At 45.6% G+C, this 62250-nt stretch overlaps 1 protein-coding gene across 1 annotated transcript; it reads right to left on the bottom strand.

The window, feature by feature from the left end:
• Nucleotides 1-38904: 38904 nt before the first annotated feature.
• Nucleotides 38905-61920, bottom strand: CD86 (CD86 molecule). The gene is made up of 5 exons (XM_056552606.1): nt 61846-61920; nt 51229-51376; nt 50733-51083; nt 41225-41500; nt 38905-39245 (listed from the first exon to the last, which is right to left on the bottom strand). The coding sequence occupies exons 2-5, from the start codon at nt 51311-51313 to the stop codon at nt 39100-39102; spliced, it is 858 nt and encodes a 285-aa protein (XP_056408581.1). The 5' UTR covers nt 51314-51376; nt 61846-61920; the 3' UTR covers nt 38905-39099.
• Nucleotides 61921-62250: the final 330 nt, after the last annotated feature.

Below are 62250 nucleotides of genomic sequence, written 5' to 3'. Positions count from 1 at the left end.
ATGGGATAACAATGACCAGTATAAGAGATCAGTGTGTGCAGTGTTATAGGTCCCTATGGGATAACAATGATCAGTATAAGAGATCAGTGTGTGCAGTGTTATAGTCTCCTATGGGATAATAATGATCAGTATAAGAGATCAGTGTGTGCAGTGTTATAGTCTCCTATGGGATAACAATGATCAGTATAATAGATCAGTGTGTGCAGTGTTATAGTCTCCTATGGGATAATAATGATCAGTATAAGAGATCAGTGTGTGCAGTGTTATAGTCTCCTATGGGATAATAATGATCAGTATAAGAGATCAGTGTGAGCAGTGTTATAGTCTCCTATGGGATAATAATGATCAGTATAAGAGATCAGTGTGTGCAGTGTTATAGTCTCCTATGGGATAACAATGATCAGTATAAGAGATTAGTGTGTGCAGTGTTATAGTCTCCTATGGGATAATAATGATCAGTATAAGAGATCACTGTGTGCAGTGTTATAGTCTCCTATGGGATAATAATGATCAGTATAAGAGATCAGTGTTTGCAGTGTTATAGGTCCCTATGGGATAACAATGATCAGTATAAGAGATCATTGTGTGCAGTGTTATAGTCTCCTATGGGATAACAATGATCAGTATAAGAGATCAGTGTGTGCAGTGTTATAGTCTCCTATGGGATAATAATGATCAGTAAAAGAGATCAGTGTGTGCAGTGTTATAGTCTCCTATGGGATAATAATGATCAGTATAAGAGATCAGTGTGATCTTTGTTATAGGTTCCTATAGGATAATAATGATCAGTATAAGAGATCAGTGTGTGCAGTGTTATAGGTCCCTATGGGATAACATTGATCAGTATAAGAGATCAGTGTGTGCAGTGTTATAGGTCCCTATGGGATAACAATGATCAGTATAAGAGATCAGTGTGTGCAGTGTTATAGTCTCCTATGGGATAATAATGATCAGTATAAGAGATCAGTGTGTGCAGTGTTATAGGTCCCTATGGGATAATAATGATCAGTATAAGAGATCAGTATTTGCAGTGTTATAGTCTCCTATGGGATAACAATGATCAGTATAAGAGATCAGTGTGTGCAGTGTTATAGTCTCCTATGGGATAATAATGATCAGTATAAGAGATCAGTGTGTGCAGTGTTATAGGTCCCTATGGGATAACATTGATCAGTATAAGAGATCAGCGTGTGCAGTGTTATAGTCTCCTATGGGATAACAATGATCAGTATAAGAGATCAGTGTGTGCAGTGTTATAGTCTCCTATGGGTTAATAATGATCAGTATAAGAGATCAGTGTGTGCAGTGTTATGGTCTCCTATGGGATAATAATGATCAGTATAAGAGATCAGTGTGTGCAGTGTTATAGGTCCCTATGGGATAACAATGATCAGTATAAGAGATCAGTGTGTGCAGTGTTATAGTCTCCTATGGGATAATAATGATCAGTATAAGAGATCAGTGTGTGCAGTGTTATAGGTCCTTATGGGATAACAATGATCAGTAGAAGAGATCAGTGTGTGCAGTGTTATAGTCTCCTATGGGATAACATTGATCAGTATAAGAGATCAGTGTGTGCAGTGTTATAGTCTCCTATGGGATAATAATGATCAGTATAAGAGATCAGTGTGTGCAGTGTTATAGGTCCCTATGGGATAACAATGATCAGTATAAGAGATCAGTGTGTGCAGTGTTATAGTCTCCTATGGGATAATAATGATCAGTATAAGAGATCAGTGTGTGCAGTGTTATAGTCTCCTATGGGATAATAATGATCTGTATAAGAGATCAGTGTGTGCAGTGTTATAGTCTCCTATGGGATAACAATGATCAGTATAAGAGATCAGTGTGTGCAGTGTTATAGTCTCCTATGGGATAATAATGATCAGTATAAGAGATCAGTGTGTGCAGTGTTATAGTCTCCTAGGGGATAATAATGATCAGTATAAGAGATCAGTGTGTGCAGTGTTATAGTCTCCTATGGGATAACAATGATCAGTATAAGAGATCAGTGTGTGCAGTGTTATAGTCCCCTATGGGATAATAATGATCAGTATAAGAGATCAGTGTGTGCAGTGTTATAGTCTTCTATGGGATAATAATGATCAGTATAAGAGATCAGTGTGTGCAGTGTTATAGTCTCCTATGTGATAATAATGATCAGTATAAGAGATCAGTGTGTGCAGTGTTATAGTCTCCTATGGGATAATAATGATCAGTATAAGAGATCAGTGTGTGCAGTGTTATAGGTCCCTATGGGATAACAATGATCAGTATAAGAGATCAGTGTGTGCAGTGTTATAGTCTCCTATGGGATAACAATGATCAGTATAAGAGATCAGTGTGTGCAGTGTTATAGTCTCCTATGGGATAATAATGATCAGTATAAGAGATCAGTGTGTGCAGTGTTATAGTCTCCTATGGGATAATAATGATCAGTATAAGAGATCAGTGTGTGCGGTGTTATAGTCTCCTATGGGATAATAATGATCAGTATAAGAGATCAGTGTGTGCAGTGTTATAGGTCCCTATGGGATAACAATGATCAGTATAAGAGATCAGTGTGTGCAGTGTTATAGTCTCCTATGGGATAATAATGATCAGTATAAGAGATCAGTGTGTGCAGTGTTATAGTCTCCTATGGGATAACAATGATCAGTATAAGAGATCAGCGTGTGCAGTGTTATAGTCTCCTATGGGATAACAATGATCAGTATAAAAGATCAGTGTGTGCAGTGTTATAGGTCCCTATGGGATAATAATGATCAGTATAGGAGATCAGTGTGTGCAGTGTTATAGTCTCCTATAGGATAATAATGATCAGTATAAGAGATCAGTGTGTGCAGTGTTATAGTCTCCTATAGGATAACAATGATCAGTATAAGAGATCAGTGTGTGCAGTGTTATAGTCTCCTATGGGATAACAATGATCAGTATAAGAGATCAGCGTGTGCAGTGTTATAGTCTCCTATGGGATAACAATGATCAGTATAAAAGATCAGTGTGTGCAGTGTTATAGGTCCCTATGGGATAACAATGATCAGTATAATAGATCAGTGTGTGCAGTGTTATAGTCTCCTATGGGATAATAATGATCAGTATAAGAGATCAGTGTGTGCAGTGTTATAGTCTCCTATGGGATAATAATGATCAGTATAAGAGATCAGTGTGTGCAGTGTTATAGGTCCCTATGGGATAACAATGATCAGTATAAGAGATCAGTGTGTGCAGTGTTATAGTCTCCTATGGGATAACAATGATCAGTATAAGAGATCAGTGTGTGCAGTGTTATAGTCTCCTATGGGATAATAATGATCAGTATAAGAGATCAGTGTGTGCAGTGTTATAGTCTCCTATAGGATAATAATGATCAGTATAAGAGATCAGTGTGTGCAGTGTTATAGGTCCCTATGGGATAATAATGATCAGTATAAGAGATCAGTGTGTGCAGTGTTATAGTCTCCTATGGGATAACAATGATCAGTATAAGAGATCAGTGTGTGCAGTGTTATCTCTACTCACCCCTCTATAACCTATCGTAGAGGACCCAATATTCAAAATCAAATAGTTAGGAGTTTTTATGCAGAGGAGTCTGCATCCAGTTGGTTGAAATCTTCAATTCAAGGATCACATCCATGTGGACGGTGCAATTTTTGCAAATTTATGCCACGTACAAAAGAATTCTCTAATCCGATTGATAATCGGAAATATCAAATTAGGGACTTCATCACCTGTCAAACGACGGGGGTAGTGTACCTAGCCACTTGCAATTGTCCTAAAATCTATGTAGGAAAGACAGTTCAACAATTGCGTAGGCGTATCTCAAAACATATGAGTACTATTAACACCTACCAAGATACGCCAATTGCTAGGCATATGAGGACTGTACACAATGATGCTCCCTTTGAATTACGTTTCTGTGGCATTACCCAGTGTAAACTAGGTCCGAGACGTGGCAATCTTAACACCAGACTGCTTCAAGAAGAAGCCCGTTGGATTTGGAGATTAAAATCCCAAAGTCCAAATGGACTGAATGAAGGCTTCACCTTTGCAGCCTTCTTGTAGGACAGGAATCACTTATTACAATTGTTACTATATAGAAGAGCCGTTATAAGCCTTTATTAATTATATTTATGATTAACTTCCGTTGAGATATGAATTAATTATGACTACATCTATGCAGAACAGATGAGTAATTGCTCCTCCCTCTATCGATTAATATTTCCTTGTTCTGATCTTATACTTACGTTGCTAGATTGGCCGTCTTATATTGCCAGATAGTAACTTATTAGTGTTCTCGAATTAACCTATCACTTGCTACGCAGTCGTTGTTCACAATAGTGGTTATATTGTGTATTACAGCCCTATCACAATAGCCATGAGTGAATCATATGCCAAAAATCGGCTAAGTGCCGGCGCATATGTCTGTCGCGCAGCTTCCAGCAGTGCCTGTATATGACTAAGTATTCGCGCACGTTTTTCTGCGCATCCGTACTGCGCATGCGCCCATATCGGAGGTTCGGGAAGCTATTAGTTAGCGCAGGACCGATGGCGCACATACGTATACAGCTTCCGGCACCAATGAGGAGTTCAGAAGCTTGATTGTTCTCAGCTGGTTGGTCAAGGATGCTGTCAATCAAACGAATATAGCAAGATGCATCCTGGTCTAAAAATTCATTGGCCAGGAAGCGGTCAATCATGAGTCTGCATATGATTGTAACCAATGAGATGTCATGTTAATACAGGAAGTGACATGTTCTAATGACGTTAGAGACAGGAGGTTATTTAAACCCCTGCAAGGCTTGTTTGCACGCCATTTGCCTCTTAGCCCTTGATAAAGCCACAGCCTGTGGCGAAACGTCGGGCGGGCGGGCAATGTGTTAGATTTTTAATTGTCTCACACTATAGACTGTGGACTGCAGCCACAGTCTAATTTTTCAATTCACTTCTATAGCATGCAGTGTCATGCCAATCAATGCACCATGGATCAATATGTGTGAGGTTATTTTAATCTCGGCTCATTAAACGTTAAGTTTTAAATTGGGTGGGAAATTTAGGGTCTTAGTGACCGCTTAGCGGTCAAATGTTAATAATATTGGATTTACCCTCCACTCATAGGTCCCTCCTATTGCAGTGTTATAGTCTCCTATGGGATAATAATGATCAGTATAAGAGATCAGTGTGTGCAGTGTTATAGTCTCCTATGGGATAATGATCAGTATAAGAGATCAGTGTGTGCAGTGTTATAGGTCCCTATGGGATAATAATGATTAGTATAAGAGATCAGTGTGTGCAGTGTTATAGGTCCCTATGGGATAATAATGATCAGTATAAGAGATGAGTGTGTGCAGTGTTATAGGTCCCTATGGGATAATAATGATCAGTATAAGAGATCAGTGTGTGCAGTGTTATAGTCTCCTATGGGATAACAATGATCAGTATAAGAGATCAGCGTGTGCAGTGTTATAGTCTCCTATGGGATAACAATGATCAGTATAAAAGATCAGTGTGAGCAGTGTTATAGGTCCCTATGGGATAATAATGATCAGTATAGGAGATCAGTGTGTGCAGTGTTATAGTCTCCTATGGGATAATAATGATCAGTATAAGAGATCAGTGTGTGCAGTGTTATAGGTCCCTATGGGATAATAATGATCAGTATAAGAGATCAGTGTGTGCAGTGTTATAGTCTCCTATGGGATAATAATGATCAGTATAAGAGATCAGTGTGTGCAGTGTTATAGGTCCCTATGGGATAATAATGATCAGTATAAGAGATCAGTGTGTGCAGTGTTGTAGGTCCCTATGGGATAATAATGATCAGTATAAGAGATCAGTGTGTGCAGTGTTATAGTCTCCTATGGGATAACAATGATCAGTATAAGAGATCAGCGTGTGCAGTGTTATAGTCTCCTATGGGATAACAATGATCAGTATAAGAGATCAGTGTGTGCAGTGTTATAGTCTCCTATGGGATAATAATGATCAGTATAAGAGATCAGTGTGTGCAGTGTTATGGTCTCCTATGGGATAGTAATGATCAGTATAAGAGATCAGTGTGTGCAGTGTTATAGGTCCCTATGGGATAACAATGATCAGTATAAGAGATCAGTGTGTGCAGTGTTATAGTCTCCTATGGGATAATAATGATCAGTATAAGAGATCAGTGTGTGCAGTGTTATAGGTCCTTATGGGATAACAATGATCAGTAGAAGAGATCAGTGTGTGCAGTGTTATAGTCTCCTATGGGATAACATTGATCAGTATAAGAGATCAGTGTGTGCAGTGTTATAGTCTCCTATGGGATAATAATGATCAGTATAAGAGATCAGTGTGTGCAGTGTTATAGGTCCCTATGGGATAACAATGATCAGTATAAGAGATCAGTGTGTGCAGTGTTATAGTCTCCTATGGGATAATAATGATCAGTATAAGAGATCAGTGTGTGCAGTGTTATAGTCTCCTATAGGATAATAATGATCAGTATAAGAGATCAGTGTGTGCAGTGTTATAGGTCCCTATGGGATAATAATGATCAGTATAAGAGATCAGTGTGTGCAGTGTTATAGTCTCCTATGGGATAACAATGATCAGTATAAGAGATCAGTGTGTGCAGTGTTATAGTCTCCTATGGGATAATAATGATCAGTATAAGAGATCAGTGTTTGCAGTGTTATAGTCTCCTATGGGATAATAATGATCAGTATAAGAGATCAGTGTGTGCAGTGTTATAGTCTCCTATGGGATAATGATCAGTATAAGAGATCAGTGTGTGCAGTGTTATAGGTCCCTATGGGATAATAATGATTAGTATAAGAGATCAGTGTGTGCAGTGTTATAGGTCCCTATGGGATAATAATGATCAGTATAAGAGATGAGTGTGTGCAGTGTTATAGGTCCCTATGGGATAATAATGATCAGTATAAGAGATCAGTGTGTGCAGTGTTATAGTCTCCTATGGGATAACAATGATCAGTATAAGAGATCAGCGTGTGCAGTGTTATAGTCTCCTATGGGATAACAATGATCAGTATAAAAGATCAGTGTGAGCAGTGTTATAGGTCCCTATGGGATAATAATGATCAGTATAGGAGATCAGTGTGTGCAGTGTTATAGTCTCCTATGGGATAATAATGATCAGTATAAGAGATCAGTGTGTGCAGTGTTATAGGTCCCTATGGGATAATAATGATCAGTATAAGAGATCAGTGTGTGCAGTGTTATAGTCTCCTATGGGATAATAATGATCAGTATAAGAGATCAGTGTGTGCAGTGTTATAGGTCCCTATGGGATAATAATGATCAGTATAAGAGATCAGTGTGTGCAGTGTTGTAGGTCCCTATGGGATAATAATGATCAGTATAAGAGATCAGTGTGTGCAGTGTTATAGTCTCCTATGGGATAACAATGATCAGTATAAGAGATCAGCGTGTGCAGTGTTATAGTCTCCTATGGGATAACAATGATCAGTATAAGAGATCAGTGTGTGCAGTGTTATAGTCTCCTATGGGATAATAATGATCAGTATAAGAGATCAGTGTGTGCAGTGTTATGGTCTCCTATGGGATAATAATGATCAGTATAAGAGATCAGTGTGTGCAGTGTTATAGGTCCCTATGGGATAACAATGATCAGTATAAGAGATCAGTGTGTGCAGTGTTATAGTCTCCTATGGGATAATAATGATCAGTATAAGAGATCAGTGTGTGCAGTGTTATAGGTCCTTATGGGATAACAATGATCAGTAGAAGAGATCAGTGTGTGCAGTGTTATAGTCTCCTATGGGATAACATTGATCAGTATAAGAGATCAGTGTGTGCAGTGTTATAGTCTCCTATGGGATAATAATGATCAGTATAAGAGATCAGTGTGTGCAGTGTTATAGGTCCCTATGGGATAACAATGATCAGTATAAGAGATCAGTGTGTGCAGTGTTATAGTCTCCTATGGGATAATAATGATCAGTATAAGAGATCAGTGTGTGCAGTGTTATAGTCTCCTATGGGATAACAATGATCAGTATAAGAGATCAGTTTGTGCAGTGTTATAGGTCCTTATGGGATAACAATCATCAGTATAAGAGATCAGTGTGTGCAGTGTTATAGTCTCCTATGGGATAATAATGATCAGTATAAGAGATCAGTGTGTGCAGTGTTATAGTCTCCTATGGGATAATAATGATCTGTATAAGAGATCAGTGTGTGCAGTGTTATAGTCTCCTATGGGATAACAATGATCAGTATAAGAGATCAGTGTGTGCAGTGTTATAGTCCCCTATGGGATAATAATGATCAGTATAAGAGATCAGTGTGTGCAGTGTTATAGTCTTCTATGGGATAATAATGATCAGTATAAGAGATCAGTGTGTGCAGTGTTATAGTCTCCTATGGGATAATAATGATCAGTATAAGAGATCAGTGTGTGCAGTGTTATAGTCTCCTATGGGATAATAATGATCAGTATAAGAGATCAGTGTGTGCAGTGTTATAGGTCCCTATGGGATAACAATGATCAGTATAAGAGATCAGTGTGTGCAGTGTTATAGTCTCCTATGGGATAACAATGATCAGTATAAGAGATCAGTGTGTGCAGTGTTATAGTCTCCTATGGGATAATAATGATCAGTATAAGAGATCAGTGTGTGCGGTGTTATAGTCTCCTATGGGATAATAATGATCAGTATAAGAGATCAGTGTGTGCAGTGTTATAGGTCCCTATGGGATAACAATGATCACTATAAGAGATCAGTGTGTGCAGTGTTATAGTCTCCTATGGGATAATAATGATCAGTATAAGAGATCAGTGTGTGCAGTGTTATAGTCTCCTATGGGATAACAATGATCAGTATAAGAGATCAGCGTGTGCAGTGTTATAGTCTCCTATGGGATAACAATGATCAGTATAAAAGATCAGTGTGTGCAGTGTTATAGGTCCCTATGGGATAATAATGATCAGTATAGGAGATCAGTGTGTGCAGTGTTATAGTCTCCTATGGGATAACAATGATCAGTATAAGAGATCAGTGTGTGCAGTGTTATAGGTCCTTATGGGATAACAATGATCAGTATAAGAGATCAGTGTGTGCAGTGTTATAGTCTCCTATGGGATAATAATGATCAGTATAAGAGATCAGTGTGTGCAGTGTTATAGTCTCCTATGGGATAATAATGATCAGTATAAGAGATCAGTGTGTGCAGTGTTATAGTCTCCTATGGGATAACAATGATCAGTATAAGAGATCAGTGTGTGCAGTGTTATAGTCTCCTATGGGATAATAATGATCAGTATAAGAGATCAGTGTGTGCAGTGTTACAGTCTCCTATGGGATAATAATGATCAGTATAAGAGATCAGTGTGTGCAGTGTTATAGTCTCCTATGGGATAATAATGATCAGTATAAGAGATCAGTGTGTGCAGTGTTATAGGTCCCTATGGGATAACAATGATCAGTATAAGAGATCAGTGTGTGCAGTGTTATAGTCTCCTATGGGATAACAATGATCAGTATAAGAGATCAGTGTGTGCAGTGTTATAGTCTCCTATGGGATAATAATGATCAGTATAAGAGATCAGTGTGTGCAGTGTTATAGTCTCCTATAGGATAATAATGATCAGTATAAGAGATCAGTGTGTGCAGTGTTATAGGTCCCTATGGGATAATAATGATCAGTATAAGAGATCAGTGTGTGCAGTGTTATAGTCTCCTATGGGATAATAATGATCAGTATAAGAGATCAGTGTGTGCAGTGTTATAGTCTCCTATGAGATAATGATCAGTATAAGAGATCAGTGTGTGCAGTGTTATAGGTCCCTATGGGATAATAATGATTAGTATAAGAGATCAGTGTGTGCAGTGTTATAGGTCCCTATGGGATAATAATGATCAGTATAAGAGATGAGTGTGTGCAGTGTTATAGGTCCCTATGGGATAATAATGATCAGTATAAGAGATCAGTGTGTGCAGTGTTATAGTCTCCTATGGGATAATAATGATCAGTATAAGAGATCAGTGTGTGCAGTGTTATAGGTCCCTATGGGATAACAATGATCAGTATAAGAGATCAGTGTGTGCAGTGTTATAGTCTCCTATGGGATAACAATGATCAGTATAAGAGATCAGTGTGTGCAGTGTTATAGTCTCCTATGGGATAATAATGATCAGTATAAGAGATCAGTGTGTGCAGTGTTATAGTCTCCTATAGGATAATAATGATCAGTATAAGAGATCAGTGTGTGCAGTGTTATAGGTCCCTATGGGATAATAATGATCAGTATAAGAGATCAGTGTGTGCAGTGTTATAGTCTCCTATGGGATAATAATGATCAGTATAAGAGATCAGTGTGTGCAGTGTTATAGTCTCCTATGGGATAATAATGATCAGTATAAGAGATCAGTGTTTGCAGTGTTATAGTCTCCTATGGGATAATAATGATCAGTATAAGAGATCAGTGTGTGCAGTGTTATAGTCTCCTATGGGATAATGATCAGTATAAGAGATCAGTGTGTGCAGTGTTATAGGTCCCTATGGGATAATAATGATTAGTATAAGAGATCAGTGTGTGCAGTGTTATAGGTCCCTATGGGATAATAATGATCAGTATAAGAGATGAGTGTGTGCAGTGTTATAGGTCCCTATGGGATAATAATGATCAGTATAAGAGATCAGTGTGTGCAGTGTTATAGTCTCCTATGGGATAACAATGATCAGTATAAGAGATCAGCGTGTGCAGTGTTATAGTCTCCTATGGGATAACAATGATCAGTATAAAAGATCAGTGTGAGCAGTGTTATAGGTCCCTATGGGATAATAATGATCAGTATAGGAGATCAGTGTGTGCAGTGTTATAGTCTCCTATGGGATAATAATGATCAGTATAAGAGATCAGTGTGTGCAGTGTTATAGGTCCCTATGGGATAATAATGATCAGTATAAGAGATCAGTGTGTGCAGTGTTATAGTCTCCTATGGGATAATAATGATCAGTATAAGAGATCAGTGTGTGCAGTGTTATAGGTCCCTATGGGATAATAATGATCAGTATAAGAGATCAGTGTGTGCAGTGTTGTAGGTCCCTATGGGATAATAATGATCAGTATAAGAGATCAGTGTGTGCAGTGTTATAGTCTCCTATGGGATAACAATGATCAGTATAAGAGATCAGCGTGTGCAGTGTTATAGTCTCCTATGGGATAACAATGATCAGTATAAGAGATCAGTGTGTGCAGTGTTATAGGTCCTTATGGGATAACAATGATCAGTAGAAGAGATCAGTGTGTGCAGTGTTATAGTCTCCTATGGGATAACATTGATCAGTATAAGAGATCAGTGTGTGCAGTGTTATAGTCTCCTATGGGATAATAATGATCAGTATAAGAGATCAGTGTGTGCAGTGTTATAGTCTCCTATGGGATAATAATGATCAGTATAAGAGATCAGTGTGTGCAGTGTTATAGTCTCCTATGGGATAACAATGATCAGTATAAGAGATCAGTGTGTGCAGTGTTATAGGTCCTTATGGTATAACAATGATCAGTATAAGAGATCAGTGTGTGCAGTGTTATAGTCTCCTATGGGATAATAATGATCAGTATAAGATATCAGTGTGTGCAGTGTTATAGTCTCCTATGGGATAATAATGATCTGTATAAGAGATCAGTGTGTGCAGTGTTATAGTCTCCTATGGGATAACAATGATCAGTATAAGAGATCAGTGTGTGCAGTGTTATAGTCTCCTATGGGATAATAATGATCAGTATAAGAGATCAGTGTGTGCAGTGTTATAGTCTCCTATGGGATAATAATGATCAGTATAAGAGATCAGTGTGTGCAGTGTTATAGTCTCCTATGGGATAATAATGATCAGTATAAGAGATCAGTGTGTGCAGTGTTATAGTCTCCTATGGGATAATAATGATCAGTATAAGAGATCAGTGTGTGCAGTGTTATAGGTCCCTATGGGATAACAATGATCAGTATAAGAGATCAGTGTGTGCAGTGTTATAGTCTCCTATGGGATAACAATGATCAGTATAAGAGATCAGTGTGTGCAGTGTTATAGTCTCCTATGGGATAATAATGATCAGTATAAGAGATCAGTGTGTGCAGTGTTATAGTCTCCTATGGGATAACAATGATCAGAATAAGAGATCAGTGTGTGCAGTGTTATAGTCTCCTATGGGATAACAATGATCAGTATAAGAGATCAGTGTGTGCAGTGTTATAGGTCCTTATGGGATAACAATGATCAGTATAAGAGATCAGTGTGTGCAGTGTTATAGTCTCCTATAGGATAATAATGATCAGTATAAGAGATCAGTGTGTGCAGTGTTATAGGTCCCTATGGGATAATAATGATCAGTATAAGAGATCAGTGTGTGCAGTGTTATAGTCTCCTATGGGATAATAATGATCAGTATAAGAGATCAGTGTGTGCAGTGTTATAGTCTCCTATGGGATAATAATGATCAGTATAAGAGATCAGTGTTTGCAGTGTTATAGTCTCCTATGGGATAATAATGATCAGTATAAGAGATCAGTGTGTGCAGTGTTATAGTCTCCTATGGGATAATGATCAGTATAAGAGATCAGTGTGTGCAGTGTTATAGGTCCCTATGGGATAATAATGATTAGTATAAGAGATCAGTGTGTGCAGTGTTATAGGTCCCTATGGGATAATAATGATCAGTATAAGAGATGAGTGTGTGCAGTGTTATAGGTCCCTATGGGATAATAATGATCAGTATAAGAGATCAGTGTGTGCAGTGTTATAGTCTCCTATGGGATAATAATGATCAGTATAAGAGATCAGTGTGTGCAGTGTTATAGGTCCCTATGGGATAACAATGATCAGTATAAGAGATCAGTGTGTGCAGTGTTATAGTCTCCTATGGGATAACAATGATCAGTATAAGAGATCAGTGTGTGCAGTGTTATAGTCTCCTATGGGATAATAATGATCAGTATAAGAGATCAGTGTGTGCAGTGTTATAGTCTCCTATGGGATAACAATGACCAGTATAAGAGATCAGTGTGTGCAGTGTTATAGGTCCCTATGGGATAACATTGATCAGTATAAGAGATCAGTGTGTGCAGTGTTATAGGTCCCTATGGGATAACAATGATCAGTATAAGAGATCAGTGTGTGCAGTGTTATAGGTCCCTATGGGATAATAATGATCAGAATAAGAGATCAGTGTGTGCAGTGTTATAGTCTTCTATGAGATAACAATGATCAGTATAAGAGATCAGTGTGTGCAGTGTTATAGTCTCCTATTTGATAACAATGATCAGTATAAGAGATCAGTGTGTGCAGTGTTATAGTCTCCTATGGGATAATAATGATCAGTATAAGAGATCAGTGTGTGCAGTGTTATAGTCTTCTATGGGATAATAATGATTAGTATAAGAGATCAGTGTGTGCAGTGTTATAGTCTCCTATGGGATAATAATGATCAGTATAAGAGATCAGTGTGTGCAGTGTTATAGATCCCTATGGGATAACAATGATCAGTATAAGAGATCAGTGTGTGCAGTGTTATAGTCTCCTATGGGATAACAATGATCAGTATAAGAGATCAGTGTGTGCAGTGTTATAGTCTCCTATGGGATAATAATGATCAGTATAAGAGATCAGTGTGTGCAGTGTTATAGGTCCCTATGGGATAACAATGATCAGTATAAGAGATCAGTGTGTGCAGTGTTATAGTCTCCTATGGGATAACAATGATCAGTATAAGAGATCAGTGTGTGCAGTGTTATAGTCTCCTATGGGATAACAATGATCAGTATAAGAGATCAGTGTGTGCAGTGTTATAGGTCCCTATGGGATAACAATGATCAGTATAAGAGATCAGTGTGTGCAGTGTTATAGTCTCCTATGGGATAACAATGATCAGTATAAGAGATCAGTGTGTGCAGTGTTATAGTCTCCTATGGGATAATAATGATCAGTATAAGAGATCAGTGTGTGCAGTGTTATAGTCTCCTATGGGATAACAATGATCAGTATAATAGATCAGTGTGTGCAGTGTTATAGTCTCCTATGGGATAATAATGATCAGTATAAGAGATCAGTGTGTGCAGTGTTATAGTCTCCTATGGGATAATAATGATCAGTATAAGAGATCAGTGTGTGCAGTGTTATAGGTCCCTATGGGATAACAATGATCAGTATAAGAGATCAGTGTGTGCAGTGTTATAGTCTCCTATGGGATAATAATGATCAGTATAAGAGATCAGTGTGTGCAGTGTTATAGTCTCCTATGGGATAACAATGATCAGTATAAGAGATTAGTGTGTGCAGTGTTATAGTCTCCTATGGGATAATAATGATCACTATAAGAGATCAGTGTGTGCAGTGTTATAGTCTCCTATGGGATAATAATGATCAGTATAAGAGATCAGTGTGTGCAGTGTTGTAGGTCCCTATGGGATAACAATGATCAGTATAAGAGATCAGTGTGTGCAGTGTTATAGTCTCCTATGGGATAACAATGATCAGTATAAGAGATCAGTGTGTGCAGTGTTATAGTCTCCTATGGGATAATAATGATCAGTATAAGAGATCAGTGTGTGCAGTGTTATAGTCTTCTATGGGATAATAATGATCAGTATAAGAGATCAGTGTGTGCAGTGTTATAGTCTCCTAAGGAATAATAATGATCAGTATAAGAGATCAGTGTGAGCAGTGTTATAGTCTCCTATGGGATAATAATGATCAGTATAAGAGATCAGTGTGTGCAGTGTTATAGGTCCCTATGGGATAACAATGATCAGTATAAGAGATCAGTGTGTGCAGTGTTATAGTCTCCTATGGGATAACAATGATCAGTATAAGAGATCAGTGTGTGCAGTGTTATAGTCTCCTATGGGATAATAATGATCAGTATAAGAGATCAGTGTGTGCAGTGTTATAGTCTCCTATGGGATAATAATGATCAGTATAAGAGATCAGTGTGTGCAGTGTTATAGTCTCCTATGGGATAACAATGATCAGTATAAGAGATCAGTGTGTGCAGTGTTATAGTCTCCTATGGGATAACAATGACCAGTATAAGAGATCAGTGTGTGCAGTGTTATAGGTCCCGATGGGATAACAATGATCAGTATAAGAGATCAGTGTGTGCAGTGTTATAGTCTCCTATGGGATAATAATGATCAGTATAAGAGATCAGTGTGTGCAGTGTTATAGTCTCCTATGGGATAACAATGATCAGTATAATAGATCAGTGTGTGCAGTGTTATAGTCTCCTATGGGATAATAATGATCAGTATAAGAGATCAGTGTGTGCAGTGTTATAGTCTCCTATGGGATAATAATGATCAGTATAAGAGATCAGTGTGTGCAGTGTTATAGGTCCCTATGGGATAACAATGATCAGTATAAGAGATCAGTGTGTGCAGTGTTATAGTCTCCTATGGGATAATAATGATCAGTATAAGAGATCAGTGTGTGCAGTGTTATAGGTCCCTATGGGATAATAATGATCAGTATAAGAGATCAGTGTTTGCAGTGTTATAGTCTCCTATGGGATAACAATGATCAGTATAAGAGATCAGTGTGTGCAGTGTTATAGTCTCCTATGGGATAATAATGATCAGTATAAGAGATCAGTGTGTGCAGTGTTATAGGTCCCTATGGGATAATAATGATCAGTATAAGAGATCAGTGTGTGCAGTGTTATAGTCTCCTATGGGATAATAATGATCAGTATAAGAGATCAGTGTGTGCAGTGTTATAGGTCCCTATGGGATAACAATGATCAGTATAAGAGATCAGTGTGTGCAGTGTTATAGTCTCCTATGGGATAATAATGATCAGTATAAGAGATCAGTGTGTGCAGTGTTATAGTCTCCTATGGGATAACAATGATCAGTATAAGAGATCAGTGTGTGCAGTGTTATAGGTCCTTATGGGATAACAATGATCAGTATAAGAGATCAGTGTGTGCAGTGTTATAGTCTCCTATGGGATAATAATGATCAGTATAAGAGATCAGTGTGTGCAGTGTTATAGTCTCCTATGGGATAATAATGATCAGTATAAGAGATCAGTGTGTGCAGTGTTATAGTCTCCTATGGAATAACAATGATCAGTATAAGAGATCAGTGTGTGCAGTGTTATAGTCTCCTATGGGATAATAATGATCAGAATAAGAGATCAGTGTGTGCAGTGTTACAGTCTCCTATGGGATAATAATGATCAGTATAAGAGATCAGTGTGTGCAGTGTTATAGTCTCCTATGGGATAATAATGATCAGTATAAGAGATCAGTGTGTGCAGTGTTATAGGTCCCTATGGGATAACAATGATCAGTATAAGAGATCAGTGTGTGCAGTGTTATAGTCTCCTATGGGATAACAATGATCAGTATAAGAGATCAGTGTGTGCAGTGTTATAGTCTCCTATGGGATAATAATGATCAGTATAAGAGATCAGTGTGTGCAGTGTTATAGTCTTCTATGGGATAATAATGATCAGTATAAGAGATCAGTGTGTGCAGTGTTATAGTCTCCTATGGGATAATAATGATCAGTATAAGAGATCAGTGTGCGCAGTGTTATAGTCTCCTATGGGATAACAATGATCAGTATAAGAGATCAGTGTGTGCAGTGTTATAGTATCCTATGGGATAACAATGATCAGTATAAGAGATCAGTGTGTGCAGTGTTATAGTCTCCTATGGGATAATAATGATCAGTATAAGAGATCAGTGTGTGCAGTGTTATAGTCTCCTATGGGATAATAATGATCAGTACAAGAGATCAGTGTGTGCAGTGTTATAGTCTCCTATGGGATAATAATGATCAGTACAAGAGATCAGTGTGTGCAGTGTTACAGTCTCCTATGGGATAATAATGATCAGTATAAGAGATCAGTGTGTGCAGTGTTATAGTCTCCTATGGGATAATAATGATCAGTATAAGAGATCAGTGTGTGCAGTGTTATAGGTCCCTATGGGATAACAATGATCAGTATAAGAGATCAGTGTGTGCAGTGTTATAGTCTCCTATGGGATAACAATGATCAGTATAAGAGATCAGTGTGTGCAGTGTTATAGTCTCCTATGGGATAATAATGATCAGTATAAGAGATCAGTGTGTGCAGTGTTATAGTCTTCTATGGGATAATAATGATCAGTATAAGAGATCAGTGTGTGCAGTGTTATAGTCTCCTATGGGATAACATTGATCAGTATAAGAGATCAGTGTGTGCAGTGTTATAGTCTCCTATGGGATAATAATGATCAGTATAAGAGATCAGTGTGTGCAATGTTATAGGTCCCTATGGGGTAACAATGATCAGTATAAGAGATCAGTGTGTGCAGTGTTATAGTCTCCTATGGGATAACAATGGTCAGTATAAGAGATCAGTGTGTGCAGTGTTATAGTCTCCTATGGGATAATAATGATCAGTATAAGAGATCAGTGTGTGCAGTGTTATAGTCTCCTATGGGATAACAATGATCAGTATAATAGATCAGTGTGTGCAGTGTTATAGTCTCCTATGGGATAATAATGATCAGTATAAGAGATCTGTGTGCAGTGTTATAGTCTCCTATGGGATAATAATGATCAGTATAAGAGATCAGTGTGTGCAGTGTTATAGGTCCCTATGGGATAACAATGATCAGTATAAGAGATCAGTGTGTGCAGTGTTATAGTCTCCTATGGGATAATAATGATCAGTATAAGAGATCAGTGTGTGCAGTGTTATAGTCTCCTATGGGATAATAATGATCAGTATAAGAGATCAGTGTGTGCAGTGTTATAGGTCCCTATGGGATAACAATGATCAGTATAAGAGATCAGTGTGTGCAGTGTTATAGTCTCCTATGGGATAACAATGATCAGTATAAGAGATCAGTGTGTGCAGTGTTATAGTCTCCTATGGGATAATAATGATCAGTATAAGAGATCAGTGTGTGCAGTGTTATAGTCTTCTATGGGATAATAATGATCAGTATAAGAGATCAGTGTGTGCAGTGTTATAGTCTCCTATGGGATAATAATGATCAGTATAAGAGATCAGTGTGTGCAGTGTTATAGGTCCCTATGGGATAACAATGATCAGTATAAGAGATCAGTGTGTGCAGTGTTATAGTCTCCTATGGGATAATAATGATCAGTATAAGAGATCAGTGTGTGCAGTGTTATAGGTCCCTATGGGATAACAATGATCAGTATAAGAGATCAGTGTGTGCAGTGTTATAGTCTCCTATGGGATAACAATGATCAGTATAAGAGATCAGTGTGTGCAGTGTTATAGGTCCCTATGGGATAACAATGATCAGTATAAGAGGTCAGTGTGTGCAGTGTTATAGTCTCCTTTGGGGTAACAATGATCAGTATAAGAGATCAGTGTGTGCAGTGTTATAGTCTCCTATGGGATAATAATGATCAGTATAAGAGATCAGTGTGTGCAGTGTGCAGTGTTATAGGTCCCTATGGGATAACAATGATCAGTATAAGAGATCAGTGTGTGCAGTGTTATAGTCTCCTATGGGATAATAATGATCAGTATAAGAGATCAGTGTGTGCAGTGTTATAGTCTCCTATGGGATAACAATGATCAGTATAATAGATCAGTGTGTGCAGTGTTATAGTCCCCTATGTGATAATAATGATCAGTATAAGAGATCAGTGTGTGCAGTGTTATAGGTCCCTATGGGATAACAATGATCAGTATAAGAGATCAGTGTGTGCAGTGTTATAGTCTCCTATGGGATAATAATGATCAGTATAAGAGATCAGTGTGTGCAGTGTTATAGTCTCCTATGGGATAACAATGATCAGTATAATAGATCAGTGTGTGCAGTGTTATAGTCTCCTATGGGATAATAATGATCAGTATAAGAGATCAGAGTGTGCAGTGTTATAGGTCCCTATGGGATAACATTGATCAGTATAAGAGATCAGTGTGTGCAGTGTTATAGGTCCCTATGGGATAACAATGATCAGTATAAGAGATCAGTGTGTGCAGTGTTATAGGTCCCTATGGGATAATAATGATCAGTATAAGAGATCAGTGTTTGCAGTGTTATAGTCTCCTATGGGATAACAATGATCAGTATAAGAGATCAGTGTGTGCACTGTTATAGTTTCCTATGGGATAATAATGATCAGTATAAGAGATCAGTGTGTGCAGTGTTATAGGTCCCTATGGGATAACATTGATCAGTATAAGAGATCAGTGTGTGCAGTGTTATAGTCTCCTATGGGATAATAATGATCAGTATAAGAGATCAGTGTGTGCAGTGTTATAGTCTCCTATGGGATAATAATGATCAGTATAAGAGATCAGTGTGTGCAGTGTTATAGTCTTCTATGGGATAATAATGATCAGTATAAGAGATCAGTGTGTGCAGTGTTATAGTCTCCTATGGGATAATAATGATCAGTATAAGAGATCAGTGTGTGCAGTGTTATAGGTCCCTATGGGATAACAATGATCAGTATAAGAGATCAGTGTGTGCAGTGTTATAGTCTCCTATGGGATAATAATGATCAGTATAAGAGATCAGTGTGTGCAGTGTCATAGTCTCCTATGGGATAACAATGATCAGTATAATAGATCAGTGTGTGCAGTGTTATAGTCTCCTATGGGATAATAATGATCAGTATAAGAGATCAGAGTGTGCAGTGTTATAGGTCCCTATGGGATAACATTGATCAGTATAAGAGATCAGTGTGTGCAGTGTTATAGGTCCCTATGGGATAACAATGATCAGTATAAGAGATCAGTGTGTGCAGTGTTATAGGTCCCTATGGGATAATAATGATCAGTATAAGAGATCAGTGTTTGCAGTGTTATAGTCTCCTATGGGATAACAATGATCAGTATAAGAGATCAGTGTGTGCACTGTTATAGTCTCCTATGGGATAATAATGATCAGTATAAGAGATCAGTGTGTGCAGTGTTATAGGTCCCTATGGGATAACATTGATCAGTATAAGAGATCAGTGTGTGCAGTGTTACAGGTCCCTATGGGATAACAATGATCAGTATAAGAGATCAGTGTGTGCAGTGTTATAGGTCCCTATGGGATAATAATGATCAGTATAAGAGATCAGTGTGTTGCAGTGTTATAGTCTCCTATGGGATAACAATGATCAGAATAAGAGATCAGTGTGTGCAGTGTTATAGTCTTCTATGGGATAATAATGATCAGTATAAGAGATCAGTGTGTGCAGTGTTATAGTCTCCTATGGGATAACAATGATCAGTATAAGAGATCAGTGTGTGCAGTGTTATAGGTCCCTATGGGATAACAATGATCAGTATAAGAGATCAGTGTTTGCAGTGTTATAGTCTCCTATGGGATAACAATGATCAGTATAAGAGATCAGTGTGTGCAGTGTTATAGTCTCCTATGGGATAATAATGATCAGTATAAGAGATCAGTGTGTGCAGTGTTATAGGTCCCTATGGGATAACATTGATCAGTATAAGAGATCAGTGTGTGCAGTGTTATAGGTCCCTATGGGATAACAATGATCAGTATAAGAGATCAGTGTGTGCAGTGTTATAGGTCCCTATGGGATAATAATGATCAGAATAAGAGATCAGTGTGTGCAGTGTTATAGTCTTCTATGAGATAACAATGATCAGTATAAGAGATCAGTGTGTGCAGTGTTATAGTCTCCTATTTGATAACAATGATCAGTATAAGAGATCAGTGTGTGCAGTGTTATAGTCTCCTATGGGATAATAATGATCAGTATAAGAGATCAGTGTGTGCAGTGTTATAGTCTCCTATGGGATAATAATGATCAGTATAAGAGATCAGTGTGTGCAGTGTTATAGATCCCTATGGGATAACAATGATCAGTATAAGAGATCAGTGTGTGCAGTGTTATAGTCTCCTATGGGATAACAATGATCAGTATAAGAGATCAGTGTGTGCAGTGTTATAGTCTCCTATGGGATAATAATGATCAGTATAAGAGATCAGTGTGTGCAGTGTTATAGGTCCCTATGGGATAACAATGATCAGTATAAGAGATCAGTGTGTGCAGTGTTATAGTCTCCTATGGGATAACAATGATCAGTATAAGAGATCAGTGTGTGCAGTGTTATAGTCTCCTATGGGATAACAATGATCAGTATAAGAGATCAGTGTGTGCAGTGTTATAGGTCCCTATGGGATAACAATGATCAGTATAAGAGATCAGTGTGTGAAGTGTTATAGTCTCCTATGGGATAATAATGATCAGTATAAGAGATCAGTGAGTGCAGTGTTATAGTCTCCTATGGGATAACAATGATCAGTATAAGAGATCAGTGTGTGCAGTGTTATAGGTCCTTATGGGATATCAATGATCAGTATAAGAGATCAGTGTGTGCAGTGTTATAGTCTCCTATGGGATAATAATGATCAGTATAAGAGATCAGTGTGTGCAGTGTTATAGTCTCCTATGGGATAACAATGATCAGTATAAGAGATTAGTGTGTGCAGTGTTATAGTCTCCTATGGGATAATAATGATCACTATAAGAGATCAGTGTGTGCAGTGTTATAGTCTCCTATGGGATAATAATGATCAGTATAAGAGATCAGTGTGTGCAGTGTTGTAGGTCCCTATGGGATAACAATGATCAGTATAAGAGATCAGTGTGTGCAGTGTTATAGTCTCCTATGGGATAACAATGATCAGTATAAGAGATCAGTGTGTGCAGTGTTATAGTCTCCTATGGGATAATAATGATCAGTATAAGAGATCAGTGTGTGCAGTGTTATAGTCTTCTATGGGATAATAATGATCAGTATAAGAGATCAGTGTGTGCAGTGTTATAGTCTCCTAAGGAATAATAATGATCAGTATAAGAGATCAGTGTGAGCAGTGTTATAGTCTCCTATGGGATAATAATGATCAGTATAAGAGATCAGTGTGTGCAGTGTTATAGGTCCCTATGGGATAACAATGATCAGTATAAGAGATCAGTGTGTGCAGTGTTATAGTCTCCTATGGGATAACAATGATCAGTATAAGAGATCAGTGTGTGCAGTGTTATAGTCTCCTATGGGATAATAATGATCAGTATAAGAGATCAGTGTGTGCAGTGTTATAGTCTCCTATGGGATAATAATGATCAGTATAAGAGATCAGTGTGTGCAGTGTTATAGTCTCCTATGGGATAACAATGATCAGTATAAGAGATCAGTGTGTGCAGTGTTATAGTCTCCTATGGGATAACAATGACCAGTATAAGAGATCAGTGTGTGCAGTGTTATAGGTCCCTATGGGATAACAATGATCAGTATAAGAGATCAGTGTGTGCAGTGTTATAGTCTCCTATGGGATAATAATGATCAGTATAAGAGATCAGTGTGTGCAGTGTTATAGTCTCCTATGGGATAACAATGATCAGTATAATAGATCAGTGTGTGCAGTGTTATAGTCTCCTATGGGATAATAATGATCAGTATAAGAGATCAGTGTGTGCAGTGTTATAGTCTCCTATGGGATAATAATGATCAGTATAAGAGATCAGTGTGTGCAGTGTTATAGGTCCCTATGGGATAACAATGATCAGTATAAGAGATCAGTGTGTGCAGTGTTATAGTCTCCTATGGGATAATAATGATCAGTATAAGAGATCAGTGTGTGCAGTGTTATAGTCTCCTATGGGATAACAATGATCAGTATAAGAGATCAGTGTGTGCAGTGTTATAGGTCCTTATGGGATAACAATGATCAGTATAAGAGATCAGTGTGTGCAGTGTTATAGTCTCCTATGGGATAATAATGATCAGTATAAGAGATCAGTGTGAGCAGTGTTATAGTCTCCTATGGGATAATAATGATCAGTATAAGAGATCAGTGTGTGCAGTGTTATAGTCTCCTATGGGATAACAATGATCAGTATAAGAGATTAGTGTGTGCAGTGTTATAGTCTCCTATGGGATAATAATGATCAGTATAAGAGATCACTGTGTGCAGTGTTATAGTCTCCTATGGGATAATAATGATCAGTATAATAGATCAGTGTTTGCAGTGTTATAGGTCCCTATGGGATAACAATGATCAGTATAAGAGATCATTGTGTGCAGTGTTATAGTCTCCTATGGGATAACAATGATCAGTATAAGAGATCAGTGTGTGCAGTGTTATAGTCTCCTATGGGATAATAATGATCAGTAAAAGAGATCAGTGTGTGCAGTGTTATAGTCTTCTATGGGATAATAATGATCAGTATAAGAGATCAGTGTGTGCAGTGTTATAGTCTCCTATGGGATAACAATGATCAGTATAAGAGATTAGTGTGTGCAGTGTTATAGTCTCCTATGGGATAATAATGATCAATATAAGAGATCACTGTGTGCAGTGTTATAGTCTCCTATGGGATAATAATGATCAGTATAAGAGATCAGTGTTTGCAGTGTTATAGGTCCCTATGGGATAACAATGATCAGTATAAGAGATCATTGTGTGCAGTGTTATAGTCTCCTATGGGATAACAATGATCAGTATAAGAGATCAGTGTGTGCAGTGTTATAGTCTCCTATGGGATAATAATGATCAGTAAAAGAGATCAGTGTGTGCAGTGTTATAGTCTCCTATGGGATAATAATGATCAGTATAAGAGATCAGTGTGATCAGTGTTATAGGTTCCTATAGGATAATAATGATCAGTATAAGAGATCAGTGTGTGCAGTGTTATAGGTCCCTATGGGATAACATTGATCAGTATAAGAGATCAGTGTGTGCAGTGTTATAGGTCCCTATGGGATAACAATGATCAGTATAAGAGATCAGTGTGTGCAGTGTTATAGTCTCCTATGGGATAATAATGATCAGTATAAGAGATCAGTGTGTGCAGTGTTATAGGTCCCTATGGGATAATAATGATCAGTATAAGAGATCAGTGTTTGCAGTGTTATAGTCTCCTATGGGATAACAATGATCAGTATAAGAGATCAGTGTGTGCAGTGTTATAGTCTCCTATGGGATAATAATGATCAGTATAAGAGATCAGTGTGTGCAGTGTTATAGGTCCCTATGGGATAACATTGATCAGTATAAGAGATCAGTGTGTGCAGTGTTATAGTCTCCTATGGGATAATAATGATCAGTATAAGAGATCACTGTGTGCAGTGTTATAGTCTCCTATGGGATAATAATGATCAGTATAAGAGATCAGTGTGTGCAGTGTTATAGTCTCCTATGGGATAACAGTGATCAGTATAAGAGATCAGTGTGTGCAGTGTTATAGTCTCCTATGGGATAACAATGATCAGTATAAGAGATCAGTGTGTGCAGTGTTATAGTCTCCTATGGGATAACAGTGATCAGTATAAGAGATCAGTGTGTGCAGTGTTATAGTCTCCTATGGGATAATAATGATCAGTATAAGAGATCAGTGTGTGCAGTGTTATAGTCTCCTATGGGATAATAATGATCAGTATAAGAGATCAGTGTGTGCAGTGTTATAGTCTCCTATGGGATAACAATGATCAGTATAAGAGATCAGTGTGTGCAGTGTTATAGTCTCCTATGGGATAACAATGATCAGTATAAGAGATCAGTGTGTGCAGTGTTATAGTCTCCTATGGGATAACAATGATCAGTATAAGAGATCAGTGTGTGCAGTGTTATAGTCTCCTATGGGATAATAATGATCAGTATAAGAGATCAGTGTGTGCAGTGTTATAGTCTCCTATGGGATAACAGTGATCAGTATAAGAGATCAGTGTGTGCAGTGTTATAGTCTCCTATGGGACCCATAACACTGCAAAAAAAAAAGTGAATGAATATCATTTAACCCCTTCCCTTATTAAAAGTTTGAATCACCCCCCTTTTCCCATAAAAAAAAAAAAACACAGTGTAAATAAAAATAAACATATATGGTATCACCGCGTGCGGAAATGTCCAAATTATAAAAATATATCATTAATTAAACCGCTCGGTCAATGGCGTGGGCGCAAAAAAATTCCAAAGTCCAAAATAGTGCATTTTTGGTCACTTTTTATATCATTTAAAAATGATCAATAAGTCAATAAGTCCGTTCAATGCAAAAATGGTTCCGTTAAAAACTTCAGATCACGGCACAAAAAATGAGCCCTCATACCGCCCCATACACGGAAAAATAAAAAAGTTATAGGGGTCAGAAGATGACAATTTTAAACGTATACCTTTTCCTGCATGTAGTTATGATTTTTTCCAGAAGTGCGACAAATTCACCTATATAAGTAGGGGATCATTTTAATCGTATGGACCTACAGAATAATGATAAGGCGTAATTTTTACCGAAAAATGTACTACGTAGAAACGGAAGCCCCCAAAAGTTACAAAATGGCGTTTTTACTTCAATTTTGTCGCACAATAATTATTTTTTCTGTTTCGCCGTGCATTTTTGGGTAAAATGACTGATGTCCCTGTAAAGTAGAATTGGCGACGCAAAAAATAAGCCATAATATGGATTTTTAGGTGCAAAATTTAAAGAGTTATGATTTTTTAAAGGAAAGGAGCAAAAAACGAAAATGCAAAAACGGAAAAAACCCCCGATCCTTAACCCCTTAAGGACTCAGGGTTTTTCCGTTTTTGCACTTTCGTTTTTTCCTCCTTACCTTTTAAAAATCATAACCCTTTCAATTTTCCACCTAAAAATCCAGAAAATTGAAGAAAAAACAAAATTGAAGAAAAAAACGCCATTTTGTAAGTTTTGGGGGCTTCCGTTTCTACGCAGTACATATTTTGGTAAAAATTACGCCTTATCATTATTCTGTAGGTCCATACGGTTAAAATGATCCCCTACTTATATAGGTGATTTTGTCTTCTGGAAAAAATCATAACTACATGCAGGAAAATTTATACGTTTAAAATTGTCATATTCTGACCCCTATAACTTTTTTATTTTTCCACGTACAGGGCGGTATGAGGGCTCATTTTTTGCGCCGTGATCTGAAGTTTTTATCGGTATGATTTTTGTTTTGATCGGACTTTTTGATCACTTTTTATTCATTTTTTAATGGTATAAAAAGTGACCAAAATACACTTTTTTTAGGACTTTTTTTATGGGAAAAGGGGGGTGATTCAAACTTTTATTAGGGAAGGGGTTAAATGACCTTTATTAACACTTTTTTTCACTTTTTTTTTTGCAGTGTTATAGGTCCCATAGGAGACTATAATACTGATCACACTCATCTCTTATACTGATCATTATTATCCCATAGGGACCTATAACACTGCACACACTGATCTCTTCTACTAATCATTATTATCCCATAGGGACCTATAACACTGCACACACTGATCTCTTATACTGATCATTATTATCCCATAGGAGACTATAACACTGCACACACTGATCTCTTATACTGATCATTATTATCCCATAGGGGACTATAACACTGCACACACTGATCTCTTATACTGATCATTATTATCCCATAGGGACCTATAACACTGCACACACTGATCTCTTATACTGATCATTATTATCCCATAGGAGACTATAACACTGCACACACTGATCTCTTATACTGATCATTATTATCCCATAGGGACCTATAACACTGCACACACTGATCTCTTTTACTGATCATTATTATCCCATAGAAGACTATAACACTGCACACACTGATCTCTTATACTGATCATTATTATCCCATAGGAGACTATAACACTGCACACACTGATCTCTTATACTGATCATTATTATCCCATAGGAGACTATAACACTGCACACACTGATCTCTTATACTGATCATTATTATCCCATAGAAGACTATAACACTGCACACACTGATCTCTTATACTGATCATTATTATCCCATAGGAGACTATAACACTGCACACACTGATCTCTTATACTGATCATTGTTATCCCATAGGGACCTATAACACTGCACACACTGATCTCTTATACTGATCATTATTATCCCATAGGAGACTATAACACTGCACACACTGATCTCTTATACTGATCATTGTTATCCCATAGGGGACTATAACACTGCACACACTGATCTCTTATACTGATCATTATTATCCCATAGGGACCTATAACACTGCACACACTGATCTCTTATACTGATCATTATTATCCCATAGGGACCTATAACACTGCACACACTGATCTCTTATATTGATCATTATTATCCCATAAGGACCTATAACATTGCACACACTGATCTCTTATACTGATCATTATTATCCCATAGGGGACTATAACACTGCACACACTGATCTCTTATACTGATCATTATTATCCCATAGGGACCTATAACACTGCACACACTGATCTCTTATACTGATCATTATTATCCCATAGGAGACTATAACACTGCACACACTGATCTCTTATACTGATCATTATTACCCCATAGGAGACTATAACACTGCACACACTGATCTCTTATACTGATCATTGTTATCCCATAGGAGACTATAACACTGCACACACTGATCTCTTATACTGATCATTATTATCCCATAGGGACCTATAACACTGCACACACTGATCTCTTATACTGATCATTATTATCCCATAGGGACCTATAACACTGCACACACTGATCTCTTATACTGATCATTATTATCCCATAAGGACCTATAACATTGCACACACTGATCTCTTATACTGATCATTGTTATCCCATAGGGACCTATAACACTGCACACACTGATCTCTCATCCTGATCACAGGCGTGTATTAACACACCTGTGATCAGTGTTATCGGCGCTTGACTGCTCCTGCCTGGATCTCAGGCACGGAGCAATCATTCGCCGATCGGACACCGAGGAGGCAGGTAGGGGCCCACCCGGTGTCCGGTCAGCTGTTCGGAACGCCGCGATTTCACCGCGGCGGTCCCGAACAGCCCGACTGAGCAGCCGGGTCACTTTCACTTTCGCTTTAGAAGCGGCGGTCAGCTTTGACTGCCGCTTCTAAAGGGTTAATACCGCACATCGCCGCGATCGGCAATGTGTGGTATTAGCCGTGGGTCCCGGCCGTTGATGAGCGCCGGGACCGACGCGATATGATGCGGGATCGCGGCGTGATCCCGCTTCATATCGCGGGAGCCGGCGCAGGACGTAAATATACGTCCTGCGTCGTTAAGGGGTTAAAGGGGTACTCCACTGGAAACATTTTTTTTTATTAAATCAACTGGTGCAAGAAAGTTAAACAGATTTGTAAATTACTTCAATTTAAAAATCTTAATCCTAAATTGTATAGTTCTTTCCAGTCTGACCACAGTGCTCTCCTCTGACGCCATGTCAGGAACTGTCCAGAGCAGCATATGTTTGCTATGGGGATTTGTTTCTATTCAGGACAGTTCCTGACATGGACAGAGGTGTCAGCAGAGAGCACATCCTGTAGTCCAGAGCAGTTCAGTGTTCCGCTCATTCGGGTGTCTCTTTGTGTGCTACAGAGACTTCCAGCAGCCTCTTAGGCAGAGCCTCCCTGCATGGTGTCCTTGGCCTCCACCTCCTGTTCTTCAAGGCTGGCGGGGGGTGGAGAGCAAACAGCAACAGCCATTCTGGCCGGGGGTAGAAGATCTGGCAGAGACTGCAGCAATGCAGGCTCTGCTCCCCTGGCAACGGGTGCCAGCCAGAGGACTGGTGAAAGAAAAGCAAGAAGGAGAAGTGTGGAGTTGTGGGCAGAGAGAGGACCCAAGGAGTCCAGCGCCACCTACTGCTCCCGCATGGCCGCGCGGTTTGCTGAGCATGATCGCTGCGGCAAGGAGCTGAAGTTGGCCAGATAAGATCTGCAAGGAGCTCAGAATCTGGTGAACACTGCGCCCAAAAAGAACATGCCAGAGCTAAGAAAAAAGATCTCAGCACTGAAAGCTGAGATTGTGCAGCTGGAGGAGAGGAGAGCAGAGATCTTGGAGGGGAGCGGTCTCTTCAAGGAGAAGCTTCAGAACAACAACCGGTTTGCCGCCATGAAATCCCCTGGTAAGGTGGAGGTGGATGATTGGGAGAGTAGTGGTGGGGAAGAAAGTGAGGATGATGAAGGTATAAAGAAGAAGGAGGAGGAGAAGGTGGGAGAAAGAGCACAAGTGGTGGAAATGGATGTCTTGCCTGTAGCTACTCCCTATAACACCCAGGACAGCTACATAGAGTCGGCCCAGGTGGCGCTTCCATTGAGTGAGAGTGAGGAGGATGATGTGGAGAGTGAGGCTGGGGGATTACTGAGGGCGATTGTTATGCAGGAGTCCCCAGACCACCTCCAGAATTTTACCTTTGGAGATGACCAGTGCGATCATGTGGCAGTGAAGCGTAAGAAGCAGAAGACCCAGGAGACAGTGAAGTACATGTATGTCCCTTTCCAGCAGTCGGGGGCCAGCTGCAAAGCTGGTTCAGGCTGCTGGGCCCCCCAAACTGCCAGACTCCGTTTCTGTAGTGGAACGGAGCCAGCATGGGGGATACAGCAATGGCGTCAGAAAAGGCTGCGGACGCATTAGCTGTAAAGGCCACCCATCCTGCCAGTAGGGAGAGGCAGGATGGGCTCATGGAGGAGAGTTTTGCTGCCGTGTGCTGGGGGGGGCGGTTCCCCAAGTACATGTGGGCATTAACGGCGCTGTGGTGCACTCCCCTGTGAGGGGGGGGGGGGAGTGTCCGGTCACCGGTGGAGGAGAGTGGTGTGTCTGTGTGCTCGGGGGGGTGGTCCCCCGAGTACTGTGTGTTCTGGCGGGTGCTGCGGTGCACTCCTCGGTGAGGGGGGGGGGGAGGGCGGTGTGTCTGTGTGCTCGGGGGTGGTCCCCCGAGTACTGTGTGTTCTGCGGGGTGCTGCGGGGGCACTCCTCTGTGAGGGAGGGGGGGGGGGGGAAGTGTCCCGGTCACCGGTGGAGGAGAGCGGTGTGTCTGTGTGCTCGGGGGGTGGTCCCCCGAGTACTGTGTGTTCTGCGGGTGCTGCGGTGCACTCCTCTGTGAGGGGGGGGGGGAGTGTCCGGGCACCGGTGGCGGAGAGTGGTTTGTCTGTGTGCTCGGGGGGTGGTCCCCCGAGTACTGTGTGTTCTGCGGGTGCTGCGGGGCACTCCTCTGTGAGCGGGGGAGTGTCTGGGCACCAATATCACCTGCAGGGTCTGTACGGTTAGGCAAACCAAGCGATGGTGCTGTGGGAGGAGCTGGGGTGCGCTTGGGGGGGCAGTCCCAGACTCAGGAAGTGTCATCGCCCCATGGAGGAGGAGTCATCAGTGTCGACCCCGGCAGCAGCAGCATCAACCCCAGCACAGAAAATCATAAGACCAGCAGTACTACAGGTCCCAGCCAGCCCAGAATCCATTTGGCAGGAAAAGAATGGAGGATGTGAGAATGCTGAGTATAGTAGAGCTGTGGACGTGAGGAGTGTAAGTGGAGTGAATGATAGTGGGAGTAGTAGTGGTAAGAATGGGAAGTCTGGTGTGGATGGGAATAAAGATGGGAGTAGTGGTGTGAGTGGCTGTACTGACGGTCCTGGGTCTGGTCCGGCTGCCCCTTCTCCGTCAAGCTCTGGAGGCCACTTGCAACAGCGCCTCCTGGAGGCTATGCGTAGGGGCGACAGGTCGATCCAGGTAGAGGGGAGGGGTGAGGTCGACCTGTCTTTCTGGATAGAGAGGCACGGTTTGGGGGCTTTCCGAGAGCAGAAGGGGGAGGTGGTCTGGTCCCCTCCCGACACCCGGGCAGGACAATAACCACAGGAATGTGGTCCGTCTGATTTGAGGGGTGAGGATGCGTGTCCACCTCGCGCTAAAGTGGTTGAGCTCCTCCTTCAGATGGAATTCAGGGCGAGTGACCAGGCCAGGTTGTCAGATCTAGCCTCTCTGGTTAAAGCCAGGAGAGAGTGGAGGCGCGGCCCCCTCCACTGGTCTCTTGCGGCTGAGCCGTTATAGTGGGGTGGCAGTCCTTTTTACCGCTCCTGTTGAATGCAGACGGGTTATTGAGTTAGAAATGGGGAGGTGCCTGATCTTAGATGTCCTCATGAAGGGGCAAGAGCTCCGACTCATTAACATCTACGCCAAACAAACTAAGCGGGGCCTTAAAGATCTCTTTATGAGGATTAAGCCCTTCCTTTTTACGAGTCGGCAGGTGATCTTTGGAGGGGGACTTCAATACTGTCACGAGGTCCCAAGATAGGAGAGGCTCCAATGGTCCGCTGACTTGTGATAGTGTGGCCCTGATTAGCATAGCTAGAGAAGCTCGCCTAGAGGACGCCCACATCCGGAGCCCCTCAGGCCACGCGGGTTTCACCTATCATCGAGGTAGCTGCAGGTCTAGAATAGATAGGTTTTATTTGAAGGAGGAAGCCGTCTCTTCCGCAGTGTCCGTGGTTGAGGTGGAGTTCTCCGATCACTGTATGATTTCTTTTTTCCTTGAATGTTTCAGAGACCCCCCGGATGGGTAAAGGTTATTGGAAGCTGAATTCGTCCCTCCTGGAGGAAGCGGAGATAAGACAGTCCTTTGAGGATTTTCTTCAGAGTCAGGTACCTTTACTGGACCTTTGTAGTAGTAAGTCAGAGTGGTGGGAGATATACAAGAAGAGGGTTGCGGGGTTCTTCCGCCAGCTCTCGAGCCTCAGGTCCCTGAATAGGTATCGACCTGTATCAGGGGACTGAGGAGGAAACTCGAACTTCTTGTTTCGACTGGAGGTAGCCGGGGAGGATATCTCCAGAGTGAAATCCTTGCTGATGAGGTGTCAGTACGATAGACACGCATCTTTGGTTTTTTGAGAGGGATTATGGGAAATACCGCTCCGCCCGACCCTTACAGAAACTGTAAGATGTCAGTGAGTAGTAAAGTGGTCTCAGGACTGATTGATAGTACGGGATCTCTGAATCGGTCCAGATCAGGGATCCTGGAGGTCGTCAGATCCTTCTACTCGCACCTCTTGGGAAGGAAGGATCTGGATCGGGATGTGATGTCAGGTTTCCTGGCTGAAACCATTCCTGAGCCAGGGGTAGACCCCTCTCTTGATTTTTTGGCAGAAGAGATCAGGGAAGAGGAAGTGAGACTGGCGATCGAGGGGCTTGCCCCTAAGAAGTCGCCAGGTCCGGATGGCTTAACATCCGAGTGGTACAGGACCTTTAAGGAGTCTTTAGCTCCCCTCTTGACTGAGGTATTCAATGAGTGTCTCTCCTCGGGAACTCTGCCGAAGTCAATGAGGAGGTCAGCCCTGATTCTTCTCTCAAAGGGTAAAGATCCTAGCCGGATTGAGAATTGGAGACCATAGCTCTTCTCAATACGGACAGGAAGGTTCTGGCCAAGATACTGTTTAATCGGTTGGTGAAGTTTGCACCCCGGCTCCTTTCGGGGGCTCAGCACTGCTCTGTTCCAGGCCGAAGCACCTTAAGTGCTGTTCTCGGTGTCCGGGAGGCAGTGGAGCGGAGTAGTGCGGGTCTCTGGAAGGGGGTACTTGCTGACCCCTGGATCAGGCCAAAGCATTTGATCGGGTGAACCACGAGTACCTCTGGTCCGTCCTCCTGAGATATGGCTTACCGAGTACACTTGTCACCTTATATGCAGGGGCAGAGAGTTTCCCGCTGGTGAACGGGTGGTCTGGCCGCTCTTTTGAGATGGGGTCCGGAGTCCGTCAGGGTTGTCCTTTGAGCCCCGTTTTTATACGTCTTCACAATCGATTCCTTCCTTAGGAGGGTGAGTCGTGGACCATTGGGGGGAGTCGGGATGACTCTGGCGGAGCTGGATGTCGCCCAGAGAGTAGTGGCGTACGCTGATGATGTCACCATTTTCGTCTCCTCGAGAGGGGAGGTCGATGTGGTGATGTCGGAGTTGGACCGCTACTCGGAGGCATCCGGGTCTAAGATCTACCGGGATAAGTGTGAGAGTCTCTGGCTGGGAGATGGGGGATCCCACGTTTGATCTCCCGGACACCCTTCCAGGGCTCCAAGACTCAGCAAAAATTCTGGGCATCACATTCGGCCAGGATGATTATCCCCACCAAAAACTGGGATGGTAAGCTCCAGGATGCCACTCAGAGGGTGAACCAGTGGAAGGGTTGGTCTATGACCCTCAGGGAAAGGGTACACCTGATCAAATCGTACCTGCTCCCCTTGTTTATATATCTGGGCAGCGTATGTATCTTGCCAGAGGCTTACTATACTAGGATCTACAGCCTGTTTTTCCAACTGTTATGGGGGAACAGGATGAACCTAGTCCAAGAGGGAGGTTACGTACCGCACGAGGAGACTAGGGGGTTTATCTATGGTAAACCCTGTGGTGTTCTTAACCAACACCTTCTTGAAAGCCAACATCTCAAACCTCTGGTCAGAGGTTTTGTTTTAAGCTGACATGGTATGAAGGGCTTACAGGAGACCAAACTTGGGCCTAAAGGGGGTTGTGGTTAAGTGTGTATCAGTTGGTTGGGAGAAGTGCTAGGTGGGGAGGGTGTCTTTGTGGGTGGTGTTTTTTTTTCATCTTTGGGGGACCTGACATGGGTCAGTTAAGGACTGGACTTTGTGATCTGTATGGACGGTATGGACTCTGTGCAGGAGGGGTGGTGTGGGTGAGGGAACAGTTTTAGTGTAGGGATTTTAGTAGGGTTTTCTATTGATTTTGTAGGTGTTTTCTGTAGTGTATATATCTATTTTTAGTTAAATACTATATTTTATTTATATATTATGTTTATGTGATTTTGTATGTATATTGTCTATATATTGTTTTTTATATAATATGCATTTCAGTAGTTATGGCAGTCGGACCAGTTATTGTGTTGATATGTGGTTTATTTGGTTTATTTGGTCTAGTTTTTATTTTTTATTTTTTCGTAGCCAGTTAGTGCTAAATGTTATGTTTATGTTTATATTTTGCTAAGTTGTGCTTTTTCAGCGGTGTGCTTGTTATATTTTCTTTTTGTTTTCTTGTTGTGTTTCCCGAGTATGGATAGTTTTGAGTTGTAGTCAGGTAGTGCTAAATTACATTTTTTTGCTAAGCCAAGTTGTGCTATTTTTATGTTCATTTTTGGTGTGCGTGTGAGTGTGTTGTTTGGTTCGGTTAGGTGGGTTGGTATATTTTAGGTTTTTGTAAAGCTGGGCTGTCCGGTTAGGCAGAGTTCTGTTTTTGTGCTTTTGTACTAGTGTATTTCTTATTTATGTTATAGCCGGTTAAGTTTGTTTTGTGTTCTTGTATAAGTTTTGTACTTTTATAATAAAAAAAAGTGTCAGCAGAGAGCACTGTGGTCAGACTGTAAAGAACGACACAATTTGCTGTGGAGCATACAGCAGCTGATAAGTACTGGAAGGATTAAAGTTTTTAAATAGAAGTAATTTACAAATCTTTTTAACTTTCTTCCCCCAGTTGATTTAGAATTTTTTTTTTCCCACAGCGGAGTACCCCTTTAAGCAGTATCGTGAGTGTCAGGATTCTTTTACCTACCACTGATGGTCACACCCGTCCAGGAGCCCCACCAGTTAAAGTGAGCGCAGACTCCTTCTACTTGTAATAACGGTAGATAAACCAGAACCGGACAATGTGGAATAAAAGACTGGATTCTATTTATTAGTACAATACGCACAACACGTTTCAATGGAAATCTCTGTCTTCATCAGGTGCCAATCCAACAAAAACATGACTGGGAGGGGGGGGGATGAGAGGAGGAAGAAGAGGAGGAAGAAGAGGAGAGGAGGGGATGAGAGGAGGAAGGGGGATGAGAGGAGGAAGGGATGGGGATGAGAGGAGGAAGGGATGGGGGATGGCAGGAGGAAGGGATGGGGGGTGGCAGGAGGAGGAAGGGGTGGGGGATGGGAGGAAGGGTGGTGAGAGGAGGAAAAAGGGGTGGGGGATGGGAGGAGGAAGGGGTGGGGGATGGGAGGAGGAGGAAGGGGTGGGGGAAGGTGGGTGAAAGGAGGAGGAAAGGGAAAAAGGGAGGCAGGGGAGAGGAGGTGGAAGGGGGGGAGGAGAGGAGGAGGAAGGGGGGAAGGGAGGAGGAGGAAGGGGTGGGGGGATGGGAGGAAGGGGTTGGGGATGGGAGGAGGAGGAAGGGGGGAAGGGAGGAGGAGGAAGGGGTGGGGGATGGGAGGAAGGGGTTGGGGATGGGAGGAGGAGGAAGGGGAGGGGGTGGGAGGAGCAGAAAGGGGAGGGGGATGGGAGGAGGAGAAAGGGGTGGGGGAAGGTGGGTGAGAGGAGGAGGAAAGGGAAAACGGGAGGCAGGGGGAGAGGAGGTGGAAGGGGGAGGAGAGGAGGAAGGGGGGAGGGGAGGAGGAGGAAGGGGGGGAGGGGAGGAGGAGGAAGGGGTGGGGGATGGGAGGAAGGGGTGGGGGATGGGAGGGGGAGGAAGGGGTGGGGGATGGGAGGAGGAGGAAGGGGTGGGGGATGGGAGGAGGAGAAAGGGGTGGGGAATGGGAGGAGGAGAAAGGGGTGGGGGATGGGAGGAGGAGAAAGGGGAGGGGGATGGGAGGAGGAGAAAGGGGTGGGGGAAGGGTGGTGAGAGGAGGAGGAGGAAAGGGGAAAACGGGAGGCAGGGGAGAGGAGGAGGAAGGGGTGGGGGATGGGAGGAGGAGGAAGGGGTGGGGGAAAGGGGGTGAGAGGAGGAGGAAAGGTAAAACGGTAGGCAGGGGAGAGGAGGAGGAGGGGGGAAGAGAGGAGGAGGAAGGGGATGGGAGGAGGAAGGGGGGTGAGAGGAGGAGGAGGAGGAGGAAAGGGAAAACAGGAGGCAGAGGGAGAGGAGGAGGAAGGGGTGGGGGGATGGGAGGATCAGGAAGGGGTGGGGGAAGGGGGGTGAGAGGAGGAGGAGGAGGAGGAAAGGGAAAACAGGAGGCAGAGGGAGGTTATGAAAGGGGAAAGGTTAGAGAGGGAGGAGCCCCCTGTATCTATTTCATCCTCCATATCTACACCACCCTCTATATCAGTGTTTCCCAACAAGGGTGCCTCCAGATGTTGCAAAACTAACAATGTCCAGGCATGCTGGGAGTTGTAGTTTTGCAACACCTGGGGGCCCCCTGGTTGGGAAACACTGGTCTATATCTACTCCAGTCTATGTTTACTCCACCCTCCATATTGGTTTATGTGCCCTTCCTCCCCACAGTGCCCTCTATGTTCTGGATTGGTTTATGTGCCCTTCCTCCCCACAGTGCCCTCTATGTTCTGGATTGGTTTATGTACCCTTCCTCCCCACAGTGCCCTCTATGCTCTGGATTGGTCCATGTGCCCTTCCTCCCCACAGTGCCCTCTATGCTCTGGATTGGTTTATGTACCCTTCCTCCCCACAGTGCCCTCTATGCTCTGGATTGGTCCATGTGCCCTTCCTCCCCACAGTGCCCTCTATGCTCTGGATTGGTTTATGTACCCTTCCTCCCCACAGTGCCCTCTATGTACTGGATTGGTTTATGTGCCCTTCCTCCCCACAGTGCCCTCTATGCTCTGGATTGGTTTGTGTGCCCTTCCTCCCCACAGTGCCCTCTATGCTCTGGATTGGTTTATGTACCCTTCCTCCCCACAGTGCCCTCTATGTTCTGGATTGGTCCATGTACCCTTCCTCCCCACAGTGCCTTCTATGTTCTGGATTGCTTTATGTTCCCTTCCTCCCCACAGTGCCCTCTATGTTCTGGATTGGTTTATGTACCCTTCCTCCCCTTAGTGCCCTCTATGTTCTGGATTGGTTTATGTACCCTTCCTCCCCTTAGTGCCCTCTATGTTCTGGATTGGTTTATGTGCCCTTCCTCCCCACAGTGCCCTCTATGTTCTGGATTGCTTTATGTGCCCTTCCTCCCCACAGTGCCCTCTATGTTCTCGATTGGTTTATGTACCCTTCCTCCCCTTAGTGCCCTCTATGTTCTGGATTTCTTTATGTGCCCTTCCTCCCCACAATGATCTCTATGTTCTGGATTGGTTTATGTACCCTTCCTCCCCTTAGTGCCCTCTATGTTCTGGATTGGTCCATGTGCCCTTCCTCCCCACAGTGCCCTCTATGCTCTGGATTGGTTTATGTGCCCTTCCTCCCCACAGTGCCCTCTATGTTCTGGATTGGTCCATGTTCCCTTCCTCCCCACAGTGCCCTCTATGTTCTGGATTGGTTTATGTGCCCTTCCTCCCCACAGTGCCCTCTATGTTCTGGATTGGTTTATGTGCCCTTCCTCCCCACAGTGCCCTCTATGCTCTGGATTGGTTTATGTGCCCTTCCTCCCCACAGTGCCCTCTATGCTCTGGATTGGTCCATGTGCCCTTCCTCCCCACAGTGCCCTCTATGCTCTGGATTGGTTTGTGTGCCCTGCCTCCCCACAGTGCCCTCTATGTTCTGGATTGGTTTATGTGCCCTTCCTCCCCACAGTGCCCTCTATGCTCTGGATTGGTTTATGTGCCCTTCCTCCCCACAGTGCCCTCTATGTACTAGATTGGTTTATGTGCCCTTCCTCCCCGCAGTGCCCTCTATGTTCTGGATTGGTTTATGTGCCCTTCGTCCCCACAGTGCCCTCTATGTTCTGGACTGGTCCATGTATCATTCCTCCCCACAGTGCCTTCTATTTTCTGGATTGGTTTACCTGCCCCTCCTCCCCACAGTGCCCTCTATGTTCTGGATTGGTTTGTGTGCCCTTCCTCCCCACAGTGCCCTCTATGTTTGGTTTACCTGCCCTTCCTCCCCACAGTGCCCTCTATGCTCTGGATTGGTTTATGTGCCCTTCCTCCTTATGGTGCCCTCTATGTTCTGGATTGGTCCATGTCTCCTTCCTCCCCACAGTGCCCTCTATGTTCTGGATTGGTCCATGTCTCCTTCCTCCCCACAGTGCCCTCTATGTTCTGGATTGGTCCATGTCTCCTTCCTCCCCACAGTGCCCTCTATGTTCTGGATTGGTCCATATCTCCTTCCTCCCCACAGTGCCCTCTATGTTCTGGATTGGTTTATGTGCCCTTCCTCCCCACAGTGCCCTCTATGTTCTGGATTGGTCCATGTGCCCTTCCTCCCCACAGTGCCCTCTATGTTCTGGATTGGTTTATGTGCCCTTCCTCCCCACAGTGCCCTCTATGTTCTCGATTGGTCCATGTCCCCTTCCTCCCCACAGTGCCCTCTATGTTCTCGATTGGTCCATGTCCCCTTCCTCCCCACAGTGCCCTCTATGCTCTGGATTGGTCCATGTGCCCTTCCTCCCCACAGTGCCCTCTATGTTCTATATTGGTTTATGTGCCCTTCCTCCCCACAGTGCCCTCTATGTTCTGGATTGGTCCATGTGCCCTTCCTCCCCACAGTGCCCTCTATGTTCTGGATTGGTCCATGTGCCCTTCCTCCCCACAGTGCCCTCTATGTTCTATATTGGTTTATGTGCCCTTCCTCCCCACAGTGCCCTCTATGTTCTGGATTGGTCCATGTGCCCTTCCTCCCCACAGTGCCCTCTATGTTCTGGATTGGTTTATCTGCCCTTCCTCCCCACAGTGCCCTCTATGCTCTGGATTGGTTTATGTGCCCTTCCTCCTCATGGTGCCCTCTATGTTCTGGATTGGTCCATGTGCCCTTCCTCCCCACAGTGCCCTCTATGTTCTGGATTGGTCCATGTCTCCTTCCTCCCCACAGTGCCCTCTATGTTCTGGATTGGTCCATGTCTCCTTCCTCCCCACAGTGCCCTCTATGTTCTGGATTGGTTTATGTGCCCTTCATCCCCACAGTGCCCTCTATGTTCTGGATTGGTCCATGTGCCCTTCCTCCCCACAGTGCCCCACAGTGCCCTTCCTCCCCACAGTGCAATTTATGTTCTGGACTGGTCCATATCTCCTTCCTCCCCACAGTGCCCTCTATGTTCTGGATTGGTTTATGTGCCCTTCCTCCCCACAGTGCCCTCTATGTTCTGGATTGGTCCATGTGCCCTTCCTCCCCACAGTGCCCTCTATGTTCTGGTTTGGTTTATGTGCCCTTCCTCCCCACAGTGCCCTCTATGCTCTGGATTGGTTAATGTGCCCTTCCTCCCCACAGTGCCCTCTATGCTCTGGATTGGTTCATGTGCCCTTCCTCCCCACAGTGCCCTCTATGTACTGGATTGGTTTATGAGTCCTTCCTCCCCCGCAGTGCCCTCTATGTTCTGGACTGGTCCATGTTGCCCGCAGTGTGAACATCCATTTGGACAGTACATTGTGATCAATGTTTGTGGATTCACGATGAATCGTATTGATTCAGAGTAAGAAAAATTTACGACCTCTCAGAGGTCAGAGGATCCATTGGGTTCAGCAGGTCCATATTACCTATCCCCCTCTGCGTACACATGGACGCCCACGTGTTGTAGGGTGAACAGGGTGAGGGACATCATCAGACCAAGGCAAATGAGGACTGTGCTTCTCCTGGACTCTCGACTCCCAGCTCTAGATGTTTCTGGGAGGGGTAAATCTGTAAAGATGAGGAAGTGTTACCCATCATTAATGGTGCACGTTCTCCCGTGTTACCCCCCCCCTTCCCGTGATGGTGGACATTACCCCCCCCCCCCCTCCCATGATGGTGGACAATACCCCTCTTTTCCATGATGGTGGACATTACCCCCCACCTCTCGTGATGGTGGACATTACCCCCCCTCTCCCATGATGGTGGACATTACCCCTGTCTCCCACAATGGTGGACATTACCCCCCCCCCTCTCCCACAATGGTGGACATTACCCCTGTCTCCCATGATGGTGGACATTACCCCCCCCTCTCCCCCACAATGGTGGACATTACCCCTCTCTCCCATGATGGTGGACATTACCCCCCACCTCTCGTGATGGTGGACATTACCCCCCCCCCCTCTCCCATGATGGTGGACATTACCCCCCTCCCATAATGGTGGACATTACCCCCCCTCCCATGATGGTGGACATTACCCCCCCTCCCATGATGGTGGATATTAGCCCCCCCTCTCCCCTGATGGTGGACATTACCCCCTCTCCCATGATTGTAGCCATTACCCCCCTCTCTCGTGATGATGGACATTACCCCTCCACCCCTCTCCCGTGATGGTGGACATTACCCCCCCCCCCCCTCCCATGATGGTGGACATTATCCCCCCCTCTCCCATGGTGGTGGCATTACCCCGCCCCTTTCCTCTCCCATGTCGGTAGACATTACCCCCCCCCCTCTCCCATGATGGTGGACATTACCCCCCCTCTTCCATAATGGTGGACAATACCCCCCCCCTCACCCATGATGGTGGACATTACCTCCCCCCTCTCCCATGATTGTGGACATTACCCCCCCTCTCTCCCATGATGGTGGACATTACCCCCCCCCCCTCTCCCATGATGGTGGACATTACCCCCCCCCTCTCCCATGATGGTGGACATTACCCCCCCCCTCCATGATTGTGGACATTACCCCCCCCCCTCCCCCATGATGGTGGACATTACCCCCCCCCTCTCCCATGATGGTGGACATTACCCCCCCCCCCTCTCCCATGATGGTGGACATTACCACCCACCCTCTCCCATGATGGCGGACATTACCCCCCCCCCTCTCCCATGATGGCGGACATTACCCCCCCTCTCCCATGATTGCGGACATTACCCCCCCCCTCTCCCATGATGGCGGACATTACCCCCCCCCTTCTCCCATGATGGTGGGCATTACCCCCCCCCCCCCCTCTCCCATGATGGTGGACATTACCCCCCCCTCTCCCATGATGGTGGACATTACCCCCCCCTTCTCCCATGATGGTGGACATTACCCCCCCCTTCTCCCATGATGGTGGACATTACCCCCCCCCCCTTCTCCCATGATGGTGGACATTACCCCCCCCCTTCTCCCACGATGGTGGACATTACCCCCCCCCCTCTCCCACGATGGTGTTACCCCCCCCCTCCCATGATGATGGACATTACCCCCCCCCTCCCATGATGGTGGACATTATCCCCCCCCTCCCATGATGGTGGACATTACCCCCCCTCCCATGATGGTGGACATTACCCCCTCCCCCCCTCCCATGTTGGTGGACATTACCCCCCCCCTCCCATGATGGTGGACATTACCCCCCCCCCCTCCCATGATGGTGGACATTACCCCCCCCCCTTCCCATGATGGTGGACTTTACCCCCCCCCTCCCATGATGGTGGACATTACCCCCCCCCCTCCCATGATGGTAGACATTAACCCCCCCCCCTCTCCCATGATGGTGGACATTACCACCCCCCCCTCTCCCATGATGGTGGACATTACCCCCCCCCTCCCATGATGGTGGACATTACCCCCCCCCCCCCATGATGGTGGACATTACCCCCCCCTCCCATGATGGTGGACATTACCCCCTCCCCCCCCTCCCATGATGGTGGACATTACCCCCTCCCCCCCCTCCCATGATGGTGGACATTACCCCTTGATATACCCATGACCACATACTCACCAGTATCCTCACTACACACTCTTCGGCCCTCAGCCACCACACAGCAGTAGATGGAGCCGGTTGTTGAGGATGGGAGGGTCAAGTGTCCAGATATGTTGTACAGCAGGGTCAGGGGGTCACAGTCGGCCCGGGTCTGTGTCCTGTTACTGAGATCGAGGTTATTGGGGCTTATAGTCCACTTTACTTCTCCTTGGGGGTAGCCACCATTAGAGGAGCAAACGGCCGTATAGCCGGCCCCGCCCCTGAATAAGGAGATCTGCGGCCTCGAGTAATCCGCTGCAAGATGGAACATAGAGTGTATAACCCGAAAATATAACAAAAATACATAACACACCAGACCCCCCTAAACCTTATCACAGGACCCCCTTAAACCTTATCACATGACACCCCCCAAACCTTATATCACATAACACCCCCCAAACCTTATATCACAGGACACCCCCCAAACCTTATATCACAGGACACCCCCCTACAACTCCTTATCACAGGACACCCCCTACAACTCATTATCACAGGACACCCCCCTACAACTCATTATCACACAGGACACCCCCTACAACTCATTATCACACAGGACACCCCCTACAACTCATTATCACAGGACACCCCCCTACAACTCATTATCACACAGGACACCCCCTACAACTCATTATCACACAGGACACCCCCTACAACTCATTATCACATGACACCCCCCAAACCTTATATCACAGGACACCCCCCAAACCTTATATCACAGGACACCCCCCTACAACTCCTTATCACAGGACACCCCCCTACAACTCATTATCACACAGGACACCCCCTACAACTCATTATCACACAGGACACCCCCTACAACTCATTATCACACAGGACATCCCCCTACAACTCATTATCACACAGGACACCCCCTACAACTCATTATCACAGGACACCCCCTACAACTCATTATCACACAGGACACCCCCTACAACTCATTATCACAGGACACCCCCCTACAACTCATTATCACAGGACACCCCCTACAACTCATTATCACAGGACACCCCCTACAACTCATTATCACACAGGACACCCCCCTACAACTCATTATCACACAGGACACCCCCTACAACTCATTATCACACAGGACACCCCCTACAACTCATTATCACACAGGACACCCCCCTACAACTCATTATCACACAGGACACCACCTACAACTCATTATCACAGGACACCCCCTACAACTCATTATCACACAGGACACCCCCTACAACTCATTATCACAGGACACCCCCTACAACTCATTATCACACAGGACGCCCCCCTACAACTCATTATCACACAGGACACCCCCCTACAACTCATTATCACAGGACACCCCCCTACAACTCATTATCACACAGGACACCCCCTACAACTCATTATCACACAGGACACCCCCTACAACTCATTATCACACAGGACACCCCCTACAACTCATTATCACACAGGACACCCCCTCCAACTCATTATCACACAGGACACCCCCCTACAACTCATTATCACAGGACACCCCCTACAACTCATTATCACAGGACACCCCCCACAACTCATTATCACAGGACACCCCCTACAACTCATTATCACACAGGACACCCCCCTACAACTCATTATCACACAGGACACCCCCTACAACTCATTATTACACAGGACACCCCCCACAACTCATTATCACAGGACACCCCCTACAACTCATTATCACAGGACACCCCCCTACAACTCATTATCACACAGGACACCCCCTACAACTCATTATCACACAGGACACCCTCTACAACTCATTATCACACAGGACACCCCCTACAACTCATTATCACACAGGACACCCCCCTACAACTCATTATCACACAGGACACCCCCCTACAACTCATTATCACACAGGACACCCCCTACAACTCATTATCACACTGGACACCCCCCACAACTCATTATCACAGGACACCCCCTACAACTCATTATCACACAGGACACCCCCTACAACTCATTATCACAGGACACCCCCCTACAACTCATTATCACACAGGACACCCCCTACAACTCATTATCACACAGGACACCCCCTACAACTCATTATCACACAGGACACCCCCCTACAACTCATTATCACACAGGACACCCCTCTACAACTCATTATCACAGGACACCCCCTACAACTCATTATCACATAGGACACCCCCCTACAACTCATTATCACAGGACACCCCCCTACAACTCATTATCACACAGGACACCCCCTACAACTCATTATCACACAGGACACCCCCTACAACTCATTATCACACAGGACACCCCCTACAACTCATTATCACACAGGACACCCCCCTACAACTCATTATCACACAGGACACCCCCTACAACTCATTATCACACAGGACACCCCCTACAACTCATTATCACACAGGACACCCCCTCCAACTCATTATCACACAGGACACCCCCCTACAACTCATTATCACAGGACACCCCCTACAACTCATTATCACAGGACACCCCCCACAACTCATTATCACAGGACACCCCCCTACAACTCATTATCACACAGGACACCCCCTACAACTCATTATCACACAGGACACCCTCTACAACTCATTATCACACAGGACACCCCCCTACAACTCATTATCACACAGGACACCCCCTACAACTCATTATCACATGACACCCCCCAAACCTTATATCACAGGACACCCCCCAAACCTTATATCACAGGACACCCCCCTACAACTCATTATCACAGGACACCCTCTACAACTCATTATCACACAGGACACCCCCTACAACTCATTATCACACAGGACACCCCCTCCAACTCATTATCACACAGGACACCCCCCTACAACTCATTATCACAGGACACCCCCTACAACTCATTATCACAGGACACCCCCCACAACTCATTATCACAGGACACCCCCCTACAACTCATTATCACACAGGACACCCCCTACAACTCATTATCACACAGGACACCCTCTACAACTCATTATCACACAGGACACCCCCCTACAACTCATTATCACACAGGACACCCCCTACAACTCATTATCACATGACACCCCCCAAACCTTATATCACAGGACACCCCCCAAACCTTATATCACAGGACACCCCCCTACAACTCATTATCACAGGACACCCTCTACAACTCATTATCACAGGACACCCCCCTACAACTCATTATCACACAGGACACCCCCTACAACTCATTATCACACAGGACACCCCCCTACAACTCATTATCACACAGGACACCCCCTACAACTCATTATCACAGGACACCCCCTACAACTCATTATCACAGGACACCCCCCTACAACTCATTATCACAGGACACCCCCTACAACTCATTATCACAGGACACCCCCCTACAACTCATTATCACACAGGACACCCCCTACAACTCATTATCACAGGACACCCCCCTACAACTCATTATCACAGGACACCCCCCTACAACTCATTATCACAGGACACCCCCTACAACTCATTATCACAGGACACCCCCCTACAACTCATTATCACAGGACACCCCCCTACAACTCATTATCACACAGGACGCCCCCCTACAACTCCTTATCACACAGGACGCCCCCCTACAACTCATTATCACACAGGACACCCCCCTGCAACTCATTATCACAGGACATCCCCTACAACTCATTATCACACAGGACACCCCCCTACAACTCATTATCACACAGGACACCGCCTACAACTCATTATCACACAGGACACCGCCTACAACTCATTATCACAGGACACCCCCTACAACTCATTATCACAGGACACCCCCTACAACTCATTATCACACAGGACGCCCCCCTACAACTCATTATCACACAGGACACCCCCCTACAACTCATTATCACAGGACACCCCCCTACAACTCATTATCACACAGGACACCCCCTACAACTCATTATCACACAGGACACCCCCTACAACTCATTATCACACAGGACACCCCCCTACAACTCATTATCACACAGGACACCCCCTACAACTCATTATTACACAGGACACCCCCTACAACTCATTATCACACAGGACACCCCCCTACAACTCATTATCACACAGGACACCCCCTACAACTCATTATCACAGGACACCCCCCTACAACTCATTATCACAGGACACCCCCTACAACTCATTATCACAGGACACCCCCTACAACTCATTATCACACAGGACACCCCCTACAACTCATTATCACACAGGACACCCCCCTACAACTCATTATTACACAGGACACCCCCTACAACTCATTATCACACAGGACACCCCCTACAACTCATTATCACACAGGACACCCCCTACAACTCATTATCACAGGACACCCCCCTACAACTCATTATCACACAGGACACCCCCTCCAACTCATTATCACACAGGACACCCCCCTACAACTCATTATCACACAGGACACCCCCCTACAACTCATTATCACAGGACACCCCCCTACAACTCATTATCACACAGGACACCCCCTACAACTCATTATCACACAGGACACCCTCTACAACTCATTATCACACAGGACACCCCCCTACAACTCATTATCACACAGGACACCCCCCTACAACTCATTATCACACAGGACACCCCCCTACAACTCATTATCACAGGACACCCCCCTACAACTCATTATCACACAGGACACCCCCTACAACTCATTATCACACAGGACACCCCCCTACAACTCATTATCACACAGGACACCCCCCTACAACTCATTATCACACAGGACACCCCCCTACAACTCATTATCACAGGACACCCCCCTACAACTCATTATCACACAGGACACCCCCTACAACTCATTATCACACAGGACACCCCCCTACAACTCATTATCACACAGGACACCCCCCTACAAATCATTATCACAGGACACCCCCCTACAACTCATTATCACACAGGACACCCCCTACAACTCATTATCACACAGGACACCCCCTACAACTCATTATCACACAGGACACCCCCTACAACTCATTATCACACTGGACACCCCCCACAACTCATTATCACAGGACACCCCCCTACAACTCATTATCACACAGGACACCCCTCTACAACTCATTATCACACAGGACACCCCCTACAACTCATTATCACACAGGACACCCCCCTACAACTCATTATCACAGGACACCCCCTACAACTCATTATCACAGGACACCCCCCACAACTCATTATCACAGGACACCCCCTACAACTCATTATCACACAGGACACCCCCCTACAACTCATTATCACACAGGACACCCCCTACAACTCATTATCACACAGGACACCCCCTACAACTCATTATCACACAGGACACCCCCTACAACTCATTATTACACAGGACATCCCCTACAACTCATTATCACACAGGACACCCCCTACAACTCATTATCACAGGACACCCCCCTACAACTCATTATCACACAGGACACCCCCTACAACTCATTATCACACAGGACACCCCCTACAACTCATTATCACACAGGACACCCCCTACAACTCATTATCACAGGACACCCCCTACAACTCATTATCACAGGACACCCCCCACAACTCATTATCACACAGGACACCCCCTACAACTCATTATCACAGGACACCCCCCTACAACTCATTATCACACAGGACACCCCCTACAACTCATTATCACAGGACACCCCCCACAACTCATTATCACACAGGACACCCCCTACAACTCATTATCACAGGACACCCCCCTACAACTCATTATCACACAGGACACCCCCTACAACTCATTATCACAGGACACCCCCCTACAACTCATTATCACACAGGACACCCCCCACAACTCATTATCACACAGGACACCCCCCTACAACTCATTATCACACAGGACACCCCCTACAACTCATTATCACACAGGACACCCCCCTGCAACTCATTATCACAGGACACCCCCTACAACTCATTATCACAGGACACCCCCCTACAACTCATTATCACACAGGACACCCCCTACAACTTATTATCACACAGGACACCCTCTACAACTCATTATCACACAGGACACCCTCTACAACTCATTATCACACAGGACACCGCCTACAACTCATTATCACAGGACACCCCCCTACAACTCATTATCACACAGGACACCCCCTACAACTCATTATCACAGGACACCCCCCACAACTCATTATCACACAGGACACCCCCTACAACTCATTATCACAGGACACCCCCCTACAACTCATTATCACACAGGACACCCCCTACAACTCATTATCACAGGACACCCCCCTACAACTCATTATCACACAGGACACCCCCCACAACTCATTATCACACAGGACACCCCCCTACAACTCATTATCACACAGGACACCCCCTACAACTCATTATCACACAGGACACCCCCCTGCAACTCATTATCACAGGACACCCCCTACAACTCATTATCACAGGACACCCCCCTACAACTCATTATCACACAGGACACCCCCTACAACTTATTATCACACAGGACACCCTCTACAACTCATTATCACACAGGACACCCTCTACAACTCATTATCACACAGGACACCGCCTACAACTCATTATCACAGGACACCCCCCTACAACTCATTATCACAGGACACCCCCTACAACTCATTATCACAGGACACCCCCCTACAACTCATTATCACACAGGACACCCCCCTACAACTCATTATCACACAGGACACCCCCCTACAACTCATTATCACAGGACACCCCCCTACAACTCATTATCACACAGGACACCCCCTACAACTCATTATCACACAGGACACCCCCTACAACTCATTATCACACAGGACACCCCCTACAACTCATTATCACACTGGACACCCCCCACAACTCATTATCACAGGACACCCCCCTACAACTCATTATCACACAGGACACCCCTCTACAACTCATTATCACACAGGACACCCCCTACAACTCATTATCACACAGGACACCCCCCTACAACTCATTATCACAGGACACCCCCTACAACTCATTATCACAGGACACCCCCCACAACTCATTATCACAGGACACCCCCTACAACTCATTATCACACAGGACACCCCCCTACAACTCATTATCACACAGGACACCCCCCTGCAACTCATTATCACACAGGACACCCCCCTACAACTCATTATTACACAGGACATCCCCTACAACTCATTATCACACAGGACACCCCCTACAACTCATTATCACAGGACACCCCCCTACAACTCATTATCACACAGGACACCCCCTACAACTCATTATCACACAGGACACCCCCTACAACTCATTATCACACAGGACACCCCCTACAACTCATTATCACAGGACACCCCCTACAACTCATTATCACAGGACACCCCCCTACAACTCATTATCACACAGGACACCCCCTACAACTCATTATCACACAGGACACCCCCCTGCAACTCATTATCACAGGACACCCCCTACAACTCATTATCACAGGACACCCCCCTACAACTCATTATCACACAGGACACCCCCTACAACTCATTATCACACAGGACACCCCCTACAACTCATTATCACACAGGACACCCCCCTACAACTCATTATCACAGGACACCCCCTACAACTCATTATCACACAGGACACCCCCCTACAACTCATTATCACAGGACACCCCCCTACAACTCATTATCACACAGGACACCCCCTACAACTCATTATCACACAGGACACCCCCTACAACTCATTATCACACAGGACACCCCCCTACAACTCATTATCACACAGGACACCCCCTACAACTCATTATCACACAGGACACCCCCTACAACTCATTATCACACAGGACACCCCCCTACAACTCATTATCACACAGGACACCCTCTACAACTCATTATCACACAGGGCACCCCCTACAACTCATTATCACACAGGACACCCCCTACAACTCATTATCACACAGGACACCCCCTACAACTCATTATCACACAGGACACCCCCCTACAACTCATTATCACACAGGACACCCTCTACAACTCATTATCACACAGGGCACCCCCTACAACTCATTATTACACAGGACACCCCCTACAACTCATTATCACACAGGACACCCCCTACAACTCATTATCACACAGGACACCCCCTCCAACTCATTATCACACAGGACACCCCCCTACAACTCATTATCACAGGACACCCCCCTACAACTCATTATCACACAGGACACCCCCTACAACTCATTATCACACAGGACACCCCCTACAACTCATTATCACACAGGACACCCTCTACAACTCATTATCACACAGGACACCCCCCTACAACTCATTATCACACAGGACACCCCCCTACAACTCATTATCACACAGGACACCCCCTACAACTCATTATCACAGGACACCCCCTATAACTCATTATCACACAGGACACCCCCTACAACTCATTATCACACAGGACACCCCCTACAACTCATTATCACACAGGACACCCCCTACAACTCATTATCACACAGGACACCCCCTACAACTCATTATCACACAGGACACCCCCTACAACTCATTATCACACAGGACACCCCCTACAACTCATTATCACACAGGACACCCCCTACAACTCATTATCACACAGGACACCCCCTACAACTCATTATCACACAGGACACCCCCTACAACTCATTATTACACAGGACACCCCCTACAACTCATTATCACACAGGACACCCCCTACAACTCATTATCACACAGGACACCCCCCTACAACTCATTATCACACAGGACATCCCCTACAACTCATTATCACACAGGACACCCCCCTACAACTCATTATCACAGGACACCCCCTACAACTCATTATCACACAGGACACCCCCCTACAACTCATTATTACACAGGACACCCCCTACAACTCATTATTACACAGGACACCCCCTACAACTCATTATCACACAGGACACCCCCTACAACTCATTATCACAGGACACCCCCCTACAACTCATTATCACACAGGACGCCCCCCTACAACTCATTATCACACAGGACACCCCCCTACAACTCATTATCACACAGGACGCCCCCCTACAACTCATTATCACACAGGACACCCCCCTACAACTCATTATCACACAGGACACCCCCTACAACTCATTATCACACAGGACACCCCCTACAACTCATTATCACAGGACACCCCCCTACAACTCATTATCACACAGGACGCCCCCCTACAACTCATTATCACACAGGACACCCCCTACAACTCATTATCACACAGGACACCCTCTACAACTCATTATCACACAGGACACCCCCTACAACTCATTATCACACAGGACACCCCCTACAACTCATTATCACACAGGACACCCCCTACAACTCATTATCACACAGGACACCCCCTACAACTCATTATCACACAGGACACCCCCTACAACTCATTATCACACAGGACACCCCCCTACAACTCATTATCACACCCACTGTACCCCCCTCCACATTTCTGCCCCATACACCCCATCACCTCCATATCTTACCCCAGATGGACAGGATCAGTTGCCCCGTGTGTTCCAGCTCGTACCCTCGGGACCTTAGGAGGAAGACCTTGCAGTCGTACTCGCCCTGGTCGCTGGTCCTGATGTCTGACAGGGTCAGGGTGAGGTTGTCCCTGAAGAGGCGGCAGCGGCCCCTGTAGGACGGGTCCTGGTGTTCCGGCTTCTCTTCACCATTGGAGAAAGAAAACACTACTCTTGGGTTGGAGGCGGGGACGCGTTTCTGCAGGAAGAGTCTCCGCGTTCCCCACTGGGTAATACTGGGTATGGGCACCAGACATTGCATGTTCACACTCTGCCCAACCTGTACCTGTACCCGACGCTGCTGAGCGGCACCTGACAGAACATCCAGAGATGTGTAAGTAACGATTATAAATATAAGTGGTCAAAGCTACATTGCGAACAGTGGGGCGGTCTGTGGGGTCTGCCAGGGTCTCAGATATTCACAGTGACCACGATGTATAAATCTCATACACATTACCTGTAGTGAGGACTGTGCAGAGGAGCACACATGTGTCCAGAAACACCACGACTCTCCTCGTCCCGGCACACGTCCCGGCACACATCTCGGCCCACCGTGGTCTAGGACATATTCAGGGAGGCTACACAACGGATGACGACGCCATTGCCTGAAAACACATAAATGTCACATAAACCAGATATATTACATGGAATAAGCCAATAATGCAGTATCAACCAGAGTAATTGTTAGGATTCGGCAGGCTGGATGTGGATCCTCTGTGTCAGCGAGGGATTGGCGTGGACCGTACCGGTGGACCGGTTCTAAGCTGCTACTGGTATTCACCAGAGCCCGCCGCAAAGCGGGATGGTCTTGCTGCGGCGGTAGCAAACAGGTCGTATCCACCGGTAATGGCTCAACCTCGCTGACTGCTGAGAAGGCGTGGGACAGAAGGACTAGACAGAGACAAGGTCAGACGTAGCAGAAGGTCAGGGCAGGTGGCAAGGTTTGTAGTCAATGGTAACGGCAGAAGGTCTGGAAACACTGGTATGGCAATCACAGGAAACGCTTTCACTAGGCACAAGGGCAACAAGATCCGGCAATGCTGGGAAGGGGAAGTGAGGTTATAAGGACGTGGAGCAGGTGGGAGCTAATTACACTGATTGGGCCAGGCACCAATTAGTGGTGCACTGGCCCTTTAAATCTTAGAGAGCTGGCGCGCGCGCGCCCTAGGGAGCGGAGCCGCGCGCGCCAGGACGTGACAGCCGGGGACCAGGACAGGTAAGTGGATTGGGATGCGATCCGCGAACGGGCGCGTCCCGCTATGCGAATCGCATCCCCGTCAGCAGTGTCAGTGCAGCGCTCCCGGTCAGCGGGTCTGACCGGGGCGCTTCAGAGAGGAGAACGCCGCTCGGCATAACAGTACCCCCCCCTTAGGTCTCCCCCTCTTTTTGTCTGCTTGTCCTTTCATCCGAGACGAGGCCATTGGGAACGATTCTTGAGTTTCCTTCCGGATGACAGAGAAGTCCTGGGTAACTTCATCAATGGCAGGCAATCCAGAAGAAGTGGGAATGGGGAGGGGGGGCAGAGGGTGAAGCTTGCCACGGGGCAGAGTGTTACCAGGAAGGGGGCTATGAGGAGGCAAAATTCCAGTTTGATTTTTGCCGAAAATATCCTGGTAAGCCTTGGGAGGAGCCGGTATGGGTGGAACCTCAGGGGTTAAACAAGTGGGAGCAGATGTGAGGCATCGTTTGTGACAAGAAGGACCCCAATTCTTGATCTCCCCGGTGGTCCAGTCAAGGGTAGGAGAATGACGTTGGAGCCATGGCAGACCGAGGAGGACTTCAGAGGGGCAGTTGGGCAGAACAAAAAATTCAATTTTTTCGTGATGCAGTCCAATGCTCATAAGCAGGGGCTCTGTGCCACAGCTGAGAAGGAGGAATTGGCAGAAGGAGAAATCCGCACAGGCACAGTGAGAAGTGGAGAAGCAGACTTCACACCAAGAGACGCCACTCCCACGTGAGCTGGGTGCGTGCGTGCGTTTCCCAGACGTGGAGGACGCATAGGGCAATCCACTAGGAAATGTTTGGTACTAGCGCAGTAGAGGCATACATTTTCATCTCTGCGACGAGACCTCTCTTCATGGGTCAGGCAAGACCGATCCACTTGCATAGCCTCCTCGGCGGGAGGCACAGGGGTAGACTGCAAAGGATTCCGGGAGAGAGGTGCCCAGAGATCAAGGTCCTTTTCCTGGCGGAGCTCCTGGTGTCTTTCAGAAAAACGCATGTCAATGCGGGTGGCCAAATGGATAAGTTCATGCAGGTTGGCAGGAATTTCTCGTGCGGCCAGCACATCCTTGATGTTACTGGATAGGCCTTTTTTGAAGGTCGCGCAGAGGGCCTCATTGTTCCAACATAATTCAGAGGCGAGGGTACGAAATTGGATGGCGTATTTGCTGTCACGATGCCGGCTGGCAGGTAGTGGATCCTCTGTGCCAGAGAGGGATTGGCGTGGACCGTGCTAGTGGATCGGTTCTAAGTCACTACTGGTTTTCACCAGAGCCCGCCGCAAAGCGGGATGGTCTTGCTGCGGCGGTAGTGACCAGGTCGTATCCACTAGCAACGGCTCAACCTCTCTGGCTGCTGAAGATAGGCGCGGTACAAGGGAGTAGACGGAAGCAAGGTCGGACGTAGCAGAAGGTCGGGGCAGGCAGCAAGGATCGTAGTCAGGGGCAACGGCAGGAGGTCTGGAACACAGGCTAGGAACATACAAGGAAACGCTTTCACTGGCACGATGGCAACAAGATCCGGCAAGGAAGTGCAGGGGAAGTGAGGTGATATAGGGAAGTGCACAGGTGATAACACTAATTGGAACCACTGCGCCAATCAGCGGCGCAGTGGCCCTTTAAATCGCAAAGACCAGGCGCGCGCGCGCCCTAGGGAGCGGGGCCGCGCGCGCCGGGACAGGACTGACGGAGAGCGAGTCAGGTACGGGAGCCGGGGTGCGCATCGCGAGCGGGCGCTACCCGCATCGCGAATCGCATCCCGGCTGGAGGCGGTATCGCAGCGCCCCGGGTCAGTGGATCTGACCGGAGCGCTGCAGTGAGGAGAGTGTAGCGAGCGCTCCGGGGAGGAGCGGGGACCCGGAGCGCTTGGCGTAACAGTACCCCCCCCTTGGGTCTCCCCCTCTTCTTAGAGCCTGAGAACCTGAGGAGCAGACTTTTGTCTAGGATGTTGTCCTCAGGTTCCCAGGATCTCTCTTCTGGACCACAACCCTCCCAATCCACTAAAAAAAAGGTTTTCCCTCTGACCTTTTTAGATGCCAGAATCTCTTTGACGGAGAAGATGTCCGAGGAGCCGGAAACAGGAGTGGGAGGAACAGATTTGGGAGAGAAACGGTTAATGATAAGTGGTTTAAGAAGAGAAACGTGAAAGGCATTAGGAATACGAAGAGAAGGAGGAAGAAGAAGTTTGTAAGAGACAGGATTAATCTGGCACAAAATTTTGAAAGGACCAAGATAGCGTGGTCCCAACTTATAGCTAGGGACACGGAAGCGGACATATTTAGCGGAGAGCCATACCTTGTCTCCAGGGGAAAAAATGGGAGGAGCTCTTCTTTTCTTATCCGCGAACTTCTTCATGCGTGATGAAGCCTGTAAGAGAGAATTTTGGGTCTCTCTCCATATGATGGAAAGATCACGAGAAATTTCATCCACAGCGGGCAGACCAGAGGGCAAGGGGGTAGGGAGGGGGGGAAGAGGGTGACGGCCGTACACCACGAAAAATGGGGATTTGGAGGAAGATTCAGAGACTCTGAAGTTATACGAGAATTCGGCCCATGGTAGAAGATCTGCCCAGTCATCCTGGCGGGAGGAAACAAAATGTCGTAAATAATCACCCAAGACCTGGTTAATTCTTTCTACTTGTCCATTGGATTGAGGATGATATGCAGAAGAAAAATTTAATTTAATCTTGAGTTGTTTACAGAGAGCCCTCCAGAATTTAGACACGAATTGGACGCCTCTATCCGAGACGATCTGCGTGGGCAACCCGTGAAGACGAAAAATGTGTACAAAAAATTGTTTAGCCAACTGAGGCGCTGAAGGAAGACCAGGAAGAGGGATGAAATGTGCCATTTTGGAGAATCGATCAACGACCACCCAAATAACAGTGTTGCCATGGGATGGGGGTAAGTCAGTAATAAAATCCATACCAATCAGAGACCAAGGCTGTTCGGGGAACGGCAGAGGATGAAGAAAACCAGCGGGCTTCTGGCGAGGAGTCTTATCCCGGGCACAGATAGTGCAGGCTCGCACAAAGTCCACAACATCCGTCTCCAGAGTCGGCCACCAATAGTAGCGAGAGATGAGTTGCACAGATTTCTTGATGCCCGCATGACCTGCGAGATGGGAAGAGTGGCCCCATTTGAGGATTCCGAGGCGTTGGCGTGGAGAAACAAAGGTCTTTCCTGGAGGAGTTTGCCTGATGGAGGCTGGAGAAGTGGAAATCAGGCAGTCAGGAGGAATGATGTGTTGCGGAGAGAGTTCAACTTCAGAAGCATCCGAGGAACGAGAGAGAGCATCGGCCCTAATGTTCTTATCGGCAGGCCGAAAGTGAATTTCAAAATTAAATCGGGCAAAGAACAGAGACCACCTGGCCTGGCGAGGATTCAGCCGTTGGGCAGACTGGAGGTAGGAGAGGTTCTTGTGATCGGTGTAAATAATAACTGGAAATCTTGATCCCTCCAGCAGATGCCTCCATTCCTCAAGTGCTAATTTAATGGCTAGGAGCTCTCGATCCCCGATGGAGTAGTTCCTCTCCGCCGGAGAGAAGGTCCTAGAAAAAAAACCACAAGTAACAGCATGCCCGGAAGAATTTTTTTGTAGAAGGACAGCTCCAGCTCCCACAGAGGAGGCATCAACCTCAAATAGGAAGGGTTTAGATGGGTCAGGTCTGGAGAGCACGGGAGCCGAAGAAAAGGCAGACTTGAGCCGTTTAAAGGCGTCTTCCGCTTGAGGAGGCCAAGACTTGGGATCGGCATTTTTTTTGGTTAAAGCCACGATAGGAGCCACAACGGTAGAAAAATGTGGAATAAATTGTCTGTAATAATTGGCGAACCCCAAAAAACGTTGGATAGCACGGAGTCCGGAGGGGCGTGGCCAATCTAAGACGGCAGAGAGTTTGTCTGGATCCATTTGTAGTCCCTGGCCAGAGACCAAGTATCCTAGGAAAGGAAGAGATTGGCATTCAAACAGACATTTCTCTATTTTGGCATAGAGTTGATTGTCACGAAGTCTCTGAAGAACCATACGGACATGCTGGCGGTGTTCTTCTAGATTGGCAGAAAAAATCAGGATATCGTCCAGATATACAACAACACAGGAGTATAAAAGATCACGAAAAATTTCATTAACAAAGTCTTGGAAGACGGCAGGGGCGTTGCACAGGCCAAAGGGCATGACCAGATACTCAAAGTGTCCATCTCTGGTGTTAAATGCCGTTTTCCATTCATCCCCCTCTCTGATGCGGATGAGATTATAAGCAGCTCTTAAGTCCAGTTTGGTAAAGATGTGGGCACCTTGGAGGCGATCAAAGAGTTCAGAGATGAGAGGTAGGGGGTAGCGGTTCTTAACCGTGATTTTATTAAGACCGCGGTAGTCAATGCAAGGGCGTAGAGAGCCATCTTTTTTGGACACAAAGAAAAATCCGGCTCCGGCAGGAGAGGAGGATTTACGGATAAAGCCCTTTTTTAAATTTTCCTGGACGTATTCAGACATGGCAAGAGTCTCTGGGGCGGACAGAGGATAAATTCTGCCCCGGGGTGGAGTAGTGCCCGGGAGGAGGTCGATAGGACAATCATAAGGCCTGTGAGGAGGTAGAGTCTCAGCTTGTTTTTTGCAAAAAACATCCGCAAAGTCCATATAGGCCTTAGGGAGACCGGTTACGGGAGGAACCACAGAGTCACGGCAAGGGTTACTGGGAACCGGTTTTAGGCAGTCCTTGGAACAAGAGGGCCCCCAACTCTTGATCTCCCCAGTGGACCAATCCAGGGTTGGGGAGTGAAGTTGAAGCCAGGGAAGTCCAAGGAGAATTTCAGAAGTGCAATTGGGAAGGACCAAAAGTTCAATCCTCTCGTGATGAGGTCCGATGTGCATTAGAAGGGGCTCCGTGCGGAAACGTATGGTACAGTCCAATCTTTCATTGTTTACACAATTGATGTAGAGGGGTCTGGCGAGACTGGTCACCGGGATGTTGAACCTGTTGACGAGAGAGGCCAAAATAAAATTTCCTGCAGATCCGGAGTCCAAGAAGGCCACAGCAGAGAAGGAGAAGGCAGAGGCAGACATCCGCACAGGCACAGTAAGACGTGGAGAAGCAGAGTAGACATCAAGGACTGTCTCACCTTTGTGCGGAGTCAGCGTACGTCTTTCCAGGCGGGGAGGACGGATAGGACAATCCTTCAGGAAGTGTTCGGTACTAGCACAGTACAGGCAGAGATTCTCCATGCGGCGTCGTGTCCTCTCTTGAGGTGTCAGGCGAGACCGGTCGACCTGCATAGCCTCCACGGCGGGAGGCACAGGAACAGATTGCAGGGGACCAGAGGAGAGAGGAGCCGGGGAGAAGAAACGCCTCGTGCGAACAGAGTCCATATCCTGGCGGAGCTCCTGACGCCTTTCGGAAAAACGCATGTCAATGCGAGTGGCTAAGTGAATGAGTTCATGTAGATTAGCAGGGATTTCTCGTGCGGCCAGAACATCTTTAATGTTGCTGGATAGGCCTTTTTTAAAGGTCGCGCAGAGGGCCTCATTATTCCAGGATAATTCTGAAGCAAGAGTACGGAATTGTACGGCATACTCGCCAACGGAAGAATTACCCTGGACCAGGTTCAACAGGGCAGTCTCAGCAGAAGAGGCTCGGGCAGGTTCCTCAAAGACACTTCGAATTTCCGAGAAGAAGGAGTGTACAGAGGCAGTGACGGGGTCATTGCGGTCCCAGAGCGGTGTGGCCCAAGACAGGGCTTTTCCAGACAGAAGGCTGACTACGAAAGCCACCTTAGACCTTTCAGTGGGAAACTGGTCCGACATCATCTCCAGGTGCAGGGAACATTGGGAAAGAAAGCCACGGCAAAACTTAGAGTCCCCATCAAATTTATCCGGCAAGGATAGTCGTAGACCAGAAGCGGCCACTCGCTGCGGAGGAGATGCAGGAGCTGGCGGAGGAGATGATTGCTGAAGCTGTGGTAGTAACTGCTGAAGCATAACGGTCAGTTGAGACAGCTGTTGGCCTTGTTGCGCTATCTGTTGCGACTGCTGGGCGACCACCGTGGTGAGGTCAGCGACAACTGGCAGAGGAACTTCAGCGGGATCCATGGCCGGATCTACTGTCACGATGCCGGCTGGCAGGTAGTGGATCCTCTGTGCCAGAGAGGGATTGGCGTGGACCGTGCTAGTGGATCGGTTCTAAGTCACTACTGGTTTTCACCAGAGCCCGCCGCAAAGCGGGATGGTCTTGCTGCGGCGGTAGTGACCAGGTCGTATCCACTAGCAACGGCTCAACCTCTCTGGCTGCTGAAGATAGGCGCGGTACAAGGGAGTAGACGGAAGCAAGGTCGGACGTAGCAGAAGGTCGGGGCAGGCAGCAAGGATCGTAGTCAGGGGCAACGGCAGGAGGTCTGGAACACAGGCTAGGAACATACAAGGAAACGCTTTCACTGGCACGATGGCAACAAGATCCGGCAAGGAAGTGCAGGGGAAGTGAGGTGATATAGGGAAGTGCACAGGTGATAACACTAATTGGAACCACTGCGCCAATCAGCGGCGCAGTGGCCCTTTAAATCGCAAAGACCCGGCGCGCGCGCGCCCTAGGGAGCGGGGCCGCGCGCGCCGGGACAGGACTGACGGAGAGCGAGTCAGGTACGGGAGCCGGGGTGCGCATCGCGAGCGGGCGCTACCCGCATCGCGAATCGCATCCCGGCTGGAGGCGGTATCGCAGCGCCCCGGGTCAGTGGATCTGACCGGAGCGCTGCAGTGAGGAGAGTGTAGCGAGCGCTCCGGGGAGGAGCGGGGACCCGGAGCGCTTGGCGTAACATTTGCCCACAGAAGAATTTCCCTGGACCAGGTTCAACAAGGCAGTTTCGGCAGAAGAGGCTCGGGCTGGTTCCTCGAAGACACTATGAACCTCAGCGAAGAAGGACTGAACAGTGGCAGTGACAGGTTCACTGTGGTCCCAGACCGGTGTGGCCCATGACAAGGCCTTCCCAGACAGGAGACTAACCACGAAAGCCACCTTTGACCGTTCTGCGGGAAAATGGTCCGACAACATCTCCAAGTGTAGGGAGCATTGGGACAGGAAACCACGGCAGAGTTTAGAGCCCCCATCAAATTTGTCCGGCAGAGACAAGCGGAGGCTAGGAGCGGCCACTCGCTGCGGAGGAGGTGCAGGAGCTGGCGGAGGAGATGGTTGCTGCTGAAGAGGCAGAAGCTGCTGTAGCATGGTGGACAACTGTGACAGCTGCTGTCCTTGTTGGGCGACCACGGTGGCGAGGTCAGCGAGACTTGGCAGTGGCACCTCAGCGGGATCCATGGCCGAATCTACTGTTAGGATTCGGCAGGCTGGATGTGGATCCTCTGTGTCAGCAAGGGATTGGCGTGGACCATACCAGTGGACCGGTTCTAAGCTGCTACTGGTATTCACCAGAGCCCGCCGCAAAGCGGGATGGTCTTGCTGCGGCGGTAGTGACCAGGTCGTATCCACCGGTAATGGCTCAACCTCGCTGACTGCTGAGAAGGCGTGGAACAGAAGGACTAGACAGAGGTGAGGTCAGACGTAGCAGAAGGTCAGGGCAGGCGGCAAGGTTCGTAGTCAATGGTAATGGCAGAAGGTCTGGAAACACTGGTATAGCAATCACAGGAAACGCTTTCACTAGGCACAAGGGCAACAAGATCCGGCAATGCTGGGAAGGGGAAGTGAGGTTATAAGGACGTGGACCAGGTGGGAGCTAATTACACTGATTGGGCCAGGCACCAATTAGTGGTGCACTGGCCCTTTAAATCTTAGAGAGCTGGCGCGCGCACGCCCTAGGGAGCGGAGCTGCGCATGCCAGAACGTGACAGACGGGGACCAGGACAGGTAAGTGGATTGGGATGCGATCCGCGAGTGGGCGCGTCCCGCTATGCGAATCGCATCCCCGTCGGCAGTGTCAGTGCAGCGCTCCCGGTCAGCGGGTCTGACCGGGGCGCTGCAGAGAGGAGAACGCCGCGAGCGCTCCAGGGAGGAGCAGGGACCCGGAGTTCTCGGCATAACAGTAATCACTGCGCTGAATGAAGCCTGTGGACGCCGTGATATCTTTCTTTCCCTGAGGAAGCCATCATATGTGTCTCCCCCAGAGAAAGCCGTGATATGTGTCCCTACTGAGGAAACCGCAATATTTGTCCCTCCTAAGTAAGCTGTGATATGTTTCTTTCCCTGAGGAAGCCGTCATATGTGTCTCCCACAGAGAAAGCTGCGATGTGTGTCCCTCCTGAGGAAACTGTGATGTGTGTCCCTCCTGAGGAGACCGTGATGTGTGTCCCTCCTGAGGAGACCGTGATGTGTGTCCCTCATTTCAGCATACGATCACTCTCAGAGGCAGCATCAATATAGATGCTTTTGTATGTCGGGGCCATCGCATAAACGGCTATCCAGCAGCGCAGACTTGAGCTGCCGCCGGATAGCCGTTTACGGTGGCCCGTGTGGTCCGCTGACGATCACTTACCTGTCCTCGGGGCTCCGGACCGCCCTCTTCGGGATACCCTGCATCGCTGTCGCTCTCCATCGTCGTCATCACGTTGACGCACACGCTGTCCCGTCATACAATAGGAGCGGCGTGCGTAGCGACATGATGGCGGCTATAAGGAACGACGATCCCGGGCAGCGGAGACGCTCGGGAGCGGCAGGGACACCACGGGGACGCGGTGACAGCGATGGACGGCGACATCCAGGGCAGCGGTGATGGTCCGGAGCGGCGGGGACAGGTGAGAATAACGTCCTATACTTTACATTGCACAGATCCCTCATCATGCGATGGTTTCAACAAACGAGGGTTCATTTGGAACGATTTACCATCGTATGTTGGGGACCACTGGATATACTTATCATACACATGGACATTACAGTATATATACACATCATACACATTACAGTATATATACACATCATACACATTACAGTATATACACATCATACACATTACAGTATATACACATCATACACATTACAGTATATACACATCATACACATTACAGTATATACACATCATACACATTAAAGTATATACACATCATACACATTAAAGTATATACACATCATACACATTAAAGTATATACACATCATACACATTACAGTATATACATATTATACATATAAAAGTATATACACATCATACACATTACAGTATATACATATCATACACATTACAGTATATACACATCATACACATTACAGTATATACACATCATACACATTACAGTATATACACATCATACACATTAAAGTATATACACATCATACACATTAAAGTATATACACATCATACACATTACAGTATATACATATCATACACATAACAGTATACACATATTATACATATAAAAGTATATACACATCATACACATTACAGTATATACATATCATACACATTATAGTATATACACATCATACACATTACAGTATATACATATCATACACATAACAGTATACACATATCATACACATAACAGTATACACATATTATACACATAACAGTATACACATATTATACATATAAAAGTATATACACATCATACACATTACAGTATATACATATCATACACATTACAGTATACACATATTATACATATAAAAGTATATACACATCATACACATTACAGTATATACATATCATACACATAACAGTATATACATATCATACACATTATAGTATATACATATCATACACATAATAGTATATACATATCATACACATAACAGTATACACATAACAGTATACACATATCATACACATAACAGTATACACATATTATACATATAAAAGTACACACACACACACCAATAATACTGAATCCTCACACTCAGGTCCTAGCACATTGGTTGTTTCCTTACCTGCCTCAGTATCTGCTCCAGTATTTGCCCCGGTATCTTCCCCAGTATCTGCCCCGGTATCTGCTCTGGTATCTTCCCCAGTATCTGCCCCGGTATCTGCTCTGGTATCTGCCCCGGTATCTGCCCCAGTATCTGCCCCGGTATCTGCTCTGGTATCTGCCCCGGTATCTGCCCCAGTATCTGCTCCGGTATCTGCCCCGGTATCTGCCCCGGTATCTGCCCCGGTATCTGCCCCGGTATCTGCCCTGGTATCTGCCCTACACTCCCCTTCAGTCTTCACTGAGTCACATTCTGTCCACAGTCTGAGGAGAAATGAGGAAGAATGTGAAGTCCCAGAGGAAACGAGGGGGGGGGGGGGGGTTTCTGCTCTGACAGACAAGTCACCTACTCATAAATATAACCTCA

Source organism: Hyla sarda, unplaced genomic scaffold, assembly GCF_029499605.1.
Source record: "Hyla sarda isolate aHylSar1 unplaced genomic scaffold, aHylSar1.hap1 scaffold_173, whole genome shotgun sequence".
NCBI classification, from domain to species: domain Eukaryota; kingdom Metazoa; phylum Chordata; class Amphibia; order Anura; family Hylidae; genus Hyla; species Hyla sarda.
Note: the sequence above shows the minus strand (reverse complement) of the source record. Positions and strands in the feature narration are given on the sequence as shown.

Coding starts and splice junctions, on each gene's coding strand:
- CD86 (XM_056552606.1), bottom strand. CDS start 51,313: ATGTGTGCCGGGACGTGTGCCGGGACGAGGAGAGTCGTGGTGTTTCTG. Junction 51,084..51,228: donor CTGCACAGTCCTCACTACAG/GTAATGTGTATG, acceptor ATGTTCTGTCAG/GTGCCGCTCAGCAGCGTCGG. Junction 41,501..50,732: donor ACTGATCCTGTCCATCTGGG/GTAAGATATGGA, acceptor TCCATCTTGCAG/CGGATTACTCGAGGCCGCAG.